At 35.7% G+C, this 53875-nt stretch overlaps 4 protein-coding genes across 4 annotated transcripts; 2 read left to right on the top strand and 2 right to left on the bottom strand.

The window, feature by feature from the left end:
• The first annotated feature begins 1658 nt into the window (after nt 1-1658).
• LOC134279020 (endoplasmic reticulum transmembrane helix translocase-like) lies at nt 1659-17605 on the top strand. Its single transcript, XM_062761333.1, has 25 exons — nt 1659-1948; nt 2662-2751; nt 3385-3575; nt 3873-4101; nt 7946-8126; nt 8298-8423; nt 8645-8827; nt 9082-9219; nt 9486-9606; nt 9730-9881; nt 10334-10509; nt 10706-10816; nt 11009-11134; nt 11401-11506; nt 12822-12931; nt 13122-13214; nt 13330-13426; nt 13707-13777; nt 13937-14068; nt 14357-14474; nt 14735-14931; nt 15344-15486; nt 16355-16466; nt 16617-16760; nt 17270-17605. The coding sequence occupies exons 1-25, from the start codon at nt 1691-1693 to the stop codon at nt 17378-17380; spliced, it is 3516 nt and encodes a 1171-aa protein (XP_062617317.1). The 5' UTR covers nt 1659-1690; the 3' UTR covers nt 17381-17605.
• A 1354-nt stretch (nt 17606-18959) lies between these two features.
• LOC134279019 (V-type proton ATPase subunit G 2-like) lies at nt 18960-23216 on the bottom strand. The gene is made up of 3 exons (XM_062761331.1): nt 23064-23216; nt 20349-20449; nt 18960-19887 (listed from the first exon to the last, which is right to left on the bottom strand). Exons 1-3 carry the CDS (start codon nt 23143-23145, stop codon nt 19720-19722), a joined length of 351 nt encoding a protein of 116 aa, XP_062617315.1. The 5' UTR covers nt 23146-23216; the 3' UTR covers nt 18960-19719.
• Nucleotides 23217-23220: 4 nt separating this feature from the next.
• Nucleotides 23221-40973, top strand: LOC134279015 (RNA-binding protein RO60-like). The gene is made up of 9 exons (XM_062761328.1): nt 23221-23338; nt 24040-24562; nt 27900-28117; nt 29394-29545; nt 29911-30037; nt 30510-30776; nt 33676-33735; nt 33839-34008; nt 39428-40973. The coding sequence occupies exons 2-9, from the start codon at nt 24052-24054 to the stop codon at nt 39558-39560; spliced, it is 1638 nt and encodes a 545-aa protein (XP_062617312.1). The 5' UTR covers nt 23221-23338; nt 24040-24051; the 3' UTR covers nt 39561-40973.
• Nucleotides 40974-41583: 610 nt separating this feature from the next.
• LOC134279005 (uncharacterized) lies at nt 41584-48079 on the bottom strand. Its single transcript, XM_062761315.1, has 5 exons — nt 48046-48079; nt 45954-46033; nt 44843-45083; nt 42311-42462; nt 41584-41912 (listed from the first exon to the last, which is right to left on the bottom strand). Exons 1-5 carry the CDS (start codon nt 48077-48079, stop codon nt 41685-41687), a joined length of 735 nt encoding a protein of 244 aa, XP_062617299.1. The 3' UTR covers nt 41584-41684.
• Between the last annotated feature and the right edge of the window lie 5796 nt (nt 48080-53875).

Below are 53875 nucleotides of genomic sequence, written 5' to 3'. Positions count from 1 at the left end.
AAAAATAAACACACCTTACCTGGATACCACTTCCTTTCTTTAATTTAGGTCTGAGAATTTGACCAGACGACTTTTTTTGTTTACAACGGGGCGTTCGATATTGAACGCTCATATTCGGAATGTTTCGGGCATACTCGTATACGTAATACAAACTCAGCGTTCAGTAAAACGTCAAGATATTGAACGCTAAAATTCTTTAGATTTTAGGTAGTATTTTATTAGAGACTATTTATTAACTATATAATAAATTCTTGATATTAAGTAGTCTTGTTAATTTATGAATCATAATAAGTTGTGAGCAAAATGAACAAATGTACAGAACAAGTAAAATATGCTTATAGCAAGCACAGATAATATTTTAATGTTAGTATATGTAGTTATATTAAAGGCTATATTTATCCATGTGATTAAAGTATAGGTATGATACAAAATGTGTTTTTGAAACAGCTGAGAGAGTAAAATGAAAAAGACTCCACATTTATACAGATATTGTAGTAGAAGTTATCCAGGTATCAGGGAATATGCCTATACGTTATTGTGCTCTGTTATTGTAACCTTAATTTTATATGTCAAAGAACAAAGAAAAAAGAGATTTCATTGATTTATTTTGAAAGGACTTGTAAATTGATGGATTTGCAAATTGACTAAATTTACAGAATGTGTGAATGATTTTTCTGTTAATATATAATTATTAAGTAGTCTGATGTATATGTACATATAATTATATATATAAATTTATATTTTATAGACTTGCTCAATAAATTTTTCAATAAATCCTTACTTTCAACTATTTTCCCTCTCTTAATTATATCACATTACTGGTACATCACAATCAATGTTGAAAAAAACACCCCCCCCCTTCCTGATGATTCGTAGAAAACTGTGTGCAATGGTTTTAAACTGGAGGATACCATATCATTATCCTGATACAGTCATGTGAACATCCTGTCTCTTGCTGTGCAGCATTTTTACACTAGAAGATGATTCTTTAAAGGAAAATATATATATATTTAAAGTAGCTGCAATAATTTTTTCAATCGGATCCCCCCCCCCCAAAAAAAAGGGGGCTATACAATTACAGCTAATATTTAAAGATAAATGCATCATAGAATTTCTTATGAAATTATATCCCTATGTAAAATAATTTATCCCCTTTTGTAGTACCACTCAGACTCCATTGGTGATGACTCGAACAATTGAAAATTGAATCAAGTATCCCTGTATATTAATTGCAGCTTTAAATAATTACTTAGTTTAATTCAGCTTTTCTGGACCATGCAGTGGTAGGATATTTTAGAATTTATTTCACACAATTTTTACTTATCAACATTTGAAAGAGAACATGGGAACATTTACCAAGGGATATTTTCAATCATATTTTGTTGATAATTGATAATAGTCCAGTGCTTATGGAGAAGAAGATGAAATAGTGAAAATAATAAAAGTTTTCACCAATGGCAAATTAATTTCTGTGAGCCTTTGGCTTAGGTGAGCTGAAAAGTGTGTATTATTTTTTTAAGCAGGGTTTATTTAAAATGCTAAATGCAGACATGAACTTGTACAAAGTACATTTCAGATTGTAGAGCCGAACTTTTTCCGAAAACAAGATTTAGTGTCGGGTTCGGGATCCTTTCTAAATGTACACGTAAGCGTCAAATTGACATAGATTTGTTTTCAGCAGGCAAAAGCCATGGCTGGTCCGGCGTTAAATGATGATATTCAAACGATTACTTTTCATAATCTACGCCCTCTTTTTCTACATGGAACAATAGGGCCATTCTGCATACTCTATTTAATCTGGTTCTACTTCTGGACAGTGGTTTATGGCGTAGAAAACTATTTTGAAGCTGGTCTAATTGCTCTTGCTGGCATAGCCATTTTACAGATATTAGCTTTGTTATGTTGTGTGTGGTCCGTAGATTTGCGATGTTTGATGACATGTTCAAAGGTAATGATAATAACAACATGAAAAGAAGTAATTTGTTTCAGATGAAGTATGGAAGTGTTGTCATCATAGATGACATTTCAGTTTTAACAGCTGGTAGCCCGAATTTGCACATTGTGCCTCAAAATGCAGACAGCTGTGTTAGTTAATTATGTTTTGTCATATGGTGTGTCCAGCATTGTAGAAAGAGCCATAATGATGAACATTTCATTATCTTGAATAGTATTAGTTCAATAGTTGTAAATAATTGAAGTACAATTAAGAGTTTATGTAATCTGTATGTCCCATGTTACATACATATATAGCCCATCCATGCTTAATAAAACTTTAAAGTTGTTTCCCTTGTAAATTGAAAGCTTAGAAATAAATTTTATTTTAAAGAAGGAAGTGCTCATTTGTAATGCTAAAATGTAACAGAAAAAGTAAATTGTTGAAAGATAGTTTCACCAATCTCAAAGAGAGTGCTTTACATGCTTTCACCATCTTTGTCAAGGGTTTTCAATCCTCTCTGCTTCCCATTTAGTGGACGCAGAGCTGATTAAAAATCCTTGGTTAGTGAAGATGACTTCCACAGGCAAAAGGCAAATTTTTTTTGTTTGCATGTCTTTTTAAAAGAGGAACTTTGTTGATCATTCCAAAGCATTATAAGAGTGTTAGAAATATTCAAGCAAATCTCACTGTATCGTGAACATTACTGAACATCAATATTAATACAGGTGAAGAATCCTGATGATGCAGAATGGCTGAAAGTAACACCAACCCCAAATAGTGGATCAACTGAATTTGTCAAGTTACACAGAGAAAAGGTATGTTTTTTTATGGTTATTTGGAATTCATTTCATTACTCCCAACTGATCCTTGTAAACTCTAAAGTAAATGTCAAAAGATATACATACAAACATGCAGTGTTTCTCTGTCTCTATATAGTGTTTAGGCCAAAAATAAAAATAGTCTTGTTTCCTGCTACCCGACCTACCTTATTTTTTTTGCACCGGACCCTAAAGTTTTTTTTAGTTTTGGGGGAAAAAATCAGAAATTTTTGGAATTTCATGTTCCAAAACTGAAAAAAATATATATTCAAATGGTATTTCATAAATTCTATGTTTTAAATATGGACTTTCATAAAATACCACGAGAGTTTTGCATCAAAAGACATGAAATTTAATTTTAAAAGGCAATATTAACCTATGGCATGTTTAATGTGATCTTGTATTAGTTCATATCCAAAGACACACCATCGGAAAAAAGAAAAAAGAAAATTATTTCCTTACTTACCTACCCTATTTTTTTCAGGCTGGTAGCAGGAAACAAGACTATTATTTTTTTTGGCCTTATATGAATTCTTTAAGTATGATGCATCATAAATAAATAATGATAATTACTTTCTATTTAGCTTCAATGGCACGTCACTCTCTAAATGTTATTTTTTTTTTGTACAGGTTGATGGAAGACCTCCTGATCTTTGGTTTGTTTTCCAAAAGACTCGTTACATGTATGACAGGGAGGAGAAGAAGCAGTTTGTTTCTGCCCAGTTCCCCGTGGATCTCCCCGTCAGTCACTACATGGACTGGAAGGGGTACCAAGAGGAGGAGGAGCTCAAGCAGAGCGAGAAGAAATTCGGAAAAAATATGTACGATAACATCACAAAGTGCTTTACTTCTTTATCATAGCATTAAATAATCATTTGGGAACATATAGTTTTGTAGTTATTTTAAACTCTTAGCTTTGGTTTTCGTGCTACTTATAAATGGAATTCTTAATAAATGTAACTACATGTTGATGACTGAAGTTAAAATGATGCATACTACCTTTTTTTCAATGGCTTTTTAAACATATTTTCAAATTTGAAAGAAAGTACTGTGCTATTTTATTTAATCTTTACTGTTAATTTGTTGATGGTGAGGTTCAATTTTTTTTATGTCTTTAGTATGGAGATGGACATTCCTCAGTTTATGGAACTGTTTAAAGAGAGGGCAACAGCACCTTTCTTTGTGTTCCAAGTGTTCTGTGTTGGACTGTGGTGCCTGGATGAGTATTGGTATTACAGTGTGTTCACATTATTCATGCTGGTTGCATTTGAAGCCACACTTGTGCAACAGCAACTCAGGAATATGGCAGAAATTAGAAAAATGGGAAATAAACCATATTTAATACAGGTATTTAAATATAGACTGTCATTGCAAACACATATATGTGTAGTTGCATTAATTGCATGCTTAATAATTTCAGCCAAACATGTTTTCATGTAATAATATTGAAAATGTTACTTCTGTACAAATTCAATGTAGAGTCTGCAGAAAATAAGTTTATCCTGCAGCTTTTTAGATCTAAAAAGCTAATATGTTTATTTATGTAATATTAGTTTATACACAATATATGTACTGTGCTACTGTGTAGAGACTCAGTTATGCGTATCTAAGTATAGAATGTTTACATATGCAAATGAAAATGTGTCACGTGATCCGTTTCTGACCAGCCATTGGAAGGAATAGGTAAAATTTATCGCATAATATCACAACACTGCTGCTGCATCTGGTCAGTAATTTTCCAATGGCTGGTCAGAAACAGATCACGTGACACATTTTCATTTGCATATTATGTAAACATTCTATACTTAGATACGCATAACTGAGTCTCCACACAGTAGCACAGTACATATATTGTGTATAAACTAATATTACATAAATAAACATTTTATACACAACATAAACAAGAATAACATTTCAACACTAGTTTAATATAAACACTTTGCTCATTGACATAAATATTTACATTCAAATGTATATTACAACACTTTTTGGCTTCTTGGGGCTACTCGACTATCTACTAACGCTGGGGGCCCAGTAGGGTGTACAGGTACCTGGGTGTGCCCAGCAGGTAACTGCAAATCTAACAGTCAAGACCCTGGGGTAGATCCCGGCAGGGTGAGCAGGTACCCGGGGGGAGCCCGGCAGGTATCTGAAGTCTAAATAGGGATGATTCTAACATTTACTATAGTCAAGACCCTGGGGTAGATCCCAGCAGGGTGAGCAGGTACCCAGGGGGAGCCCGGCAGGTAGCTGCAGTCTAAATAGGGATGATTCTAACATTTACTATAGTCAAGACCCTGGGGTAGATCCCAGCAGGGTGAGCAGGTACCCGGGGGGAGCCCGGCAGGTAGCTGCAGTCTACTAGGGAGGATTCCTAACTTTCACTGACTCTGGGGGAGCCCAGCAGAGTCGACAGGTACCTGGGGGAAGCCCGGCAGGTAGCTGTAACCAAAAAACAGAATGATACAGTGAAATTTACATGATCAAATTCCGTCATTTATATCAAGTTAAATAGAATAAACAAATATGACAAATTACTTAAGTCATTAAATAAAAATAATAGAATTTGTTGGGGCTTTAAGGGCCAAACGAGTGATGAAATGACAATTGAGAGATTGCATGAGACACGAGTTAAATATTCAACTTGTAGCATTTATCAACTGATATATACACCATCTACTTAAAACAAGAGCTGAGTTTTCCTTGAGCTTCTTGTAGCACATTTGAGGATGTTCTTATGTATCTACTGTAACAGTTAGATGACCATCTACCTAATGTTTGTATGAGGTGATCCTCTATACCCGCTGCAGCTGCAGATGTTGCTGCACCAATTCTAAAAGAATGTCCGCAGTACTTCTGATCATCTAAGTTCAAAAGTCGTAACATGTGTCGTAACATACCTATAAAGTTTTCTCTGTACAAAATTTCACCATTAAAATCTACAAACATTGGTGACTCTGGTAATAATACATTACTAGACCTCATCTGCCTAAATTGAATCATAGATGTGACAGGGTACAAAGGTGGGACATTGAAGACTTGTATCTGCACACCTGATCTGAAAGGATCTGTTTTCGACTTTCTAAGATTCAGAGTATAACTAGAATGATCCTGAGCAAAACTTACATCATTAAACAAAATACAATCATTTGTGTCTGTCTTATTTCTAGCAGTAAACTCACCACACCGTAAAAAAGCAAAAAAAGCCATTTGACATACAGCAAGCATCATTTTGTCAGTGTAACGTGAAAAAACACCTGCTTCTAACAATTTTGTGATTTTGTACAAAATGGCAAAAGTAATGGGGAAGCGTTTATGTACATTAATATTACAGGTTGACAAACTTTGTGATCTTTTGACTCCCCTAAGAATGCATTCTAAACGTTGCATATTCATCAAAGGATTTTTATATCCTGCCCGAAGATAATGATATCTTATACCTGCTAAGTATAACCGGATTGTACTGTAACTCAGAAAAAGTGCCTTATAAGTCTTCTGAGATACGTGGTAATGTATCTTCGATAACAATATTACTTAAAGCAACAAAACATAAAAAATGATCAATAGCAGTTTTATAAGTCTTTGCTGTTTGTGGACTTATGGCTGCGTCCCATAGATGTTCGACATCTTCTTTCAGTCCATCATAAGCTGGTGCGGCGGAACACAAGGCGTTGGTTTCACATAAGCCTCTGGTGCTAGTTGCCGAAACTTTGTCATCTGAAAACGAGAAAGCGCATCCGCTATGTTATTTTTAACACCAGGGATATGTTTAGCATGGACTGTGAAATTATTCAGAGCTGAGCACCATGTTAATTGTCTTACAAGGGACATAATTCGTGGCACTTTAGATCTACCTTTGTTAATGATGTTCACAGTAGACATATTATCACAATGAAACAAAATACGTTTACGGGGCCATTCACTACCCCACAAAACACAGGCCATCACAATTGGATATAATTCACAGAATGCCATTGAGTTGGTTTGAGATAGCGCAAGTATATCTTGTGGAATTTCCCCTTGAAACCATCTTTTGCCAAAGATCCCTCCAAATGCAGTGTTTGTGGCATCTGTAAATAAATGCAAGTCAGCTGATGATACAATATTTTCATCCAAGAAAAAGGAGACCCCATTCCATCTGCATAAGAATTTGTGCCACATGGTTAAGGCCTTTAAAGCCCCAACAAATTCTATTATTTTTATTTAATGACTTAAGTAATTTGTCATATTTGTTTATTCTATTTAACTTGATATAAATGACGGAATTTGATCATGTAAATTTCACTGTATCATTCTGTTTTTTGGTTACAGCTACCTGCCGGGCTTCCCCCAGGTACCTGTCGACTCTGCTGGGCTCCCCCAGAGTCAGTAAAAGTTAGGAATCCTCCCTTAGACTCCCTAGTAGACTGCAGCTACCTGCCGGGCTCCCCCCGGGTACCTGCTCACCCTGCTGGGATCTACCCCAGGGTCTTGACTATAGTAAATGTTAGAATCATCCCTATTTAGACTGCAGCTACCTGCCGGGCTCCCCCGGGTACCTACTCACCCTGCTGGGATCTACCCCAGGGTCTTGACTATAGTAAATGTTAGAATCATCCCTATTTAGACTTCAGATACCTGCTGGGCTCCCCCCGGGTACCTGCTCACCCTGCCGGGATCTACCCCAGGGTCTTGACTGTTAGATTTGCAGTTACCTGCTGGGCACATTCAGGTACCTGTACACCCTACTGGGCCCCCAGCGTTAGTAGATAGTCGAGTAGCCCCAAGAAGCCAAAAAGTGTTGTAATATACATTTGAATGTAAATATTTATGTCAATGAGCAAAGTGTTTATATTAAACTAGTGTTGAAATGTTATTCTTGTTTATGTTGTGTATAAAACAGTGAACATTTATCTCAAATTCCAAAACTGAAGGAAAATAATGAAATATCTCGAAAACCCATATATAATTAATGCACAACCATCATCATAATTTTTATAGGTTGGTGAGATAATTTTGTGTAGCTGATTCACATTTATGCTATTCAACCTCCAAATCAGAATAATAAATACTGACTCTTTTCACAAAAAAAAATATGTATACATTTACCTGGATTTTGTACCAATTATCCAATACATGTACTTTCATGCATTTTAAACAGCAATGTACGATTATGTGTGTCATTAATACTGTAACTAACTTTCTCTTTTAGGTTTATAGAAACAGAAAGTGGAGACCCATTTTGAGTAATGAGCTAATTCCTGGAGACATAGTGTCGATTGGCCGATCTCAGGATGATCGTCTAGTGCCGTGTGACCTGCTGCTGTTGAGGGGACCATGTATTGTTGATGAATCAATGTTGACAGGAGAGTCTGTACCTGTCATGAAGGCATGTATTTTTTTTACCTTTGTAGCAGAGAATAACTTAATCTCCAAATTATGTTACTTATAATTATATCAACAAGTGTTTTAGCTTATTGAATGTACAAACAATATTTAACAGTCTGAAATTAAATTTATTTTTAAAGAAATGAATACCTTGATTTTTTTCTTTTTACAGGAAGCCGTGGAGAACTTAGAAAGTCACCATGTTCTTGACATGGAAGCAGATGGCAAGCTTCATGTGTTGTTTGGAGGGACCAAAGTAGTACAGCACACACCACCCAGTAAAACAGGCCCAGGGTTAAAAGGTAATCAAACATGTTTGTCCTACAACAGATCACAGTAAAATAGTTTCAGTCTCAAGATAAAATTAAAATGTAGAAAAGAAAAGAAAAAAAAACTAAATTGCCATCCAGGAAAACAATATCAAGGTTAACGTGGATATTAAATTAAAAGCGAAATAATTCTTCCCCTGTACCATCCTTCAAAAAGGGACAAATAAAGGATAATGTTTTTTTTTTTATTTTAGCTACAGACAATGGGTGTGTTGCCTATGTACTGAGACACAGTTTTGGTACATCACAAGGCAAGCTGTTGAAGACGATCCTATTTGGAGTGAAGAGGGTGACTGCCAACAATCTGGAGACATTTTGTTTTATCCTCTTCCTTCTAGTGTTTGCCATCACAGCGTCATCTTATGTGTGGATTGAGGGTTTGTGTTCATTATTTCTTAATTCTAGAATATATAATTGTCTAGCAGCTATATTGCTAACATGAACATAACCTTATACATTTGTACTTCAGAAAGCTTTTTGCTTTTAGATCTTTAGGCCACGTTGAATTTTCAACATCCTTTCAGAAAAAAGGGTTTATGTGTCATTTTGTTTGAAAATAGTTTCAAATATTCCTTTTCAAGCCATATGTTTACATACAGTATTTAAGTTAGAATAATGTTTGCTTTATCAGGTACAAAAGATCCCAAGAGGAATCGTTACAAGTTGTTTTTGGAGTGTACATTGATCCTGACATCGGTAGTGCCCCCAGAGCTCCCTATAGAATTGTCACTAGCTGTCAACACCAGTCTACTGGCTCTCACCAAACTATGTAAGTCTACATTGTATAAGTACATGTAACTGATCCATTTTAACCCTCGGTGAAATTTTCTTTCACTTAATTTAGAGATAAATCTATAAGAGATATTAATCCTCAATGAAATTCATTCATAAATTAATTAGTAGAGTTGCATGATTTGTCTTTCTATCAAAGAGGTAGAAAATCACTTTTCAATTGGACAAGTATTCCACAGTTAAATATTAGTTTTAAAAAAATGAACAATTACAATTATGTGTCACACTGTTTTTGCCATTCAGATGTATACTGTACAGAGCCATTCAGGATCCCCTTTGCTGGCAAAGTGGACATCTGCTGCTTTGATAAAACAGGGACGCTAACTGCGGATGATTTAGTAGTAGAGGGCATCACAGGACTCAAGTAAGGATATATGTATCAGAGTGAAACAGTTCTTGCAACAAATCCTTGTCCAAATTCCTTGTAATAGAAATTAATGAAATTATTAATGGATATAGGGTATTGTAATTTTACATCTGTTTTTAGTGGTAAGGAGATGATATCTGCCGCCGAGTCTCCTACTGAGACAGCCCAGGTATTGGCCACTTGTCACGCTCTGGTGCACCTAGATGATGAGTTGGTAGGGGATCCACTGGAGAAGGCGACACTCAAAGCAGTGGAGTGGAACCTTACAAAAGGTTAGGAAGATAAAACAGGAGGGGGAGAGGGGTACTCAGAGGAACTACCCAATAAAATCAAAGAAAGCATGTGTATTTTGTAAATTTCATAACAGGTTTGAAGATCATTTTCATTTGAAGCTACAGCTATACCTGCATGTAACTGTACTTCACAATATTTATGCCAAGTTCTGTTTGGTTGCAAAAACTTTTTATTCGCGAGAACTTTATTTTTGCATAATTACTCGAGACGGAATGCTCGCGAAAATTTCATTCTCGCGTATTATAGAATTCCTTAAGATTATGTAGAGCAATGACCACAATTCGTGAAAATTTTGTCTTGCTAATAAAGAGTCAATGACTATCTCGTGAAAATAAGGTGTCGCGAAAATTAAGTGATCTACAATAGCAATATTCTTATTGACTGTTTTCTATGCCAGACTTACATAAAGAGTAAAATTGATTGATTTTAGGAGAGTCAGTGGTACCTCAGAAGAGGCGGACCCATGGTCTGAAGATCTACCACCGCTTTCACTTTGCCAGTGCTCTAAAAAGGATGTCTGTCATTGCTGGGCACACAGCCCCAGGGTCTGTGGAGACGGAATATATAGCCACCGTCAAAGGAGCACCAGAGACACTTAAACCTATGGTGAGATTCATAAATCATACATAATTAGGTAATCTTGAGTCATTGGGTAACTTGAGGATTCTCATGTTTGAGATAAGGTTTGACTATATATTTATAATATCACATTCGTAAATGCACTTAATAATATCTATGCAAACTTGTTAAATACATTTTTTGCCAAATATACAGTATTTCTCTCAGTCCTCAATCTTTTCAGTTTAAAGAAATGCCATCCGACTATGATGAGGTCTACATGGAAATGTCTCGCAGAGGGGCAAGAGTTCTGGCCCTTGGGAGTAGAAAACTGGGAAATCTGTCCCATCAACAGGTTACACATTATAAACTTTGTTTCTCAGAAATTTATAGTGTACGGTATATATAAACAGATTTAGAAATGTTTCTGAAGCTTTTAAAATGTTTGATTCTATAAAAGATCTGTTGATAAAATAATTCCATTCTTTGATCCTGTAACATACCCCCAAGGGTACTGTGGATTATTACTTATTCTATTTCCTTGTAGGTGAGGGAAATGTTGCGGGAAGACGTGGAAAAAGACCTACAGTTTTGTGGCTTTGTCATCATCTCCTGTCCTCTCAAGTCCGACTCTAAATCTGTCATCAAGGAAATTAGCCAGGCTTCTCACCATGTAAGGACATTTTTTTTTTCCCCAGGGAAAATAATTTCTGTAATATTTATCACCTTATACTCCAAATCTAAGCTACATGTAGCTAAACAACAAAATTCTGCTCTAAAGAATGATTTATTCATCTAGTGATACACTTGTATGTTTTTATACAGAATGACACTAGATGAACACTTTAATATAAACTGTTTATTAAATGAAGAACATTCTGTAAGTAAATTTAAATCTAAAGGGTTGTTTATATGAATTTGTACTTTTTGTTGGTACAGGTTGTGATGATCACAGGAGATAATCCATTAACAGCATGTCATGTGGCCAAAGAACTCAGAATGACCAGAAAAGAAATGTTAATCCTGGAGGATCCAAATCATTTTGGTACATCACTTATTTTGATGTCTTCCATTGTTTTTCTCATTCCAAAAACGCAGTACAGTTAAGGTGCGCAATGGAAATATTCACTAAATTTTGTATTTAAAAATGTATTCGGAATCGAAATAGCGATTATTTTTAGTACATTATTTATATCGGATAATTGTAATTATGATTAATAACTATATATCGAGGACGATTATATTTTATATTTAGACTAGTCACGTGATGCGGCAGTCACGCGATTTTAGCACATTGACTTGAAGTATTGATGTTCCATATGAATATCACTAGTGCAAGGGCATAACCAAGTTAAATTTCCAAGTTTAGTATATAAATATTTTCAACTCGCATTGTAGTTTCTAAAAAGTGCTGCGATCCTGTCTAAATTCTGCAATTTTATTGTTAAAATTATACTTGTAAGACAGAATGCTATATTTTTTGCTGGTCAGCGGCAAGAAATATTGATATAATTAAATTGTTTTTACGATTTCATCAGGATCGCAGCACTTTTCAGATACCTTAATAGTTCTATAGTTAAAATGTAAAAGCTTACTTTGATCCATAGAGTGTATGCCCTTACACTAGATCGATTTATTAAGACCCCCCATGTTACCCTCCGATGTACTTGCATACAAATATACGGCAGTGTCAATTAAATACGTAATGTACAGAAAATATGATAATAAAATAGTGAAGAAGACATTAAATTCAAGTTATTGGCCCAAAAAATATCTGTAAATAATATTTTATTTAATTATAATAAATATATTTTGTTGCGAAAATATTACTTGATTTGTCTCTCACTGCATTCAAACTACGTCACGTTGTAAGAAATGACGTCATATTGACAAGTGTATTGCGATCCGTGACTTGTTTATAACTTGTTATATGGGATTTAACTAACGACAAAATAACACGCTGTAGTAAGTTTTTATGTAGTTTGATGATTTCTTACTGGTTAGATAAGCAGACAAACACATTTTGTGGTATTTTAAAGAAATGTTGTATGACGTATATTGTGTATGATGTCATAGTCAAGTTTTCCCGTACAAATTAGGCTCCGCCTCCTTTTTGTAACCTTAACTGTGCTGCGAAGTACATGTAAATTAATCAGATAGATAATGTGACAGGTGTACACATGGAGTTATACTTGGAAATGTTTCAACTTAGATACTTTGATTCAAGCTTCCTTTGTCCTTCTGTAATTATTAAAGAAGTTATATAATGACTTATTTTTACAAACCATATTTAAGACATATATTTAAATACATTTTTTGTAGTTTGGGTACATTTATTTGTATATTTTTTGTAATAACAGATGACTCTTGGCACTGGCAGTCTATAGATGACAAAATTGTCCTCCCTCTGAACAAAACAAAACTGAAATCTGAGATCCTCCCCAAGTATGACCTCTGTATCACTGGAGATGTAAGTACAATAGAAATTAAAATCTTAGATCCTCCCCAAGTATGACCTCTGTATCACTATATGAACTGATTCTCTTACACTTTGTAGTTGGGTTATTTAGCTTTGCCTCCAGTAACTTTGTGCTTGACAGAAATATTCATCAATTCTAGGTAAAATAATAATTATTACAATTGTATCTTGTATGTTTTAGGGCATAGCCTACCTCCAGTCTGAGGATAAGAAATTACTACAAGCTGTGCTCCCAGCAGCCAGAGTCTTCGCCCGAGTGTCTCCCAAACAAAAGGTATATATTCCAAGTCATGTTTACAAGGTCGAGGCCCTACATCAGAAGATCATTGATAACATGATAGAATTTTAACTCTTTGATAAACCCCTTATATATTTGTATTCTGTTTTAGGAATTTGTGATCATAACACTTAAGGACTTGGGTTTTACCACACTTATGTGTGGGGATGGAACCAATGATGTAGGAGCTCTCAAACATGCTGATGTCGGTAAGATATTTCATTTATTGCATATTCCTTGTATTTTGAGAAGGGAATTAAACATATATCAAATATGGAAATGTGGTTACACTGAGAGAAGGTTCATTTTTCAGTACTTTGTATTTCAAGGTTTAGATAAAAATTATTATAACTCGATTTTTTTTTAACTACAGTGAATAATAATTATCTTATTTGAATCCTTATCCAATTGAAAAAAAAAATTAAATTAAGCCAAAGAGTATTTGGCAGTCCTTCAATCAATATTTAAACAATTCTGGGATAATTTTAGGTGTAGCTTTGCTGGCAAATGCCCCTGAAAGGCCAATGGAGAGAAAGAAAAGGAAAGAAAAATCTGATGAGGTAAACTTGTTTCACAAACTGTTGAATATAAACATCTTCATATACCAGGGTAATTTATATCTCAATTCAGTGCTTAAAAAATGGCAGTTTTGTCATTGTTCTTTAATGAAAATACTTCATCAGTCCATTGAATACCTGTAGGGTATGTATTTTTGACAGGGAACCTCAGTGGATGGAGAAGCAAATACCTCAAATGACAGAGTTATGCCCCCTGGAATGAAAGGTAAAATGGCTGGTCGTGCTGCCAAGGCCAGGGCTGTGGCAAGGGGAGACAACTTAGCTCCAGCACAGGTAAAAGAAGCTTAATCAAACTAAAGAGCTTGATCAGTAAAAGTTTTGGATATTATTTTTAACCAAATCTCTTACCAATACTTTTACCTCACCTTGACAAAGTTGAGATGAACTTACGCCTGATAATGGCATTAGAACTTGAATAGAGAATGCATCTACAAACACAAATTACCAGAACATGTATTATAATTATGAGACTTACTTACTTCTAGGTAATGTTAATTGAGATGAGCTTCATAATCTTGTAATATGTATCGGTATGTTTATTATATTTATTAATCTTTATAGAAAAGGTTGGCCAATATGATGAAGGAAATAGAAGAAGAGGAGAAAGCTCAGATTGTGAAGTTAGGGGATGCCAGTATTGCTTCACCATTCACCTCCAAGCTTTCCACTACAGTGTGTGGTAAGAGTTACTATCTTAAGAAATTTGATATAAAATGCAAACAAGAGAATAGGTCTATATTAAAGTCTTTCATACATTCTACAATTAGATAAAATTCTAAAATCAGAAAATTAAAGAAAGATAGAGAATTGTCTTAGATATCCATACTTGAATTCAACACAAGTACAGAGTCTTATAAATAAATTGATTGAGTTGTATATAACAAATTAAGGTATAGTAATATGATACAGTATTTGTGACTGTTTTTTTTTTTTTGGCAGTATGTCACATCATTAAGCAGGGTAGGTGTACCCTGGTGACTACCTTACAGATGTTTAAAATCCTGGCCCTGAATGCCCTAATCCTGGCTTACAGTCAGAGTGTGCTGTACTTAGATGGAATCAAATTCAGTGACAGCCAGGCCACCATGCAGGGCCTGCTACTAGCGGGCTGTTTCTTGTTTATTTCTAGGTCAAAGGTATGGATTCATTGCTTTTTTTAAAAGATAAATACAGTATAATGCATGTTTGTTTATATACATGACAAATGTAGAGGTTAAAGAGCTTTTCTAGACTTTAAATAATTTAGTTTTTAATTGACAATGATCAGAAGATAACAATCAGACCCAAAGATCATGAAACAGTTTTAGATAAGTCAAATTTGAAATTTGTTTTGATTCCTATTTTAGAAAAAAAAATTTATAAAGTCTGACATGTTAATTTTCAAGTGTCAACTCATATAAAAAAAATATATAGAGGACTGAATTTTGACTAAAGTCTAAGACTGCTTCAAGTCATATAAGGTCCATTTTGTTTTGGGGGTTCGAAGCACATCACTCTAACACAAAGTTTACTGATTTGTTCATACCTGTACTGATGTTATCTTTGCAGCCTTTGAAGACTCTATCAAAAGCTAGGCCTCTACCTAACATTTTCAATGTGTACACTCTACTGACAGTGGTGCTTCAGTTTGCTGTCCACTTCTGTTGTCTAGTCTATTTAGTACAAGGTGCTAAAGCCTTAATTCCTCCTAGGTAAGCCTCCTTACAATGTCTGTAGTGGCAGTGTAAGTTATTGACATAGGTTTAACTGCATTTGTATCAAGTAATTCTACATTTTCTATGCCCTTTTTGAAGAATACATGTTGTGCATTTTGCTCTGTGCCTTTCAATCCAGTCTGTAGTTTGTCTTGTTTACCAACAGTTTGTGAATAATATCTTGGGAATCAAATGCTAGATACTGTTAGTCATTTTAATTCCACAGTGTTAAAATTTCATGATATCTCAAAAAGTACCAATTTCGATGGTTTTAATTTCATGCTGCAAGAAATATATTTAAAAATTTCAAATAAGCATTTATTCATTTTTAAAAACTAATAATAACATTCTAAATGGTTTTGATTTCGCAGAAAAATGATAAATCGCTAACATACTTCAACATGGCGAAATTAAAACCATTGTGATTATTTGCTAATCTACAGTAGTCATCAGATTTTATATGTGTTGGCCATGAAAATAGATGACTCAAGAGGTCAAAGTTCAACTACCGGGTAGTTTTCTGATCCACCCAAATGGAATGCCTGATTAATGTCCCAAGAATGCTTAAGTTGATAAAACTGTAATTTTCTATTTTAAAGTCAAATCTCAGCCAATATTCCATAATATATTATGAATCCTTTGCTTGATAGTCATCAAACTTGATGCAGAGTTTGGCTGTGACAACTTGTAAATTACTCCTTTTGCAGTAACCAAAGGACGTCAAACATATTTGTAACCTTTAAAAAAAATGATTATTTGATCAAGATACCTGTAATTGCCATAAAACTGTATGCTTATTACTCACAGTAACTCATTGATGTTAATTATTCAACTTTGAAAGTTTTGTGTATTTTTTTTGTTGCAGGGAGGAAGAATTTGTAGATTTAGAAGCAAAATTTTCTCCAAATATATTAAATACTACAGTTTATATTATATCAATGGCTCTACAAGTCTCAACATTTGCTGTAAATTACAAGGTATGTTTGTCTTTTACTATTGTCCATATTTGAATTACATGTACATCCTTTTTTCGAACTCAATGAAAATTTTCATTACCTAAAGTACAGGTACTTCATGCATGATTTTTATTTTTCCCAGTATATTAATACTTTCATTTTTTCAAACAGGGTGAGCCGTTTATGGAGAGTTTGTTCAATAACAAACCCCTGCTGTATAGCCTTGCCTTCTCTGGGACGGCCATTACAGCTCTAGCTAGTGGTGTAGTCCCTGAAATGGCAGAACAGTTTGAAATAGTTCCATTACCACAAGAGGTATAGTAAAGCATTTTGATTTGTTGTTATTAGCTTTTCTTTAATTTTAAATGTAAATGTGTCTTAATGAATTGTGCATATTCAAATGATCAATTTTCATTTGAATTTAATGTTTTCCATGGTATAAAACTATTTTATTACTTTTATATCAAATTTCTTTCAAAACCTGCAGTTCATAACATGACCAGAATTTGATTGTAAAGTCAGAAAAGGTCTACACAATATTACATTATTACTGGTTCAACTGAAAAATAAAACATGCACGTCTTAACATTTACTCTTTGAAAATGTTCGAACATCAATGGGAATGTAGATATTGGTTTGCATGTGATCAGATGTATGTTGAAAGCTTCAGACATGACCAATCTGTATATCTCAATACATGAACAAAAAATAGCATTATCTTTAAAGCCTGTTGCATCCCCCTCCCCCCAAAAAAGAGAAAAATTAGCAGTAATTATGCACAGCTTTTAACATTAATTATAATTTTTGTTTTCTTTTAATTTCAGTTCCGTAACACAGTACTTCAAATTTTAGCCGCAGATGTGTGTGGATCTTTTATCATTGATCGAATCTGCTCCTTCCTGTTTGGACAAGGGCGTTTACGACGTGTATATTAAAGCTATTTATTGAGTGTATGTGGCGTTATGTGGTGAATAAGGATTATTGACATCATGGAACAAAATTCATTTGATCATTTTCCAGGCACTCTAGGCAACAAATCCAGTTTTCTGCCATTTTTATCATGATTATTAAACAGACATCTACACATGGGGTTATTGATGTTCTGAATGGATGGATGTTGGTGATTGTTGTAAAAACTTAATAAATGGAGAATATCAAGAGTTTACTTTATTCTATATATATCATTTAGTTATGTTGTAGGAGGAGGGGATTGAAAAAATATGCTATGGAATTAAAACAATATGTATATAATGTAAATTTTTGGCTTAGTGGTGATTTGAACCTGGATCCCCTGAATCACTTGTCAGTGCTCTAACCATTGTACTGTACAGGCCAGTATCAATATCCATTATCTATGCAACTTGATCATGAACACTACGGTTTCATGCCATCCTACCTGATGGTAGAGATAACTTCATCATAAAAGTCTGTCCACAACTATCCTTTTGATTAGATTTTAGTCAGTATTTCTGTAAATGCTATCAGTATTTGATCACCAGAAGCTAATGTTATTTTGCAACTTATTATTTAAGGAAACAAAAGACATAAGCTCCCTCACTTTCCCAGACATGTGATGAAAATGATCAGAAATGCAAATAATGAATTTTTCCAAGTCCAATGGCCATAACTGTCAAAAATTGCTCGATCATACCTAATACAGATCTTGACCTAGATATCAGTATTTTAATGATAAATCTGTACTCCAAATTTCATTTCAGTATGTGCAAATTCTGCAAAGGAAATAAATGGAAACTGCAATTTTCCAAGGGGAATAACTCTGTCAAAAATTCCTCACTTGTATCCAAAACAGAATCTGACCTAAGTTATTCTGTTAGCTTATAACAAATTTCATTGCAGTATGTGCAAATTCTGTTATGAAAGTGAACAGAACTTGTTTCTGAACCGATTGACTGACAAAGCGACCGACAGGCAGCAGCAGAGGAATATGCTCTCCTTTTTTCGAAGAGGGACACACCCATTACACACTGATGGAACAAACTTGCAGCAAGTGAACTCTGCTTGTCTATAATCTTGCTAACAAATGATTATGTTGAGAACATAACATGCATTAGTCTGTGCATCAAGGCCTTACATCAAGAGATTGGGTTTGGAAAATCAGAGACTCCAAAAGACAGCCAGTCCAGAAAAGCTTGCATCTGTATCTCTAGCGTACCACATATCTCTGAGGGGATTGTGGACATCACATCTCAAAGGTGGATCAAAATTAGCTTGGCCCTCACAAATTTGCAATTACAACTTAAAATGAATCACATTGTCTCTCCTTGCATCATGTAAGCATTCTCCTCTTAGTGTTACAGGCATATTCTACAACTTACTCCATCCTGTACAAGTAGTAATGTATAAAGTTGAAAAAGAAGTATGTATATACTGTTAGATATATATGTACTTTAACCAAAGACATACCGGTATGTCTCTGGTTTAACATTTGCTTCATTACAAGCATGAAATCATCTACAATATCCCAAACTGTTGATGAAAAGAATAAAGCACACAATATATCAGATTTCTTTATATATATTTAAGAAATAATACAATATACATGTAATACATAATACACTATTCTCAAAAATCATAATAAATTAATCCACTCTCAACTTTAACAATTATATTATTGTAAATTAGGATGGAACTTCTGAAAAATTGCCTATATTAAAGTTTTAAATTTACATGGTGCCAGCACTTCCTTACAAATGGAATGTTTTATTTATACACTTGATACAAACTCGTACAAGTAAATACACATACTTGATTTTTTTTGTAAAAGTTGGAATATGTATAAGCCCATCATACAATGATTCATTTTGACTAGACTCAGGTTTTACATTACAACCTTCCTCATTCATACTGATGATTGAACTTATTGGACGACTACCTAGTTCCGAGTACATTAACTCTGTATACAGCGACCAATCACAATATGATCAGTAGATGGCCTATTCAAGCTACCTCACAAAATCAACACTAGACAAATGATCATGGATAAACAATTCATAGAAAAAGACTACCCCGTAATATTTAAATGTACATGGATTGCTGTTAGCTGACTTTTCATACTGTGGTTTTATAATCTTTAAGCAGAGTCCAATGTCAAATCTAGAATACATAAAATTTATATCATTTCAGTGAATTCCTACGTAAAGGACTTATTCTGGCAGGAATTGATGAATAGAACAAATAATTTTAAAAGCCTGCTAAAAAAATTATAAAACCACAGTATGAATCAGCCATTAATTTCCTAAGAAGAATGTCACATCTATTTTTTCCAGTTGCCGTGGATTTCGGGTTTGATGTCTAAGACGATTTCCATTAGTCTTTTGATGGCCACTTCCTTGTTTTTGCCCATATTACTCTCGAGCTCCTTCAGCTTCTGACGTGTGCTGGCCTCTATCTTACTCTCCATGTCACCGCGAGATCCAAGGACCTGACAATTAAAGACATATCACTTAATTTTTAATATACATATAAATTCAGATCTTTTCTGTAATGAATTGAATCTGGAAACAGATTCATACCATATTGTGACCCCTTTACTAAACCTTTATCATCAAAATTAATAGGGACTGGTTTTTATTAAGTTAGTCAAAGGGTTTCTCTCTCTCTTTCCAGACTTTGTATTGTACTCAGACTTATTGATTGTTTATATTTCTTGTACTGGGCTTCTCTCTCTCTCCTCTGTCTGTATTATGCCCACTGACCTACTGATTGTTCATATTTCTTGTACTGGTGCCCCCCCCCCTTCTTGCTGTGTATAATTCTCACTGAATTATTGATTGTTCATATTTCTTGTACTGCCCCCCCCCCCCCCTGTCTCTCTCTCCTCTCTCTCTCTTTCTTTCTCTCTCTCTCTCTCTCTCTCTCTTTGTATTATGCTCACTGACTTACTGATTGTTCATATTTCTTGTACTGGGCCTCCCTCTGGGCTCTGTATTGTTCTATCTCTTGTTGTGCTTCTTCTTTGGCTTGCTTTAATCGTTTGGCTTTACCTACAAAAATATTTTCAATGTTAAAAATGGACTTCTTGGTAGCTAATGGGAGCCACTGGTGTTACTCTGGTAACACTTAAGAATAATCTAAATACTAGGAGCTTTCTGTGTTCTCAGCATCTGACCCTGGAGGGATACTAATAAATTTACTTTTCATTGTCAGGAAAAGACTAAGCAACAGACAGGTAAAATACGGATCTTCAGCTAAGCTCTGGTGACTTGTGTTATCTCCCCATGCAATTGTGTCCAACAGTATATGGACACCCCCTGACTTCCTTTCCACTAGACACCTAACTTTCAGACAACCCTACTTCAAACTTGTATTATCAATTTATAAATCACTGACCTACTTTAACAAGATTTGGTTTGTTTTTACTTTTTCTTTCTTGAAGAATTTTTTTAATGTCCTTTGTAAATCAACCACTCATTTATTCCTAAAAAATTACCTCAAAATGTTTAGATCTTACAGAGGATTTGTTAACTTTTGGAAGTAGTGATAGTGTAGGATAAAACCAGAGACTTCATTATGAATAGTTTGGAAGTCTCTGATTTTATTCTAGACTACCTTAACCAGAAGATTTCCCCTGTAAAGTCTTTGAATGTTGCGAGATATAACTAAAGAAGCTCAAGCAAAGATGTCTGGAACAATTTATTTCAAAAGAAAGTCTTTCTCAATGCTGAAGTATGTTTTACTTTAGTTTGTCTGTTGTTTAAAGTCCCTCTCAAGAATTTTTCACTCTTATAGAAAGGTCACCACTTGTCGGTGGAAGGCTGCAAATTTACCTAGGCTCCACACTTACGGCAAATGAGCAGTGAAGGATCTTTTTCGTGTCAACACCCACTGCAATATGGGACCTTGATTTATAATTAAAAGTTTTTTCCAAAGGAAGGGTGCATCGATTTACCCAAATGGAACCCAAATGGACCCAAATGGAAACTCAAATGGACCCAAATGGAAATCAAATGGACCCAAATGGAATATAAAATATATATATTATATCATTCTCAAGTTTTACTTATTTAAAATATAGAAAATAATGAAATTAAAACAAAAAGAGAATATTTTAATATCATTATTTTCTTCAATGTATTTTTTAAAATGCGATTTAATTCTATTTGTAATAACTGTTGAACATAATTGAATACAAAACTGAAGTATTTGATAGTTTCCGGATGGGGGGGGGGGGAGGAGGCATCCCCACCCCCGCACCCCCAAATAATTTTGCCGTTATATAGAATGCTAACTTCATGTTTCAAAATACAATATTAGAGATTAATAATTTAAAAAAAATCCATTTGTGACTGTAAGTTCATTTATTTTAATCATTTTAAATAAGTATTAAAATACGATAATACATATTTAATATTCCATTTGATTTCCATTTGGGTCCATTTGTGTTTCCATTTGGGTCCATTTGTTTCCATTTGGGTTCCATTTGGGTCCATTTGGGTAAATCGACGCGCCGCAAAGGAATAGTCTCAATACCCACAGAGGAGTTAACCCGGCGACATAAGGATCAGCTCCTTACTACGCAACTCTAAAGCAAACAATATGATGACTATGCCAGACAGGCTACTTGAAGTATGTTCATGATTGATAAATTTTTAAACATTAGCTAGAAGTAGGGTGCCTGAAACTAAGTCAGGGAAAACAAAAGGTGAATGTACAAGTGTCTGTGGTAATCAGGTCCAGCACAATCTCTTGATTAAGCTATATAGCTTTAAAAAGCTATATAGCTTTATTAAGCTATTCAAAATAGCTTGATAAAGCTATTTATATGCAATTTTTCACAAAAACGTTCTTTGAAAGAAATAAACAAAAAGTCGCAAATATTTGACTATTCATATATGTACTATGAACTATCAAAAATACAACCTAAATCATACAAAGTTCTTACATTGCTGCTGTTGAATACTTTTAAGCAAAATATGAATTTCCATTGTTTGACTAACTGTGTGTGTGGTGAGGCGTGGGTAAGTATGATTGCTTCTCATTGTGCTGAACTGTTACTAATCAATTATCCTGTTGGCCATAACTGGCCTCCTTTATAATTTCATTCAAGAAATAACTGTGTGGTCACTCATCAATAGCCCCAAAACTTTTAAAACTTTGAGTACAAAGTCTCTCAAGGAGACGCAATTTGGTGAGTGATTTTTACATGCATTGTATTCAGGAGAGTACAAAGTTTAATATTTCCACTGCACCAAGGTGCGACTTTTTGCACATGTTGAAAAAATAACACATTTGAGAAAAAAGTCTGAGAAAATAGCTTAATCAAGCTATTCTGAATAGCTTAATAAAGCTATATAGCTAAATCAAGCTATATAGCTTAATCAAGAGATTGTGCCGGACCTGGTAATCTCCTTTGAGAATATTCACCTGTTAACTTTAAAATCAAATACAAAATGCGTTTCACATTAAATCATGAATTATAATTTAATACGACACTGTCAACATGAGGCACAATACTTTGCAGTCCCAATGGGTCAAGGAAAATCTTTCTATACAAGGAGTTAAAAACCCATCAACCGAGGAATGTCAGACTAATAATCTACAACTACTTTGGAAATTCGTACACCCGATCCTTGGATCATAATACAGAAACCTAATTACGTTTTCTTGCATCCGCTACTTTCTCTGCAGCCTGTTTTTCAGCCTTCAATAGCTGCTGAATCCCTGTTGACTGACTTGCCATCTTTTTTGCTGTCAGATCATGTGATTTACACTTAGATTCTTAGTCACTGGTGCGCTTGAAACACCGAACACAGAATCTGATGACGAAACACACATCGGAAGTAGAAACTGGCTAGAAAGAAATTCCACAAATAATTTCATTCATTCCATTTCGGCAATTCTGGATTTCCTTTGAAACTCCAGAGGTTTTGCAGGTAATAAAGACATTATTTTGTATAAATTTATGTCGTGTTTTCAAATAAAAAGTTGTTTAATTTTCCCATTTGTGGAAAATTAAGTAAAGATCAGTGTGCACATGGCCCAGGGACTGAGGGAGTGCTGACATGCATACATTTAATTCTGTCCCAGTTAATTGAAATTTTAATAAAAATTGGATTGAAATGAAATATAAGGGCGAATGATTGAATGAGAAGCACGATCAGTTGTGATTGCATTTTTTTAATGCTTTATTTTTTTGTTTACTTTTGCATAATTTTATTCACAAAAAGTAATAAATCGAGCATCATACAAAGCCACTTTAGCTTACTGCCTACCTTGCATTTATTGAACCAAGGGGAAAATAAAGAAGTCAACATACCATTTTTGTACATGCCTTTTAAATTGAACTACAGCAATGCAATAGGGTATAAATTGCAAAAATCTTCATTAATATTCAGTTGTCAAATCTTTAATAGTTCGGTTTTTACCCATGGTAATGTTTTGTTTTATTGTGATTTATTTATTTGTTTTTTTTGTTGTTTTTTTTTTTATCATTTTATTCCATCATTCATTTGATATTTTGACTGCTTTTAAAATAATTAATGAACTTTTATTTAGAATAAGGAAAACAATTACGATCATTAATGTGCACATTTTATACATGTATTATTTCACATCTCTTTTTCTTTTACTCAAGGTTTAGCAAATAATGGCCAATTCAGTCGAGGAAGAAAGTATAGAAAAGTTTAAACAATGGTTATTCCTCTATAGAGATGATGGTGCCTACAAAGTGGTCTCCAAAACATTTAGTCGAGAAAAGGCATTGTGTGTGACCCAGCTATTGGCAGATGGACATGGGAAAGAGGTTTTATCCCTGTTAGAAAGTTGCAGCTCATCCCCAGCCTTAATAGACAGGGAACCATTGTTATTTGCATATGCTCTCTGCTGTAAATCCACAGACAAAAACACAAAGAAACAAGCAGAACAGATATGTGATAAAATTTGTAAAACTCCTTGTGACTTGTTTCAGTTGTTCAAATTTCATAAAACTCTGTCCACAACAAAGAGCTGGGGAAGATACTTCAAGAGATTGATTAGCACCTGGTACCACAACCAAGATCCATATCAACTGGCCCGCAATGTCAGCAAAGAGGTTAGCTTCTTGGGATGGTCACATAGGGATGCTCTTCGAATGGGACACCTCAAGCCCAAGACAGATGGTTAGTATATTGTTGTTTGTTTTTTTTTTTAAAAAAAAAGATTATATTTAATGTACTTGTACTGTATCTCTATATTTGTAATACTTGTACTTTCAAAATTTAGGTCAAAGGTAATGGGGATGATCATACATGAGTTTTCTTTAATGCATATATGAAACCATATTATTTTGATGGTATTCTAAATTATCATGATGAAAACCTGGGCAAAGGTGCCAAAATGGTAATCCTGCTGAAAGATCTTCACCTGCAGGTCAATTTATTTTGAAGAAAGTGCATTTGAAAAAGCTGAACAGTCGGAGACTTTGGTTTACTTATTAAAGAGTGGAAGAAATGGCAGATATCTCTGTATCCAAACAACAACATATTTAGTAAATTACTGTGCAGTGCATACACCCAGTAATTAAAACCATAGCTATACATATGTAATATAAATCTAATTGATGTCTCACATCTAATTATTTCTATGGATACATTAACATTGTTCTTCCCTGCTTGATATAATGAATTTGTCTGAGTTTTAGTTAACATTACATCTGCCATCACTTGCTACAATAACATAATAATAATGGATGTCGAACAGTTATTTGAATGTCATAGTATCGTTTGATTTTCCATTGTAAAAGCTAATGAACGTATATTCCAAATTAAGTTTACACATTTTATTCAAGTGTTTGGATATAATAAACAGGTTAAATTTATTTTTTTTAAAGATGGAACATGTTTTATATCTCAATTTGAGATATCTGTATGTTTATCTAGATGATCTATATACTGGATCATATCAAACTGACTATAGCTGGGCATCGGTGATGATAATGTAAAATATGAAAATCTCGATCAGCTGTTGATTCAACTTAAACAAGCTGATTTAACCAGACAGTAGCTGACAGTGCTAAAATTATTACCAGTTAGAATGTAACATTACAGAGAAACATGAAACATATATACTGTTTTTTTTTAAAGCTGAGGTTTCCCAAATTGTAATTCTAAACCTCTGAAGTGTTCTGAAGAAGTTATGTTTAAAAAACTACCTATTTACCGTGATCTGTTGAGGATACTTGGATACATCATTTTTACCACTTAACATTCCTAACAATTATTGAGCAATATTTTCTTCTGTTATAAAAATTAACAAGGTTCAACAAACAAAAACATTAACACAAGCTGAAAGAGGGAGTCTTGGGGATGTTGACCTTAATTTATATACAATGTAGTTCATTTCAAAGATTGATCTATATGACAATATGAAAAGCAATATGACAAACTCTCTAGGATTAAATTGTGTTGTTGATAAGCATTTACTATCAAAGTTCAATAGTGTATGGCAATTGGAAGTAAAAACTGTAATATAAGATTTAGGCTTTTATCTTGTAAGCCCTTGAAGAGGGTCAGGGCATTTAATATTTGTGATCTTTTGGCATTGAGACACACATTCAATATTTCTGATCTTTTGGCGTTGGGATTTGTTGTGGCTAGACTGTAAATCTGCCGATGGCAGCCAGAACACATCTGTTACACAACAGCAGGGAGGCAGACATTCTTCAAATACTTCCTCCATTCCCACAACAATCCAATCACCTCTCTCAGGTTATCATTGTAGAATTACATACACATGTCCAAAGATTCCAGTCTGTGTCACACTTGCCTTATACTCATGGCTCAGTATATCTTAAAGTTGAATAATAAAAAGAAGATATGTCAGAACAATTAAAAAGCAAATATTTTCTCAAGACAACACAAATGCCAGGATGAGAAATTTGTAAGCTGTAGTGATGGCATATGAACTGATTGCACCAGCACTCAGTGTCTCTTTTTTTGTGAGAAGTGCAAACAGTGGAGGCAGTAATTACTACAACATACATGTGCTGTTACATGCCCTCACTGCTTCTTTTAGTGTAAGCCAATTATATCTGAGGTGATGGCTCCTATACTGAATGTTGATAATCTCGGTGATCAGAGGATATCTTGAAGTGTTAATGAATAATAAACATGCTGCATTTACAAAGCAATTAATACGGGGTGACAAATACGTGAATTGATTTGATGCATTTAGAATGATATCTGTAGGAATTAGATGTACAGTTATTATGTTAGAACAATCAAGAGATAAATTCTCCTTGTTAATTCTATATAGATGACACAAATTTATGTCAATGAATTGCAAACTGACATATTTCAGAGTGATAAACTTCACATGACAGAATACCGTAAATCTGACTTTTGAAGTATTGAGTTGTCAGAGTGTATGAGTATTATTTGTAACATACCCACAGACCTGGTAAGTTAATTTGTATAAGAGCCTGTCTTTTATTATTGTTCAACACTCACTGAACACAAGAAAAAAATTCATAAGTTGGTGTGATTTATGGAATAACTGTCTCATTTTTCGATTTCATGATGTGATCAATCGATTGGCTTGTGTGATAATTTGCATAAACGCCGAAGGCATTTATGCTTAAAATTATCATGCAAGCCAATTGATTGATCATCGTCATGAAACTGAAAAATCTGACAGTTATTCCTTATATTTACATGGTTCCGTATAATCCCTTTTAACCCCCCCCTGCCCCTACAAGCGCCCCCTTAGGTCTTTTTCAATTGTCAGAAAATAAGGGCCCCTATACAGTGATTAAAATCAACTAGAATCGTAGCCAAAAAAATGAAGAAAGTGAAAATGAATTGACTATTATCCAATTTCTCAGTGAAAAAAGAATACTTTAGCATAATTTAGGTGTATTATCTTCACTTGAAGTAAAATTTTACATTATTTTAGTGGTTCCTCGTATTTATTCATTTTTTAAAGATTTTTTTGAAGTTAAAATACGACATTATATATCATAAAGAGAATACCAAAATAACCGCCCCCTTTTTGCAATTTTCTAAGCACCTGGGGTGGTTAATAGGGATTATACGGTATTGATTCCACCAATCCATGTGCTAGAAGCCCCGCTTCTTGTCTCTATTTGTCCCGCCCTGCACATGATTTTTTTTAACCGCGCCTATTGATGAACTAGTACATTGATGAAGACATAAAGTACATTGACTGTTTGTAATTTTATCTCGAACAAAGACATTGGAAATGTAAATATTAGGCTTACATAGAATAGCACAAACTGAGACTGCAGTTCATATCAAAATATAATGAATCATGCCTAACAGCATTAATATATATATAATTATATAGATCCACACTTTAGTGATCATCTTGATCATGGTATTTTAAAACTGCAGGAATATTTTTAAGAGAATATATTCAATGACTGATATTTTAGACTAATTTGATGCTTGTATTCATGTATATCATTGAGGTTATCTCCCTTAAATTGGTATGTTGTAGAAATGGACCTCATCTTTAAGTATCTAGTCCTAGGCCTGGCCGAGACCAAGAAGTCGTTTGGGAAGTCTGACAAGGAGAGCGTTCGGAAACTCCTGGAATTTCTCTCAGCTGTAGACATTGCCAAACACAAGGAGGACATTCCACAAGTCGCGAAGCTTGTAGAACTCCATCATCTGAAAAAGGACCATCTACGGACAGTTTTACTGAAGGAAAAGGAGGTTGTTAAATTTTAAAAGTTATTAATATATCATGTAAATGTTCCAAATAACAGACCAGAAAAGGGATTAAGAATATCATTTATTATGCTCCCCCCCCCCCTTGAAGATGAGAGGGCATATTGCTTTGCTGCTGTCTGTCAGTCTGTCTAGCTGTCTGTCTGTCGGTCCACCAACTGATTCCATTCATTTTTTGCAGAGGTTGCACATACTGTAATGAAATTTGGTATACAAATTCATCATAAGAATATGTAGGTCAGATTCTGTTCTGTGTATGATCAAGCTATTTTTGACAGAGTTATGCCCCTTGGATTTAGAATAATTTCAATTATTTGCAGTTTCCGTTCATTTTCTTTGCAAAAGTTGCACATACTGAAATGAAATTTGGTTTCCAGATTTATCATAAGAATATCTAGGTCAAGTTCTGTTTTCAGTACGATCGAGCAATTATTGACAAAGTTATGACCCTTGGACTTAAGAAAAATTTCAATTATTTGCAATTTCCGTTCATTTTCTTTGCAAGTAAGACTGTAAGTCCCAGGCGGAAGGGGGGGGGGATAAGTGTTTCAAAAACATCTCTAACTTGTTAAATCTATAATGTGATGTTTTCAGAATTATTTACACAATTCCCTTCTTTTATGTAAAAAGCCAAAAAAAGCATCTAATGTGTTAGATCAATACAAATCCACTTGTCAAGTCATGCAAGAAAAATACCTACTAGTTAGATTGTTTGACAGGCTTAAGCTACCTGTGTGGCAATGTTATCTGAGTTCACTTGTTTTGAAGAAATTTATTCTGATAACTTTTAAGCTCTTTCCAGGGATGTTTACTATTGCTAAAATACAGTATTTATTCCAAATTAATTGTCAAAATACAGATTTCAGATTTGCCTTTGAAAATTATACTTTGGTATTACATTTACCGGGTAATTTTTGCTCTATAAATGCAATGATTAGAATTCACACAAAGGCCTCAAAGATTCAATATTTGTACCAGCTTGTATTATCATTCAAATATTGTGCATGTTGACAAAAACATAAAATTATGTTCCAATCAAAAGTCATTCTTGGATGAAAATAATCAAGATTTTTATTTTTTCCAAAAGACATCACTGCAGTCATCCCACTGTATAACAAATGAAATTTGTCAGGGGTCCGGACCATTGCAATGTGTTCACACAGGAACCCTAATGTTGTGAGAATGGGTGTTTCTTACATCTCTTTTTATTTATGCAGATTTTCATGTGAGAAGGTACTGTGATAAATTCCTGTCATTTCAGATATGGACAGCTCTGTTGAAAGAGATGACAGTACAAGAAATACTGGAAAATATTGGACAGCTGGCAAATATAGGATATCTAGACGAGGCCTGTGACGGGAGCCAGACAGTGGTGGACAAGCTTATGAATGAATCCTTACTAAAAGAACAAAAGTATGTTGAGTAACTATGTCCTTGGCCAAATTGCAAGAAATTCTAATTGTGGTTTGTTTGGGGTTTTTTTGTGTATGTTAAATTTTTACAAGTAATATTTTTTTTAATGAAATGAACTAACTTTGCATTCACTTTGAAGAATTTTTAGATTCTATTCAGAAAAGATTTTTTGCATAACAGTTGTCAAGTTATAATTGAAGTAAAAATACCCATAATGTTGATTTATTGAACAAGTTTTACTTCTCCGGAAAGGTTGCATATACATGTACTAGACTTAATGGCATAAGATATAATGAAATCTACTTCTCTGTATTTTGATTGTAAAATGTTTTTTATCTTTAAAGCAAAAGCTTTGCTTATTTTAGCATCCAGCCATTTGATGTTATTATTGCTTCCAACTACTACAAAGAGGGAAGGAAAAAGGGTGCTACGTGGCAACACAATAGCAAAGTAATCAAAGCATTGGATTCTGCACTTGACTACACTTTGAAGGTAATGAAGTACTTTGTATTTTAACCTTTTATATACAGTTTGTTTTATGCCTCTGCTGTGTCATCATCTTCAGCCTAGTATTTTGAAAATTATTCTATGTGGAAAACAATTCACAATAGTCTTTGTACAATACAGACTTGTTAAAATTTTATGAGAATGAAACCAGAAATGTGCATGTAGACCATATTGTGTAAACATGGTCTTTATAAGTTCACAATACATGTACTAAGTTTAACTCATTCAAATGTCACGATCAAAACATTTATCTTTCTTGATGTCTAGAGAACAACAATCTATTATCAGGATACCGTAGTTGGCAGTTAACTATCTGTCGTCAACCAGTTTATTAAAGCTGTACCAGCATTTTTTTTTTTTTTGGTGATTTCAGGCCATTTTCAAAATGTCTAAGCAGAATAGATATATATATATATGTTGCATAGGTATTTGTTTATACAATTTCTTCCTTCTTCAGAACAACCTAAAGTCCACAGGTAAACGTTGTGTTGTTGCAATACGAGTTGGAATCAACAGAAACAAGTCCACAGTGCGAGGCACGATGACTCTGTCCACAACTGCTGCAGCTGCTGGGGTTGCCATGGTGATCACTAGGGGCGAGGAGAAATCTGACGTTGTCTTCTTCACAGACACTGTCACCCCACTGACTGTTACCAAGGAAACCAAATTAACTGACATGAAAAATGAAATTAAAGAGCAAGTCAAGAAAGCTAACGAGAAAGAGGTATTTCATACATTTATTTTCTAAATTAAATAAACTATCACACAATCAAAATTATCATTAAATGTTTATTAGGCAAAAAATAAAATTAGCTTTGTTTGGAGTTGCCGGCCGACACAGGTAAATCGGTGCGGTCCGAAGAATTTTTTTCAGCTGATACGAATCGTAATTTTTTTTCATTCTGTATATCCGGATTTAGGTGTCTGTACATTTGAGTAATATACAAAATGGGAAAGAATCATGTAAACGCTTGATTGATCGAACAGTTTTCGTTTAAAAGCGTCTATGTGCTGTTGAATATGTGTATCACAAATCCAAGCATGGCTGTCAAAAGCGGTAAACTCTGTATAACAGAAGTTGATGGCATGACTTTCCGCGGTAATGTGTGTAGTGGTAAAAATATACTGACAAATCAGTTATAACAATTTGAATTAGAAATTTCAAGGTACAGTTTGCTAGATGAATCTAGCGGCCATGCTTGGATGTTATTAGACGCGCGCGCGCGCGCGCGCGCGCGCGCGCGCGCGCGCGCGCGCGCGCGCGCGCGCGCGCGCGCGCGCGCGCGCGCGCGCGCGCGCGCGCGCGCGCGCGCGCGCGCGCGCGCGCGCGCGCGCGCGCGCGCGCGCGCGCGCGCGCGCGCGCGCGCGCGCGCGCGCGCGCGCGCGCGCGCGCGCGCGCGCGCGCGCGCGCGCGCGCGCGCGCGCGCGCGCGCGCGCGCGCGCGCGCGCGCGCGCGCGCGCGCGCGCGCGCGCGCGCGCGCGCGCGCGCGCGCGCGCGCGCGCGCGCGCGCGCGCGCGCGCGCGCGCGCGCGCGCGCGCGCGCGCGCGCGCGCGCGCGCGCGCGCGCGCGCGCGCGCGCGCGCGCGCGCGCGCGCGCGCGCGCGCGCGCGCGCGCGCGCGCGCGCGCGCGCGCGCGCGCGCGCGCGCGCGCGCGCGCGCGCGCGCGCGCGCGCGCGCGCGCGCGCGCGCGCGCGCGCGCGCGCGCGCGCGCGCGCGCGCGCGCGCGCGCGCGCGCGCGCGCGCGCGCGCGCGCGCGCGCGCGCGCGCGCGCGCGCGGCGCGCGCGCGCGCGCGCGCGCGCGCGCGCGCGCGCGCGCGCGCGCGCGCGCGCGCGCGCGCGCGCGCGCGCGCGCGCGCGCGCGCGCGCGCGCGCGCGCGCGCGCGCGCGCGCGCGCGCGCGCGCGCGCGCGCGCGCGCGCGCGCGCGCGCGCGCGCGCGCGCGCGCGCGCGCGCGCGCGCGCGCGCGCGCGCGCGCGCGCGCGCGCGCGCGCGCGCGCGCGCGCGCGCGCGCGCGCGCGCGCGCGCGCGCGCGCGCGCGCGCGCGCGCGCGCGCGCGCGCGCGCGCGCGCGCGCGCGCGCGCCCGCGCGCGCGCGCGCGCGCGCGCGCGCGCGCCCAGCCGCGCCGCGCGCGCGCGCGCGCGCGCGCGCGCGCGCGCGCGCGCGCGCGCGCGCGCGCGCGCGCGCGCGCGCGCGCGCGCGCGCGCGCGCGCGCGCGCGCGCGCGCGCGCGCGCGCGCGCGCGCGCGCGCGCGCGCGCGCGCGCGCGCGCGCGCGCGCGCGCGCGCGCGCGCGCGCGCGCGCGCGCGCGCGCGCGCGCGCGCGCGCGCGCGCGCGCGCGCGCGCGCGCGCGCGCGCGCGCGCGCGCGCGCGCGCGCGCGCGCGCGCGCGCGCGCGCGCGCGCGCGCGCGCGCGCGCGCGCGCGCGCGCGCGCGCGCGCGCGCGCGCGTGATTTGTGCATGTGAAACTTTCCACCAAGTTCAAATCTCGATAACACATGCGAAACCTTGTCACCGCGCGTTACAATACAAAGTAGGAACTAGATGCATTTTCAATACTCTATGAATACCAAAATCTACATTGTTTTCCCACAATTTAATACAAAAAATATACCCTGTTAAATTAGCGTAAAAATACAACAATTGTGCACTTAAAAGTAATTTGTCACTTTTTTTCCTTGCAATGTTCTTTTGCGTTATTTAACTTTGCAATGTCACAAACAGCTCTTATGTCTATAAAGCACACTAATTTTGAAGGGCGCTAAATTCAGAATAGTTTCCAGCTAACATTTGGTCATGTACATACCACTGCATTACCAGCTTTTTTGTGTGTGTCAGAATTGAAGCCATTAACGTTATATGTAATTTGTGTATACAATTTTTTTTTTTTCAGAACAACCTGAAGTCCACAGGTAAACGTTGTGCGCGTTGCGCGCGCGCGCGCGCGCGCGCGCTGCAAACCAGCTTTTTTGTGTGTGTCAGTGCGAGCCACGATGACTCTGTGTATACAACTTTTTTTTTTTTCAGCGCGCGCGCGCGCGCGCGCGCGCGCGCGCGCGCGCGCGCGCGCGCGCGTCCACAGTGCGAGGCACGATGACTCTGTCCACAACTGCTGCAGCTGCTGGGGTTGCCATGGTGATCACTAGAGGCGAGGAGAAATCTGACGTCGTCTTCTTCACAGACACTGTCACCCGACTGACTGTTACCAAGGAAACCAAATTAACTGACATGAAAAATGAAATTAAAGAGCAAGTCAAGCGCGCGCGCGCGCGCGTTCAATATCGGCGATTTTTTGTACCATGTTTATTAAAGGTTTAAAACTAATAGGGTTTTAAAATAAATAATAGCTTGAAATGAATTCAGAATGCAGCTGTTGTTAAACAATCGGAAACCCATGACGCCCCAAAAACTAAAAACTTTTCTGAAATTGAAAAAAATTTATTTCCCCTACCTACCGACCCAAACGTATTAAGGCTGAGTCGGCAACGCCAAACCAATAATATTTCAATTGTGGCCTTAATGGGGGGGATCAAAATGCTGACTTGTATAACATTGCGTTAATCTTTACTGGTACAAGGTGAGGTAGGGGTATAATTTGCTTTGACATTTTATTTTATTGGTACTTGCAGGAGGATGATCCAGAACCAGAGTTTGGTAGTGATGGCGAGGAACTGGATATCTTTGTAGGGGTAAGAACTGTTTGTTCTTAATTCAGCTAAGCAGTAGGATTATTTTCGTGTCCTTTTTTTCATCATTTTAAAAATGAAATAATGCAAATTGGATTTTGTGCAGGCGCCCCCAGAACCATGTGACCTGGTTGCTCCAATCCAGTGGGCCACCAGCCAGAAGAAAGATGTGGATGTCTTCATTCTAGTGACTGATGCCAACAAAAGCACTGGCTCCCAGAATTTAGGGGAAGCTATTGCACAGTACAGAAAGGAAAGAAATCTACCGAATACGAAGTATGATAATGATAATGAAAATTTCTCTCTATAATTCTCCATAAATTTAGGCTTCTGAGAAATACTGAAAAAAATCTGATATATTTATGCCCCGCCATGAATATGGCCGGGGCATATAGTTTTTGTCTTGTCCATCTTCCGTCCTTCTGTCTTTCCGTCTGTCCTTCCATCACACTTTGCGTTTAGCTCTGTTCAAAGCTCAGTTTCAAAGAAACTATCCAAGATATTTTCATCAAACTTCATATGCTGATAGATATTGATGAGAGCTATGCAACTGCATTAACATTTTTTGACCTTGACCTTTCCTTTGACATTGGCCTCACTTTTTAGGTCACCTGAGTAAACTCAGGTGACCTATTGCTATCTGTTTTCGTCCGTTGTCGTGCGTTAACATTTGAACATTTTTAGCTTATTCTCTGAAACCACTGAACCAATTTCAACCAAATTTGGCATAACGCATCTATGGGTGAAGGGGAACAAAAACTATGAATTTCATAGTCCCTGCTCCCCATGGGGCCTAAGAGCTTGGGCCAAAACCACTAAAATTAGTGAATCTTTAAAAATCTTCTTCTTTACTCCTAGACATCAAGCAGTCAAACTATTGATATGATTGTAATCAACATTGAGTCCTCTACCAAAATTGTGAAATTCATGGCTCCAGGGTCAGGGGTTCTAGAGCTAGGGTGGGGCTAAACAGGTTATATAGTGAAAATGCATTATTTCTTTGAAATTCTTCTTTTCTGCTCCTGGGCATTAAATAAACTAACCAAGTGCATAGGTAAGTTGAAAGTGACTGCCTTTTCCAAAATTGGGAATTTCATGGCCCCAGGGTCAGGGGTTCTAGTGGTAGGATGGGACTATATAGATTATATAGTGAAAATGCAACAATTCTTTGAATTTCTTCTTTTCTGTTCATGGGCATTAAATAAACTAAACAAGTGCATAGTTAAGTTGAATAAGGCTGCCTCTTCCAGAATTGTGAATTTCATGGCCCCTGGGTTGGGGGTTCTGGTGTTAGGGCAGGGCTTTTATTGATTATGTAGTGAAAATGCCTAAATTCTTTAAAACTCTTCTTTTCTTCACCTGGGTATTTAACCAATGAACTATGTACATAGGTATGAGGAGGAAGGATGTCTCTTTGAGATTTTTGAATTTCAGGGTCCCTGGGTTAGGGCTTCTTGTGTTAGGGCGGGGCTCTTATGTTTATATAATGAAAATGCATGAATTCTTTGAAAATCTTTTCCTTTCTTGTTGGGTATAATGCCAATGATCTTGGTATATATTTATGACAAAAAACCTGCTTCTTTCAAAAATAGTTAATTACCTGGCCCCTAGGACAGAGTTACTTTGGGGGGGAGGGGGGGGGGTAACATAATCTGAAATAATTTAATGCTTTGAAATCTGCACTTTGGTATTAATCAAAAGCATGATGAAATAAAATTTTTTAAAAAATCCAAAATTTTGAAAGATATGGCCCCAGAGCTAGTGGCTCCTGTGGGATGGGGAGCTCAACTGTGGACCCGCCCTAACACAAGAATCCCTGACCCAGGGGCCCTGAAATTCACTAAAAGTGGAAATGCATTTTCTCTTTGTTACTCTGATCTACCTCTGGGTATTAAGTTACCAAAATAAGCATGCTGAGTGTATAATTATGATAAGCAATGGTGCCTCTTTCAAAATTGTGAATTTCATGGCCTCTGGTTTAAAACATGAATCAAATTCAATTGTTGGAAAGTTGTCGCATGATACTCAGGTGACCTATAAGGCCCATGGGCCTCTTGTCTTAAATTAGTACTTAGATCAGTTTTGAACATACCATTCAAGATGGTGTCATCAAACATCACATGTTGATACATACTGTGAGAGCTATTCAACTGCATCCCCATTTTTTTGACCTTGACCTTTCCTTTGACCTTGACCTCACTTATCTTTAATTAGTGTTTTGCTCAGATTTAAAGATACCAATCAAGATATTTTTATCAAACTTCGTATGCTGTTACATACTAATGAGAGCAATTCAAACATTTTTGACCTTGACCTTTCCTTTGACCTTGACCTTAATTTTCCTAAATCAGTGTCAAACTTCATATGCTGGTACATATTGATGTAAGCAATTCAACTGCATCAACATTTCTGACCTTGACCTTATATTTGACCTTGACCTCACTTTTATCAAATTGTGTTTAAGTCAGTTTTAATTAAAGAAATCATTCTAGATATTTTTATCAAACTTCATACTGTTGATACATATTGATGTGAGATATGCAACTGCATCAACATTTTTGACCTTGACATTTCCTTTGACGTTGACCTCACTTTCCTTAAATCAATGTCAAACTTCATATGCTGATACATACTGATGTAAGCATTTCATCTGCATCAACATTTTTGACCTTGACCTTTTATTTTATCTTGACCTCACTTTTATCAAATTGTGTTTAAGTCAGTTTTAATTAAAGAAATCATTGTACAGGTAACTCTTGATGGCTCGAACTTCGATCTCTCGAAGTTCTTGATCGCTCGAAGTGAGTCTCCGGTCCCGATTTTTTTCCCTATATAACTAAGCAAATTTACTCTTGATTTCTCGAACTCTTGATCTCTCGAAACCCTTGATCCCTCGAAGTCAAAATGCAGTCCCACTATGCATATTCTATTGAAATTTACCCTCGATACCTCGAAGTGGCTATGTGTATACAAGTTACATAATTAGCAACTTTACCTGGACATTTAATGGCCCCGGGCAGAAGACGCAGGTCTGGTGAAACGAGATGTTTATTCAGGTGACACACATACTGCAAGGTGATAATTGATTTATAATTAATCTCTTGTTGCCTATACGCTTTTAAAATAATTATCATCGACTGTATTACGATAATTTAGAAACACAGTGTCACTGAGAAATTGAAATTGCAGATTACAAGACGAAACACTTAGTAAATTTAGTTTTTATTTCGAGTCAGTGTCAAAGTTTAACGAAATATGAAAATCCAGAAACAGTCTCAGTGTCAATATGACGACTTGTTGGAGAAATACTTACATAACTTTGTTCAATGCATGTGTTTGGAAAAATCACAATGCTTATACCAGGCGGCACTGTAAAATGTCGTTTTTATATAACGAATGCATAGTATGATGTGCATATTATAGGGAATAAAAAATAAACATAAAATGACGATGTACATTTTTATGCCCCCCTTCGAAGAAGGGAGGGCATATTGCTTTGCTGCTGTCTGTCGGTCCACTTAGTTTCCGTTCATTTTCTTTGCAACTGTTGCACATACTGAAATGAAATTTGGTATGCAGATATATCACATGAATATCTAGGTCAAGTTCTGTTTTTGTTACGATCGCACCATTTTTGACAGAGTTATGCCCCTTGGACTTAGAAAAATTTCAATTATTTGCTGTTTCCGTTCATTTTCTTTGCAACCGTTGCACATACTGAAATGAAATTTGGTATACAGATATATCACATAAATATCTTGGTCAAGTTTTGTTTTGGGTACGATTACACCATTTTTGACAGAGTTATGCCCCTTGGACTTACAAATTTTTTTTAATTTATATTAGCATTTCCCTTCATTTCCTTCGCAACCGTTGCACATACTGAAATGAAATTTGGTATACAGTTATATCACATTAATATCTAGGTCAAGATCTGTTTTGGATATGATTGCACCATTTTTGACAGAGTTATGCCCCTTGGACTTAGAAAAATTTCAATTATATGCAGTTTCCATTCATTTTCTTTGCAACTGTTGCACATACTAAGATGAAATTTAGTATTATACAGTTATTGACTGGGTATGAGGGCAACATATGATTTGTTGGACCTGAAGGTGAAAATGTTGCCCGAGCCCGCAGGCCAAGGGCAACATTTTCACCTTCAGGTCCAACAAATTATATGTTGCCCGAAACCCAGTCTATAACTGTTTTGTTATACCCTTCACATAAGATATATACATATTAAAACACAAAGTGAAGACTTATGAACAGATTTAATCAAAAAATATTTTACACAATAAATTTATCTGCACTTTTTGGCTTCAACAATTAAAAAAAACTTTACAAACAATAAAAATATCAACTATGTTATTAAAATAACAGAGAAAGTAATAATTAAATAACAGAAATAATAAACGACAACTTTTGCAGCAGTAAACTTCGGTTACTTCCGTGACGCCGAAATTGAACGAAAATTATACCTGTGACGTAACAGTGACGTTGCGGTCTAACAATTCTTATGTAGGACCGGTCAATAGTGAAATTGTTAGACCGATGTATTAAACATTTCTTTTGTTAGACTTTTTATTGGTAATAAATATATAGAATGATATTTATAAGGGTATAACAAACAGATTTATCAGATGACTATCTAGGTCAAGTTCTGTTTTGGGTACAATCATGCCATTTTTGACAGAGTTATGCCCTTTTGGACTTAGAAGAATTCCAATTTTTGGGGGAGGGGGGCATAAGTGTTTTACAAACATCTCTTGTTAGCTTTAATTTACTCAGATTAATAAATATTCATCTATAATACGAAATCTTATCGCTGTTTTATAAAAACCATGTGTGAAAAGTTAGTACTGCATGAAAATCATTATATCCGGTAAGACTAATTTTAAAACCTGCCAAACAAACCCGGAAAATTCCAGACTCTTGAAAACTCGAACTCTTGATCTCTCGAAGTTTTTCCTTGGTCCCGCGGACTTCGAGATATCGAGAGTACCTGTAGATTTTTTTATCAAACTTCACAAGTTGATTCATATTGACGAGAGATATGCAACTGCATCAGCATTTTTGACCTTGACCTTTGCTTTGACATTGACCTCACTTTTCCTAAATCAGTGTCAAACTTCATAAGCTGATACATATTGTTGTAAGCAATTTTAATTGTATTAACATTTTTGACCTTGACCTTTCATTTGACCTTGACCTCACTTTTATCAATTTGTGTTTAAGTCAGTTTTAAAGAAACCATTTATAATATTTTTTCAACTTCATATGCTGATACATACTGATGAGAACTTTTCAACTGCATCAACAGTTTTTGACCTTGGCATTTCCTTTGACCTTGACCTCTTTTTAATGAAATTAGTGTCAAACTTCATATGCTGATACATACTGATGTAAGCAATTCAACTGCATCAATATTCAAGATATTCTGATCAAATTTCTTACACTTATACACATTTTCATGTTGCATTACTAATATACCCTCGGCGGGGCATTCATGTCCTATGGACATATTTCTAGTTTATTTTGTATATTTCAAAATAATCGTGCAAGAAGTTAATATGTGTTCAACATATAAACAGTCAGTCATTTGGGTAAAAAGAATAAACATGATAAATGTGTAAAGGAAAATGGTTGGAGTGGGGTATGCTTTTTATTAGGCTCATGTGTTTTTATTTTACAGGCTGGTAACTATTGGTTTAACAAATTCCAACATGAAGTTTGCCAATCTGGGAGACCAAAACATGCTGGATGTATCAGGGTTTGATGCCAAAGTCCCAAAAGTGATTCAAACTTTCTTGTCAGAAGCCTACTGAAATGTGTTCTGTTGACAGACTCCCTGTAGATGACTGTGTCCTCATGCTTGTGGTGAAACATGGACGTATTACATTGACCATGGATGGCATAGATTGTTTTCTGGATTAGGTATTGTTTATTTACCAAGAATTGGGGTTATGGTTTGAAGAATTAAAAATAAATGAAGGGATTATGGAAAGACTTTGATTGCTGTAAATTAGTAGATTACTTACAGTGCTATATGATGTCAAGCATATCTTAAATCATCAGACATGTTGGAATTGCTTTTATTTGTGAAACATTGTGTGACGTTAAATTTAATGGGGCTTTTTAATTCATTGTCTGTCTTAATTGGTGTTGTACGCCAAGAGGACAAAGGCCTCTTCCTCTGTTGTGAACAGTTTTTTTTTTGTAAGGGCTAATAATAACTGTTTTGTGCAATAAACAAAGGCTCTGAAGTTCAACAGAAACAGATATACAGTATGTTGTGCTTGCTACTCCCCTGAAACCAAAACTCACTTTTTCTTGCCTTTCTCATCGATATCATCCTATATGTGATGTAACACTTGCCAAGTTTGAGATTTTTTGTGGAAATTTGAAAAAATAAAGAATCGCTTATTAATTCAGTCCATATCTTATATTTATGCTTAAATTTTTAACAAGGATTTCTTTTTCATATACTTGTAACAGCTAGCCCCAAGCAGTTGATTTTGGAAAAATGGTGCTGGGCTTTAGAACATATCTTTAAACACTTACATTGTTTAGATTTACTGGAATATTTTTTTATAGGGGTATTTTGGATAAAAAAAAAAGACTTAGCATTTATTGTATTAAATGTGTATATTCACATATTAGTAGAAAGGGTAGAGTTAAAATGAAGTTAAGTGTAGACAAACTCTGAATTGGATTCCCATGTAGGGATTATTTAATATAATTTAGAATTATTTAATGTAATACCCATAAGAAATATTTAAAAATATGTGTGTGATGCCTTAATTTACCTCATTTTATACTTTTATATATATTGTAGTGTTGTGGTATAATTTATTGAAATAAATCATGTTACGTACAACCTGTATGTCTATACAATACATATATCAAACAAAAATGTTATGGCAACATACTCTATACATATAACAAACAAAAATGTTAAAATGGCAACAAATAATTTTACAAGATTCTTGAAGGTTTTTAAAAAGGGAAAAGTTAAGAGCACTTACAGATGAATAGTATTGTGGCATGTATTACATGTAATTCCATTTTCTTTTTGAACAATATATAATTTAGTCATTTACAATATGTAAACAAAATGCTTTTATAATTTTTTTGAAATGGAGTTTCAAAGAAAGCACTATTTTTTGTCTTTTATATTTTTTCAGATACATGTACTGTAAATCATTAAATTTTCTCTGAATAACTTGTTTTAGTGAGATAAGTGGTCATTACCATTTTTAGGCAAGTCATTTGACTTTTTTTTCTATTTAACTTTTAGGAATACAAATAAACATGGGGATGAAATTATTAGGAGCAGATTGTTTCACAAAAATAAAGTCCTTTTGAATAAGAAGTGATTTACAGTACATTTCCTGTATTGCAAATTTTAACAAATAAACAAACTTAACAATTTTATCAAGGAATTATAGTCATTAATCCCAGGGAGAATTAGCTCCCTTAACTGACAGTCAGTGAACCTTAATCTCATGGTATTTCAATTTGTACACCTTGCAATTATTTTGTCTTTCAGTATTTTTTTTTTTACTCAATCTGCCTATGGTATTTTGTTAAATTATAATTTTTTTCACTGTTTTGAATAAAGCTTATACATGTCAGCTCTTAAAAAACTGTTCATTTATGGCCTTAAATGTTGTAGTTGTTGAAGAAAATACAACATTCAAGAAAATTCTAAATAGTCTTTCAGTTCATTTTAGTAGCAATTAATAAATGCATGTAGATCATTTGACAGGTAATATCCTTTTTTTTTAAAAAAGATGGAACAGAAAACCTTTAACTTTAATCTGCTAAACATCAAATTCAAGAATTGCTAAATTCTATTGATAAATTATATATGTAAATATTGTTCCGATACATGGTCGATGTCAAAACTAAAATATATTATGTTAAAATGTGTTTTCTGTCTTTCTGCCTTAAAGGACAGTAAAGGTAGTTGAAGGTGTAGAGTGTATCTGCCTGGATTCTTTATATTTTACGACTTTTACAGACGAGATTTGAACCAGTGTCCCTTTCTGCAGATAAGTTGTGGCCTTTTCGTTCCATAGTTTTACCAGTACTGTTGCTCCACAATCTGCTGGTACTTTCTCCATCAAGACGATATCCTTCTTTGGATGGTGTTTCACATCATACATATCACCACACTGATCAAGGTTTAAATAATAAAGAGCACTTTAACCACAGTAATTTGATGTTTTTAACCTTTCTTTTCATGAATAAAATTCCCCATACTATAAAAATAACCGTTATTACCGGGTATTATAGTATGGAGAATTTTTTATTTATGAAAAGAAAGGTTAAAAACTTCAAGTGACTGTGATTTTAACATGTACAGGAACATTTTCCCTGAATAGCAGTGTGATTACATGAGACACATTGATTTTTAAAATACGAATTTAGTACTTTTCTGTACCATTGTAATTTAATACTATTCTGTACCATTTTACAATAAAATTTTTGATATGCTTATTTACAAATCGAGAGGCTCATAAGCCACATTGCTCACCTGAGCACACTGGTTAGAAAGAAAAGAAAAGATTACCTTTTGAACATATCCCTTAATAGAAAGTCTTGTGTGGATTTTCATCAACATCAGCTTTTCTGTAGACAGGTCAGGAATGCTAGTACAAGGTGGATACAGAATTTCCTCAACTCTTCTTGGATTTATGTTGAATGGTTTTATTTCATCCACCTATATATTAATGTTCATTAAATACATTGTATTTGAATAATAGTTTCATGTTTCTATGTTTATTAATTCTTGGGACAAACAAATCAGAAGTCTCTGTTGAGACTGTGACTCTACTGGATAGTTTGTATTTATAACAAAAGAAGAGAAAAGAAGCAATTGGACATAAAAAATTGCAACATCAGTAAATAGAACAATGATCCTTGAACAAGATTGCAAGTAGACTTAAACTGTAGGAGGAAATATTCATATACAGAATTATTTATCTTAGGGTAATCTACATGTGTGCCAAGTTATTTTGAAATCAGACAGAAACTTTAGGAGGAGTAACGTTTTGAAAGTATTTCCCCAAAAAATCTATGTTTAATATCCATGGCAAGACCTTTCATCAAAATCAAAAACCAATAAATAGAATTATGTATCTTAATGTAGTCTACTTGTGTGCCAAGTTAAAGTGAAATCAGACAAAAACTGTAGGAGGAGTAATATGTATTTCAAAGAAATTTCTATTTTTAGGAACCATGACAACACCGTTCATCAAAATCAATAACCAATATTCAGAATTATGCATCTAAGTGTAGTCTGTCTGTGAGCCAAGTTATATTGAAATCGGGCCAAAAATGTAAAGGGAGTAGCGTTTTGAAAGTATTTCAAAGAATTTTCTATTTTTAGTAACCATGACAACAACGATCATCGAAATCAAAAACTGATACATAAAATTGTGAATATTGATTTAGTCTTCTTATGTGTCAAGTAATATTGAAATCAGACCAAAAAATTGTTTACAGACAGACAGACACTTTACTATCGCCTTTTGGTTTCTGACCAGTAGAGCTTTACAAATTTTTGTGGTGAGTCACTGATTCTCCCGTAATGACCCGTATGTCAGCTTATGGCGAAGTTTAAAGTACTCCATCCTCAGGTTCTGAAAATCAGGCATTGACTAATTGAAATTGCTCACAAAAAATGTCTCTGAATTCTCAGAGTAATGTGTTTTTACCCACGAATGGCCACGATAATTCTTCAAACTTCGTCTTTAAATTTAATCATATTATAGAGGGGAAATTAGTAAATCTCAAATAAGTTATCAGGAAATGCAAATTAAAATACCTACTAAGCATTTTTTTATTCAATTTTGATCAACAAACACATTTTAAAAATAAAATCATAGGTTTCCAGGCTTTTGAAGAAAATGTACCATTTTCATACTTATAAGATATTTTAGATTCTTCTATTTACTTGCATCATTTTACAATGCATTGTGAATAAAGATTTTCCTATCTTTGCAAAACACCATAAATCACTTCTAATTTCATTTCATGTTAATAAACATTGGTATCTATGGTTTTAAAACTCAATTTTTTTAAATATGTAATTTTAAAATACTTTTATGGGGTAAAAATTTTCACTTTTCATTAGACATTTCCGAGAACTTCAAAGAATCTAGAAGGACATTGAGAGGTATAAAATGAAATTTGTTGCATGAAAAAAATTTAAATTTCAAGCTTCGTTTTGAGACTTTTTGAATTAAATCATAAATTAAAGAGTTATCCTTCCTAGCTGAGGATCGGAGTACCTTAAAGTTCCTCAGATGCGAGTCAAATTCGAAGATCAAGAAAACAAAAATGTTGTTACAAAGAAAAACAAAATCACTCAGTTTATATGCCTATGAAATAAGAAAGCCCAAATACCAACTATTCAAAAGTTATGACCAAAGTTGAAGTCTTTTTTTTTTAAAGTGGGTCAACCTCCAAAGTCAAGGCCAAAGGGTCAAAATTAATAAAAAGACATTGTCATAAGAAATACAGATTTGAAAAATAAAACAAAAGCCTCGGTACCAACTCTTCAAAAGCTAGCTGAAGGTTAACAGGTAAACAAAGAATGTATACAAATTAAGAATGGTCTTGTAAAAAAGGAATATAACTGAGATATTTTAACTTCTACTGCTAACTGATCAAACATTATGACAAAAGTTTTTCAAAACTCTAAGGTCAAAATCTAAGGTCAAGGTCAATAGGTCAAAAATATCCAAATCCATGAAAAGGTCCTGACACAATGAATAAGAAAGTGAAGTATGAAAGACCTAGAACCATTTATTCAAAAGTTATGATCAAGGTTAAATTTTTGATAATTTTTGGCAAAAGTGGGTCAAATCCAAGGTCAAGAGTACTTAAAAATTACTTGAAGGAATGTCTTTAAAAAGTAATAAACTTGTGAAATAGGAAAATCTTAGCTTCCCCGATCAAAAGTTATGGGCAAGGTTTAAGTTTTAGCCAGACAGCCAGCTAGACGGACGGACAGGGCAAAAACTTTATACCCGAATTTTCAAAAAACAAACAAAATTCAACAAAAAAAAAAAAAAAAACCTTTTAAAAAAACTTTCCTTTGTCTGTTCTTGTAGACGTAAGAATCCTCTGGTTGGGTGCATTATCCTAGTCTTGTAGAATTTATCTTTTTGAATTTTTCCGAGGTGATTTTCAGCAATCCACACGCTGCAGACATCGTCTTGAGCAGTCAAAGCTGTGGTCATGCCGAAATTGGAATTTGTTTTTGTTTCGTGTCTTATATCAGGTTTCTCAATAACGCAAAACCTGAGTATACCTATACCTGTAAGTTCTGCGCTTACCTAAAACAAAAATGGTATCAATTTTCAAGGAGATTTAGGGCGAGAAAGGCATGCAAAATGCCTATACAGATTTACTATAGCTAATTGTTTTCTTTATTGGCAACCCCTTTATTATATTCATAATGAAGCAGAACTTATTCAAAACATTGTACACGAGAACAAGAGTATTTTTTCTGTTGCCTTTAATTCCACATTTAGATACAAATTGTATATCGACGACTTTTTATCAATCAAAAAATTTAGTAACCACAGAGTCTGCCACGTCCGTTTCATATTGGATGCTTTACTGTCCATAAACGATAAAATCGCCTTACATTTACACTGTTTGATAAACCAGATCATTTCCACCTTTCCACCAAGTGTGAAGAGGAAGAATATTAAACAAACAAACGCCGTTTTATAAATTTTTTTTAAACATTACTAGTAGGACCAGATGCCTTGGGGAAGTAAGCATACTCTGTCCGCGTGCTCTTTTCACGATCCAGTAATTGGAGTAATCCGAAGTCAACTCGATATGAAAAAATGGCTTTCCGCTCAGGTGAGCTAAAAAGGATAAATTCCCCCCTTTTTAGAGTGCGTGCATATGATATTTCACAGAAAAAAATATTTGAAACTTTTGTGAGATTGTTGCAACATTGAAATTTCACATGAAGAATACAATGTACCTCAATGTTAATTTCTTCAATATAAATTTAGATCTATATTTCACCGTCTAATTTAGCACAATAGGCATTTTGCTCGCCCTTTGAGCTTGTTCACCCATTTTCAAACTTTCACTCTAAAAAGTAATAATACCGGTTTTTAAATTACAGCGAGTGAGAAAGAGAGAGAGAGAGACAGACAGGCAGACAGACAGAATTTTATTGTTACTCTTGGTCGAAGCGGTTGTTTTCGTTTTCTGTGTTGTTTTTTATATGAAGGATGCGCCTCAAGTCTAAAATCTGCCAAATCTGTAAAGTGAATACAGCCCTAATGAATTTCAACAGAAATGAATTTCATATATCCATCAAAGAACACTTGGAAAACAATTGAAGATATTTGATGTATGATCAACAAATCATTTAGAGCAACATTCCACCACATTCTTAAGCTCAACAATTGAATATGGAGTGCACAGTCAAATAAATTGATACATGACTTTATGAGAGCAATGATTTATTTGATGCTCGCATTTTCAAAAATACTTTGATATATCTCAATTACTTGAATGTAAGAAGAGGGGGGGGGGGGATAAGGCGGACGAAGTGCCTATAGTGCGACAAATAAGAAGTGAAAAATTAAATTTCAATTAATATATCCAAATTTTATTTGATATTTCATCTAATATTAAAATATACCTATTTAAAGTCTCTACAATTTACAAAAAATCTCACAAAGATTGAAATTATTTGCCAATGAAAAAGCATATACACAGACTAAAAAGAATACTTTAACAATTTTTTTTAATATGAGTGGGTCTTCGCTCCATTTTTCTGAAAGATAATCCTAAAAGTTTGCAATAAAATATACGTTTTTTGGCATTCTCTGTCCAGAGTTGTCGTTCCCGCTTCCGCTCCCACATACACTGTTGTGAGCGTAGCGGAAGACAGCTCTGGATAGAGAATGCCACTACACCTTAAAAGTACACTTTTATGGCAAAACATTCGCATCTTCAAGTCCATTAAGTCAAGGGTCATATCAAAAAATATTATTTAAATGCCCAGAATCACCATGAACCATGTAGCATTGTGGTTAGCGCGTTAGTTTCAAAGTAGAATGATACTTCGGATTCTTATTGCTAAAGTTCGAATCCCACGAATACCATCTAATAACTTTATAAAAGAAAAAAATTTAACGAGATTTTTTTTTCCCTTACAAAAAGTTTTTCTCTCATAATTTAATAAATTTCAATAATGAGAATTTAATTTAAATACTCTATTCACATACTAAATATGATTTCTGAATATAGGCATTCTGCCCGCCTTGCCCCCCCCCCCCCCCCCCCCCCCCCCCAATCTTCATTATCATACTGTAAAAAATTAAGAATTGAACCATCAAAGTTGCGATCTGATTTAAAGACATATTTCTACAAAAGTGCTATTTATAGAGATCTGTATTTGAACGAGATTTCCAAAGTTGAAATCCGGCTTCAATTAGAAAGAAGTTTAAAGAGAGGGGCGCACATTACTCCCCAATCCCATATATTTTTTAAGTCCTGTGGAAAAGGAGAGCTGAGGAAAATAGGTACATTTTTGCCGGACTTTTTCTATTAAAGACGGTCTTGTAAAACATACCCTATTACAAATATTTCGAGTTCCTGTTGTCATTTTATACATTTTATGAAAATTTATATCCCCATTCATCCTAACTTAAAATCCATCCCCATCCCCGGTTTTTACATAATGAGTTCTCGCATTTCAGGACCCGTGTGGTTTTTTGTTAAGGTCCAGACTGATATTGTTTCCTTCCAGCTGCCCCTCACGTTGTTGCTTTTGCAACATCACTTGTAAACATGTATAGTTCCCCCTAGAGGCAATTAAGGACACCACACCACTAATATACTTTTAGCGCGTGACTGTCGAATTCTCGAACTAATAAAAAAAAGTAGGTGGAATCATGCGTCACATTTTTTTCGGGGGGGGGGTCAAAAGTAATTTGTTTACACAATTTTTTAAAGCTCAAAACTGCGGAGGAAGGGGTCTGGGCCGACCCTACTCCTACAAGTAAGAGTCCCTACGCTCCTTATATACCTCGGAAACAAGTCAAAAGTATCTCACCGTGAACCTCTGGCATGTTGGAGTAGATAGACCCCCCTTCTTTATCTGCACACAAGTTCGAATAAAGCACGCATAGATTTTGGTTGGCATGTACGTTTTCAGTAATACAGAGACTTTACGTACTGGACATCAGTTTATTTTTAAAGTGAATGGTATCTTTATAAAAACCCTACTTAAAGCACATTTAACGAAAGTAAAATATATACCTGCACACAGATGCCTGAACCTTGTTCGCTCCATTTCCTTTCGTGCAGAAGATATTTTTTTTCGCTATTGAGCTGAACAGAATATCATTTTGATATCACGTAATATGTAATCGGATGTATCAGTTTAGTCCCTTGTTGAAATTTGAACCTTCATTAATAATTAAACACTGCATATGATAACTTCTACGCATATGTCAGTTCGAAGGTTTAATAAACAACATACACGTACAACTGTATATCTACAAAGTAACTAAAATATAAACAAGCACATTCAAGGAATTGTGGTCCCCCGCTTTCGGTGTCTTTGTGGGTGAGATGTCATTTTTTATGAAATATTTTGTGTTATATGAACACCCTATCATACATGTATGTCATAAAATAATCATCACTGAACTCCAAGGTCAAGGTCAAAGGGTTAAAGTTTTTGGTATCCGATGAAAAGTCTTCTCACAAGGATTACATATGTGAAGTATGAAAGCCCTAGCCCTTACCATTCAAAAGTTATGGTCAAGGTTAAAGTTTTTTCATATATACAAAAAATCTCCAAGGTCAAGGACAAAAGGTCAAGGCTATTGGTATCCAATAAAAGGTCTTGCCACAAAGAATACATATGTAAAATATATGAAAGTCCTAGTTTCTATTGTTCAAAGTTGTGGCAAAAGTCAACGTTTTTGAAAAGTAGGTCAAACTCCAAGGTCAAGATCAAAGGGTGAAAGTTCTTGGTAGCCAATGAAAGGCCTTTTCACAAGGATTACATATATGAAGTATGAAAACCCTAGCCCTTACCGTTCAAAAGTTATGGTCAAGGTTAAAGTTTTTTCATAAATAATCTCCAAGGTCAAGGTCAAAAGGTCAAAGTTGTTGGTATCCAGTGAAAGGTCTTGTCACAAAGAATCTATATGTGAAATATGAAAGTCCTAGTGTCTACCATTTAAAAGTAATGACCAAAGTAAAAGTATGGAATTTTTTGTGTAAAAGTGGGTCAAACTCCAAGGTCAAGGTCAAAAGGTCAAATTTGGTGGTACCCAAAGAAAGGTCTTATCACAAGGAATACACATGTGAAATATAATAGTCATAGCTCTACTTAATCAAAAGTTATGGGCAAGGTTAAATTTTTTTGTGACGGACAGACTGACAGACTGACGGACAGACGGACAGCTAGACAGACGAATGAGATTTAATGTCCCCTCGCTTTCGCGAAAGCGGGGGACAATAAATAGCGCAATAAAGGCATACATCATTTGGGTTTCGACTTCCATACAGTAGTTGCTATCATGGTTTTCATGCTTTAAATAGGTTTTATTTTATTTTCATTTTCGCCTTTGTGCATCGATTTCACAGCTTAATTACCCCCTCACCCCTAATTAATGCAGTGATTTTTTTTTTATCAGTACAGTAGAGAGAAGTTTCTGATTGGTGTAAAGATACAACCTTTTGAAAGCATTCGTGAAAGCAACGCGTTGTAACGCGAACGAAACGCGTAATTTTCGCGAAAGTTTCGAGTTTATTCGCGACATAATAATAGGTGCCTATGGATACAACGCGAAAAAAGTTAACAAAAATCAGCTCAATGGGGTTTCTACGGAAGCGTACTAGGGCCGCACCAGTATCTTTTATTATTTTTTTTTAACAAATTAGTAATTTGTTTTAACAAATTAATAATTTGTTAATACAAATTAATAATTTGTTAATACAATTTAATTAATTTGTTATAACAAATTATTTCTTTTAACAAATCACTAATTTACAGTTATAACAAATGACTAATTTTTATAACAAAGTATTAATTTGTTATAACAAAGTATTAATACGCTTTCGTAGCTTTCGTACTATCTTATGTCATAATTTGATTTCTTGATATTTAAACAAGCAAATTCAAAGAAAAGTCATCCGCTTTCAGTGTCTTAGTGGATGGGATGCCATTATTTATGGCACATTGTGTCAAAAATGAACGCTTATCAAAATCATTCAAAAGTAATCACCAAGTTAAAATAAAAAAAAAAATAAAGTCAAACATGATGGTCAAGGTCAAGGGGTCAATAGCATAGCAAGCTTGGAAACGTCTTGTTACAGGTAATACACATGTCAAATATGAAACCTTGTCTCTTCTCAATGAAAAGTTATAATGGAAGTAACATTTTTAAAAAGTAGGTCAAACTTCAGGGTCAAGGTCACAGGGTAAAACAAAATCATAGTGTATTTAAAAAGGCCTTGTCACAGGTTATACATATGTGTAATATGAAAGCCCTATCTTTTTTCTTTAAGAAATTATGAACAATTTAAAGAAATGCTACATTTTTTGTAAAGTCGGTCAAAGTTCAAGGTCAAGAGGTAAAAATTCATAGTATATTTGGAAAATCTTGTTACAGTAAAGCACATGTACATATGAAAGCTCTATCTCTTCTCATTCAAAAGTTATGGCCAAGGTTAAAGTTTTTGTGCCAGATAGACAGACGAATGAGATTTAACGCCTCCTTGCTTTTGTGAAAGTGGAAGACGAAAATGTATTTCCTGACAATAGAAAATGATTTTTTGACACTGAAAATTAAGCTTCGGGGGTATATAGTTTCTGTTGTGTCCGTCCGTCTGTTTGTAAAGCTGTCTGTGTAGCTGTTTGTCTGTTTGTCCGCAAAACTTTAACCATGCGCATAACTTTTTATTTAGTGGAGCTATGACTTTCATATTTCACATGTGTATTCCTTGTGACAAGACCTTTCTTTGGGCACCACCAAATTTGACCTTTTGACCTTGACTTTAGAGATTTCCGTACTTATGAAGAAACTTTAACCTTGGCCATAACTTTTGAACGGTACAAGCTATGGCTTTGTGAGAAGACCCTTCAATGGATGACAAGAACTTTGGCCCTTCGACTTTGACCTTTGAGTTTGACCTACTTTAAAAAAACGAACCTCGACCATAACTTTTAAAGGGTTAGGGCAAGTGCTTTCATTCTTTACATCTTTAATCCTCGTGACAAAACATTTCATTTGATATCAAGAACTTTGACCTTGACCTTGGAGTTTGACCTTCTTTTCAAAATTTTGAAGGGTTAGGGCTAGGGCTCCCATACTTCACATATGTATTCTTTGTGGCAAGACCTTTCATTGGATACCAATAACCTTGACCTTGACCTGGGAGATTTCCGTACTTATGAAAAACTTTAACAATGGCCATAACATTTGAACTGTAATGGCTAGGGCTTTCATACTTCACATATGTAATCCTTGTGAGAAGACCCTTCCATGGATATCAAGAACTTTGACCCTTTGACCTTGACTTTGGACTTTTAAAGACAAGCCTTGACCAAAACTTTTAAGGGTTAGGGCTAGTTCTTTCATACTTTACATTGTGACAAGAGCTTTCATTTGGTATCAAGAACTTTGACCCTCTGACCTTGACCTTGGAGTTTGACCTACTTTAAAAAAATTAACCTTGGCCATAACTTTTGATCGGGTAGGGCTAGGGCTTCCATAATTCACACACGTAATCCTTGTGACAATAGACCTTTCTTAAGAAACCAATAACTTTGACCGTTGGACCTTGGAGTTTGACCTACCTTTCAAAATCTTATCATGGCCATAACTTTTGAACAGGTGGTGCTAGGGCTTTCATATTTCACAATTGTATTTCCAGTGAGAAGACCCTACTTTGGGTATCAATATATTAAATTTGCATTTAAGAAAAATTTAATCTTTGCTATGTTGCCTTGCGGGGGCATCAGTGTTTCACAAACATATCTTGTTTTATATTTTTAAAAAGGTGTGTTTGTGAAACACTGAAAAATACATATGTAAAGTATGGAAGCCCTAGCCTTAAACGTTCAGAAGTTATGGCCAAGGTTATTTTGTTTTAAAAAGCAGGTCAAACTCCAAGGTCAAGATCAAAGGGTCAAAGCCTTGCTATCAAATGAAAGGTCTTCCCCCAATGATTAAATATATAAAGTATGAAAGCACTAGCCCTAACCCTTTAAAAGTTATGACCAAGGTCAAAGTTTCTTCACAAGTACGGAGATCTCTAAGGTCAAGGTTAAAAGGTCAAGGTTGTTAGGATCCAATGAAAGGTCTTAAAACAAAGAATACATATGTGAAGTATAAATGTCCTGGAATCTACTGTTCAAAAGATATGGCCAAAGTAAAAGTTTGGAATTTTTGTGTAAAAGTTGGTCAAAGTCCAAGGTCAAGGTCAAAAGGTCAAATTTGGTGGTACCCAACGAAAGGTATTGTCAAAAGGAATACACATGTGAAATATGAAAGTCATAGCTCCACTAAATCAAAAGTTATGGGCAAGTTTAAAGTTTTTGCGGACAAACAGACAGACAGAGAGAGACAGGCAGAGACAGACAGCTAGACAGACAGACAGAATGGGCGAACACGACAAAAACTATATACCTTCGAAACTTCGTTTAGGGCATAACAATACTTCTTATTTGGAACGTTTTTTTATGCCCCCGTAATCGAAGATTCTAGGGTATATAGTTTTTGTCCGTTCGTCTAGCTGTCTTTCTGTCTGTCTCTGTTCGTCCGCAAAAACTTTAACCATGCCCATAACCTTTGATTTAGTGGAGCTATGACTTTCATATTTCACATGTGTATTTTTTGTGACAAGACCTTTCTTTGTGAACCACCAAATTTGACCTTTTGACCTTGACCTTGGAGTTTGAACCACTTTAACACAAAAATTCACAACTTTTACTTTGGACATCACTTTTGAATCGTAGATACTAAAACTTTCATACTTCACATATGTATTTTTTGTGGCAAGATCTTTCATTGGAAACCAACAACTTTGATCTTTTGACTTTGACCTTGGAGATTTCTGTACAAATGAAAAAAACTTTGACCTTGGCCATGACTTTTGAACGGAAAGGACTAGGGCTTTTATACTTCACATATGTAATCCTTGTGGAAAAATCTTTCATTAAATACCAAGAACTTTGACCCTTTGACCTTGACTTTAGATTTGACCTACTTTATAAAAACAAACCATGATCATAACTTTTGAAGGGTTAGGGCTAGGGCTTTCATACTTTACATATTTAATCCTTTTTGAATTGTACATATTTTATTGTAATATACATATACAATGGGATTGGGCACAAGTTCTCAAAACTTATTTCGCCCTCTCCCTAATCCTTGTGAAAGACCTTTCGTTTGATATCAAGAACTTTGAACCTTAGACCTTGACCTTGGAGTTTGACCTTCTTTTAAAAAACTTAAACCTTGGCCATAACTTTTGAATGGGTATGTCTAGGGCTTTCATACTTCACATATGTAATCCTTTTGACAAGACCTTTCTTAAGAAACCAACAACTTTGGACCATTGGACCTTAGAATTTGACCTACCTTTCATAAACTTATCCTTGGTTATAACATTTGAACAGAGAGTGCTAGGGCTTTCATATTTTTTAATAATTGTATTTGTTATGAGAAGACACTACTTTGGGTACCAAGATACTTGATTTGCATTTAAGAAAAGTTTAATCTTCGCTATGTTGCCATATGGGGCCATCAGTGTTTCACAAACACATCTTGTTTTTTATACTTTAAGAATATCAATTTCTTGACTTTTTATGCCCCCGTAAACCAGGTTCCGGTGGTATATAGTTTTTGCCCAGTCCGTCCGTCTGTCTGTCTGTTTGTCCGCAAAAACTTTAACATTGTCCATAACTTTTGATTGGGTGGGACTGTGGCTTTGATATTTCACAGGTGTATTCCTTGTGACATGACTTTTCTTTGGGTACCACCAATTTGAACTTTTAACCTTGACCTTGGTGTTTCACACACTTTTACACCAATATTCATAACTTTTACTTTGGCCCTAACTTTTGAAC

This window comes from Saccostrea cucullata, unplaced genomic scaffold (genome assembly GCF_032062105.1).
Source record: "Saccostrea cucullata isolate Sc308-1 unplaced genomic scaffold, CSIRO_AGI_Scuc_v1 ctg667, whole genome shotgun sequence".
NCBI classification, from domain to species: domain Eukaryota; kingdom Metazoa; phylum Mollusca; class Bivalvia; order Ostreida; family Ostreidae; genus Saccostrea; species Saccostrea cuccullata.
This window is presented reverse-complemented; position numbering and strand designations above follow the sequence as displayed.

What these genes read in the sequence shown, in the direction of transcription:
- LOC134279020 (XM_062761333.1), top strand. Translation starts at nt 1,691, where the DNA reads ATGGCTGGTCCGGCGTTAAATGATGATATTCAAACGATTACTTTTCAT. An exon ending in TCTCAAACATGCTGATGTCG is followed by an intron (nt 13,427 to 13,706) that starts GTAAGATATTTC and finishes GGATAATTTTAG; the next exon opens with GTGTAGCTTTGCTGGCAAAT. An exon ending in GCTTTCCACTACAGTGTGTG is followed by an intron (nt 14,475 to 14,734) that starts GTAAGAGTTACT and finishes TTTTTTTGGCAG; the next exon opens with TATGTCACATCATTAAGCAG.
- LOC134279015 (XM_062761328.1), top strand. Translation starts at nt 24,052, where the DNA reads ATGGCCAATTCAGTCGAGGAAGAAAGTATAGAAAAGTTTAAACAATGG. An exon ending in TCCTTACTAAAAGAACAAAA is followed by an intron (nt 29,546 to 29,910) that starts GTATGTTGAGTA and finishes TGCTTATTTTAG; the next exon opens with CATCCAGCCATTTGATGTTA. An exon ending in CACTTGACTACACTTTGAAG is followed by an intron (nt 30,038 to 30,509) that starts GTAATGAAGTAC and finishes TTCCTTCTTCAG; the next exon opens with AACAACCTAAAGTCCACAGG.
- LOC134279005 (XM_062761315.1), bottom strand. Translation starts at nt 48,079, where the DNA reads ATGGAGCGAACAAGGTTCAGGCATCTGTGTGCAG. An exon ending in AACAACCGCTTCGACCAAGA is followed by an intron (nt 45,084 to 45,953) that starts GTAACAATAAAA and finishes TTTTTGTTTTAG; the next exon opens with GTAAGCGCAGAACTTACAGG. An exon ending in ACGTCTACAAGAACAGACAA is followed by an intron (nt 42,463 to 44,842) that starts AGGAAAGTTTTT and finishes ACATTAATATAT; the next exon opens with AGGTGGATGAAATAAAACCA.
- LOC134279019 (XM_062761331.1), bottom strand. Translation starts at nt 23,145, where the DNA reads ATGGCAAGTCAGTCAACAGGGATTCAGCAGCTATTGAAGGCTGAAAAA. An exon ending in AGTAGCGGATGCAAGAAAAC is followed by an intron (nt 20,450 to 23,063) that starts GTAATTAGGTTT and finishes ATATTTTTGTAG; the next exon opens with GTAAAGCCAAACGATTAAAG. An exon ending in ACAAGAAATATGAACAATCA is followed by an intron (nt 19,888 to 20,348) that starts GTAAGTCAGTGA and finishes TTTAATTGTCAG; the next exon opens with GTCCTTGGATCTCGCGGTGA.